The 71,357-nt window shown below is 43.7% G+C and overlaps 2 protein-coding genes and 1 pseudogene across 10 annotated transcripts in view; 2 read left to right on the top strand and 1 right to left on the bottom strand.

Annotated features, from left to right (window-relative positions):
* LOC113957977 (fatty acyl-CoA reductase 1-like) overlaps window positions 1-33,201 on the top strand; it is a 135,828-nt gene extending 102,627 nt beyond the window's left edge. For all 3 annotated transcript variants that reach the window (XM_027665925.1, XM_027665928.1, XM_027665927.1), the window contains exons 5-12: window positions 4,673-4,850; window positions 6,123-6,167; window positions 11,990-12,108; window positions 14,730-14,797; window positions 20,831-21,002; window positions 25,266-25,395; window positions 26,858-26,985; window positions 27,996-33,201. In XM_027665925.1, coding sequence (XP_027521726.1) covers window positions 4,673-4,850; window positions 6,123-6,167; window positions 11,990-12,108; window positions 14,730-14,797; window positions 20,831-21,002; window positions 25,266-25,395; window positions 26,858-26,985; window positions 27,996-28,158 — 1,003 coding nt within the window. In that variant the 3' untranslated portion in view covers window positions 28,159-33,201. The remainder of the gene's footprint in view (window positions 1-4,672; window positions 4,851-6,122; window positions 6,168-11,989; window positions 12,109-14,729; window positions 14,798-20,830; window positions 21,003-25,265; window positions 25,396-26,857; window positions 26,986-27,995) is intronic.
* A 19,830-nt stretch (window positions 33,202-53,031) lies between these two features.
* Window positions 53,032-63,263, bottom strand: LOC113958000 (zinc finger protein 780B-like). 7 transcript variants are annotated; one of them, XM_027665960.1, is made up of 5 exons: window positions 63,172-63,263; window positions 59,076-59,148; window positions 56,673-57,302; window positions 54,998-55,087; window positions 53,042-54,916 (listed from the first exon to the last, which is right to left on the bottom strand). In XM_027665960.1, the coding sequence occupies exons 2-5, from the start codon at window positions 59,146-59,148 to the stop codon at window positions 54,564-54,566; spliced, it is 1,146 nt and encodes a 381-aa protein (XP_027521761.1). In that variant the 5' UTR covers window positions 63,172-63,263; the 3' UTR covers window positions 53,042-54,563. The 7 variants fall into 7 exon arrangements, 6 of the variants coding, with proteins under 6 accessions (XP_027521764.1, XP_027521761.1, XP_027521760.1 ...); XM_027665959.1 differs by lacking the exon at window positions 63,172-63,263 and adding an exon at window positions 59,417-59,730 and having other exon boundaries at window positions 59,076-59,191; XM_027665958.1 differs by lacking the exon at window positions 63,172-63,263 and adding an exon at window positions 59,417-59,729.
* Window positions 63,264-63,583: 320 nt separating this feature from the next.
* Window positions 63,584-71,126, top strand: LOC113957975 (annotated as a pseudogene).
* The last annotated feature ends 231 nt before the right edge of the window (window positions 71,127-71,357 follow it).

The following is a 71,357-nucleotide window of genomic DNA, read 5'->3' as shown; positions in this document are numbered from 1 at the left end:
CCTGTGGTATTAAATTGGAGTTACATAGGGATGAGTCAGAAACAGGCTTTTTTAGAGAATTCAGTATGAGAACCAGAGAATCATTAAGGTTGGAAAAGACCTCCACTGAGATCATTGAGTCCAACCTGTGACTGATCACCACCTTGTCAACAAAACTATAGCACTGCGTGCCATGTCCAGTCATTACTTGAACACTTTCAGGGATGGTGACTCCACCACCTCCCTGGGCAGCCCCTTCCAATTCTTAACAACCTTTTCCATGAAGAAATTCTTCCTGAACCTCCCCTAGTGCAGCTTGAGGCACTTGGAATCCAGGACTTTGAGGGAACAACAGAAACTCTTTTTTAGCTGAATTTACCAAAATGAAGAATAATTAGAAAGAATAACAAAATCAGCTGATAAAGGCCCCAGGAAACATTCCCCTTCCAAGAATTTTCCTACAGCTGTTAATGTGTTTTCATGAATTTTCTAGTGGTATTCCACTTGGGTGCTATAAGCAACTGATCTGTGAACTAGTTAACACCAAGAGCTGGCATAAAATCTTTCTTCCTGATTTAAGGTAATAGGAGATAAGATTAATTAATGTCCACCAGGAGAACCACTGATTCCTTATTAAAAAAAAAGATAAATGTTTGTCTAAAGAAATTATTTCACTGCCTAAGAGCTACTCCAGAAAATTTAGTACAAACCAGTATTTTCTATTTGAATTTCTCTAGTGGCCCATATTCTTGGATATACTTACCTCCAGCTAGTAGTCATCTGTCATTTATCATTTATTCAGTAAGTAGAGCACGATAAAAAACATAAGAAATGCCCTAATGCATTAGAGAATGGACTGCTTGGCCCAATATCTTGCCCTCAACAGTGGCACTCGGTATTTTATATTTAGGGTAACTACACCAGCCTGCATATTGCCATGGAGGTTTCATGGAGCTGTCAGCTGTGATTCCAGAGCTCTTGCAGAGCTACAAGTGCCGGTTCTGAGCTCAGCAACCTCTAAGACCAGTTTTGATAGACTGCTTTTCCCCAAATGCACTACTTAACCTTTATTTACAGTGAAGCTAATCTGTCACCTTTTTGCCCACTGCCTCAGTTTTACAGTGTCCCTTTGGAGTTCATCACTGTCAACGTTACATTTCACTGCCCCAAGAATTACCATCACTTGGAACTTTAAAAACAGTTGGAGTTGATGTCTCAGATAAAAAAAGACTCCAGCACAGGTCTGATTGCTAATCAGAAATGTGCAGAAGGACCTGGCTACCTCAGAGGTTGCTACTTCAGCTGCTTCATATGAGACCCTAAGAATTTACTTATCATAGCTTGCATGTGCAGCAGAGAGGATGATATTTGAAATGACAGAGGATGGGCTTTCAGATGTGTTCTTTGATAGTTCTGTTTTCTTAGCCACATAATTACAGATTAATTTTCCTAGGGTTTTTTTTATTAGATTTTTAATTTTTTTTTACTGTTTTTCCTACATCCCCTACTCCAGAAGCTGACCAACTTCTGGTACTTTCAGTGGGACAGAAATCACAGCGTGCCCTCAGCTAGGATGGCATCTGTTTCCTTACAGTGTTTACGGGGAGCATTGTAATTGCTCACAGCAAAGACACCAGGTGGGCCTTGTTGGAAATCACTCTCTCCAGGGTCATTGGTTTGGCAGGTGTTCTGCAAATCAAAGGCAGTGGATGAAAGAAATGCATGGGGCTGCAGAGTATGAGAAGGAGCAGGGAAAGGTTCTGGGGTGTCATACCATAGGCAGAATGGGATAGAGAAAACTATGAGGTTCTAAAGGGCAGAGGATTGCTTGGAGGAAGCAAAGGAAGATGAAGCAGGGCTGCAAGAAGATGGGAGAGATGCACCTTTTATTACTCATCATGTAAGTGAAAGAAATAGTGTGTGGATGTCTGGGCACAGAAGGTTTTAGAGAGAGGAGATTAAGAAATACCAGAATGTTACCTTCCAAGTGGAGGGAGGAGGAACAGACAAGGACTTATAAAACTGCTTCAAAAAGCAGGGGAGAAATACAGGTCATGTTTTGCATCAACCAGCTGTGGAAGATTCCCTTCACAAACAACCCTTGTCTTAAAGTGTTCTTCTGCAAGTGCATTAAGAGGGATAATCATAGAACTGGGTGCAATAACAGATCCATTTAACGACACTTTTGGCCGTGCACTTGATATATGCTTACGATTATTTATTCAGCTGAAATCCCAAGTAGGACTCCCAGCTGTTTCTTTTTCTGTTTTTATCCTCCTATTATATCTTGGGTTTTCTGTATTTTGATATTTAACCTGCAAGTAAAGCCTTAGGCTTAAGCTGTGTAAACCAAAAGTCACACTTCTAAAGTGCTGCCAGGCCAATAGGGGAAACATATAATCTGCTGCATCAAGCATGGTTTGCCTTAATCTAAAGCTGAAGGAAATCAGCTTTGAAGGGTGTGCTGAGGTAAGGAACACGGCACACAGAGAACTGTAGGCTGAAGCAGAACTGGTTTTGTTATTGCAGAAATTACAGATCAGTCATCACTTACAAGAAACAGTCTTATTAATGCGAAGTGATTAACACAGAAAGTTATGTTTTCCTACAGCAGAGTAATTTGGTGCGTGGAGAAGTTAGTAATTGTTTGATTTGCATCTTTTGTTTCTAGGGGGCAGTTGTAGCAGTGAGCAAAAGTAGTGCCTTTGTGAGTTGGCATTTCAAAATCTTCAAAGTAGGACACAGAAGGGTAGGAGCATTCACCTGGCTGAACTGTCAGCTCAGCTCCTGTGATGGCAGTGCTGGTGGATCAGCTCACCTGGCAGGATGGTACCCTTGAGACAGGTCCTCTTGATGACCACTTAAAATAATGCAGAGACCTGAGGGAAGGATGGAGGCAAGGGGAAATCGCTTCTCCTTGTGTTTCTACACCTGTCCTTGCTTTGTGAGAATGAAAACCTGTAAGACCGTATTATTAAATTTAAAAAGTAAACAAACAAACCAAACCCCAAACACAAAACAACAGGATGGGGGGGGGGGAAAGAGAGAAAGGAAAAAAAGACTTGCATGCAGCTTAATGTGAGTTCCCAAATGAAACAAGTCTTCCTCGAGACTCTGCAGAAACAGTCACCTCCTTTTGGTAGGCTGGTAATTAGTTACTCAACAGATTCAAACAATGGCAGTTTAGCTGAGACCCTGAGGTTCAGTGGCTGCCTGAACAGGCTTTCCAGATAAAGTCAATATTATGTGCTGCTTTATAACCTCTTCGTAAACTTCAAGTAAAACTTCATATTTTATGGTTAAACACTTTTTCTGCCTTGTTTCTTAAGCATGGGACCAGACTTGCAAAGGAAAGTATTTGTGCCTCCATACTGCTTTTTTATCTAAAAAAAAAAAAATTCTATATACTAAAAACTGTCATATTCTTGTTAACTCATTACAAAACTGAGAGATTAACTGAGAGATTCACTGAGTTCAACCTTCCCCTGCAGACTGTTCAGCAGTTTCAGTGAATCAATGTTTTCTCATGCAACAGTTTTCCTGTAGTACTTCCATCTGTGCCTAATGAGAGCCATCTGAAAAGTGCTGTGCCACCTGAGCCACCAGGTGTTTGCAGGGTTAAGTTGACGTGATCCAGTAATTCTTCAGGTGTGATGATCTGCACCATATTTCTCTCCCACTGACCTCTGCCTGTTCCTGAAATTCAAGACAAGGAGGGGTGAAGTGAGGATCTGCAGGAAGCAGTATCCTTGCAGTGCCCCTGGGAAGAGGGCACCCATTCAGACTGAACAGTAAGTCCGTTGACTTAATTACAAATTGGATTAGAGGAGCTAATCTTTGATTCTGTGGTGTAACACCAGACTGCTGGAAGCCTGTCGGGGATTGGCAGTGGTGTGAGGGCTCTGGAAGCACAGCCAGTTCCTGTCCTTTAGACCCAGATGCTGGCAGGACCTGTGAGGTCCTGGTGGTGTGCCAGGGAAGAGCCTTAGGGATTTAGGCCCCTGCTGCAGCGCCGGGGTGGTAAGAGCTGCTTTTTAAAAGGTATATACGTAACTACTTCTGATGGATTATGTACTTGCATACCTTAAACAAAATAAAAAATATTTGGTGGGGTTCTTTTGCTTTGTTTGTTTTTTTAAAGCACCATCAGTTTCAGTGCTTGCTCTGTGTGAACAAACCCCTGGAAAACCTGTAAGAAGGAACATTAACACTGTAAATTGTGCTGCTGGAATAATATCCCTGTATTATGTTGTTCCAGCTTTTGAGACCTTTGTAAATGCTATGTGACCAGGTAACTCAGGGCTATCCAGAATCTCCTGAAATGTACTTGGGAGCATACATTGTGTTGGCTAAGGATGAGCACTACCTAGTGGGATTGCTTGGCTGGAGAACTCCATCAGGCTGTATTTATGTTACAGATTGCAGTGAAGCATAAAGCATGCAAGAGATTGCTCTAAATTGAGATTGTACAGGTACCTGGATTTGAGCTGGATGTTGCAGTGTGAAGCTCACCAGGTTTATTTTGCACCTTGAACACAAAAATAACCTTTCTCCCGCAGAGCTGTTCTAACTCCAAACCTTAAGTGGCTTTGACCTCTGTTTCAGGTCAGGATTCCTGTCTCACCAGTCTTTTTTGCCCCAGTCTTTTCTCTCCCTGCATGGTGGATAATGACATTCTCCTTGTTTCCTATAGGTGGTTGGATGAATCCATCATTCAAGACATCACACCCAAGTTGCTTGGGGAATGGCCCAACACTTACACCTACACCAAAGCCTTGTCAGAATATCTGATTCAGCAAGAGAAAGGAAACTTGAACATTGCTATCATCAGGCCATCCATCGTGGGAGCCAGCTGGCATGAGCCTTTCCCAGTAAGTATGGATACACCATTCCCTACCGAGAGCCTTTTGATGCAGCTGGGGCTGTGGTACTGTCAGGAATCTCCCTCCACTTGGGTAGCAATGTCCACTTGAGAAACAGCTACTCCAGTTCATAGGAAAACATGGAAGAGGTGGAGAACCTGTGCTGGAGTAGAACAGCAAACCTGCTTCAGCATCTTCAGGAAGGACTCTTGTCTCCAAGTGAAAAGAACACATTTAAGCAATAATAAGACCTGGGATACTTATGGTGCAAAATGCTGGACTTGCAACTGATTGTCTGTTCAGACACACAGGGGAGTTTCTGTATTCGAAACATGAACTCCAAGGATCGGTTGTAGTCCTGATTCATCCTGGTTTGAGTCTTTCCATGGTCTACTCAACCTATCAGCATCCTAGACTTCTGTGGTCCTTGAAAGCATTGGATGATGTTACGTGCAGTTAACTAATATCTCTGGTTTATGTTGGTAGTCGTTGAGTTTGCCGGATTCACACTTGAGTGGGCCCGTTGCAGATACAGATGTCAGACACACAGTAATTAAATGCAGCTGCACTTTTGGAATGAAATCATTCATTAAGCTAAATATATACTGGTAAGAATAATGTGCCCTCACACTGCAGCCAAATTGGAAAGGCAACATAAAGTTGCCTTTGGCTTCTGTGCAGCCTGAAGTGTGCCAGAGATGGCTGAGATAGAGCTGAGGCTCTGGGCCAAGCTCCCCATCTTGGAAAGGGAGAGGGAGCTTTGTTGGGTGTTTCAGATACCTGCTCCTAACTCCAGCTCTCACAAGTGGCAGCTTCCCTGACCTGAAGTAGGATGGGTTTCAGAAGTGGAGTGGTATGGGTTTTTTTTTTTTCCTTCCTTGTCTTAGCTGGAGTAACCAAATCACTCCGTGCCATTGGCCTGTTGTCTGTGGAGGGTAAACAACACACCGACTGTTTTCAGCAAATATGACAGCACCAAGACACTGTGGTGTTTACAGGCAGATTTTATTCCTGCAGCCAAGAAATAGGAAAGAAGTGGTTTCTGAAAACAAGCTTAGATTCTTGTTGTTGGTGGGTAAATTGCAGACAGAACGAGGTGTCCAACAACACGTCCCCTGGTACTGGTTGGTGTCCTGGCAGCTGTCCCAGATGGGCTGGCATCCATCTAAACTGGTGTCTCCTTGCTGCTTTGTCTACACCACACCATTATAGCACTGTCCCAAGCCTCTGTAAGCAACATGTCGTTGAAAGAGACACTAATCATTCTTCTTTTTTTTGCAGGGTTGGATTGACAACTTCAACGGGACAAGTGGAATATTTATTGCGGTAGGTCTAGTTACTACTTAAACTCCTCCTAAAGTAGAGTTTGATGTACTAAAAGAACAACTTTAACAGCACCACTTAGAAACTGTGTGCAGAAAAGGGTAACAGCAGGTTTCTGGATCTGGTAGAAGGATGTCACACACTTGCCATACATCTGCATGCCTGTAGGACCCAGAGGACGGTCTGTTTGTGCTGAGCTCAAAAAAGAACATTGAAAGAATACATGTTACTGCTTCACTAAATGTGAATTCCAGTTCTAAAAAATGAAGAAACTAAAGGTTGGGGAACATTTGGCCAAATTTCCAAAGAGAAGGCAAAAGATGCATTCTTGAAACTAGGGTAATTCAGAGGTGTCAGACCTTGAATCTCTTAATACAGCTTTATTTTCCAAACCAGATTCCCATACCATCAATACAAGGCAGCAGTATTTATCCTTTCATCTTTCTCTGTATGTATTGTTTCCCAGTCCACTGCTATAGTTTGTTCCCCCTCCCAGTACCAAAGATGCTGAGTCCCACTTGCCATTACTTTGTACAGTATTTCTCCTTGTGCAGAGTACACTTAAACAATGCGTGTGATTGATTCAGACTCTGCCAGCAACTTGAATAATTCACTATATTGTTGCTTAACACTGGTGTAAATAACTATTGTGCAAAATGATGAGGAACAAACCATAAGATAAATAAGAACTTGACAAAATATTCCCTCTAATGTCAAGGTAATCATTCCAATTTAATATATGATAATAGTAAAGTTGCATAACTTTTCTCCTGCCCTATAATTATTTTTTTCTGAAATAAAATCACTGCCTTAGGTCTACCTGTCAATGCATGATGCTGCATAGCTATGGGCAGATATTTTTGTTCATTTGTCCAACTTGATTACTTTGCCAGAACTATATTGTAATCAGCCCGGTGCAACATATAAAAGGATTAGTAGTCTGCAATCATAGGAGGGAAGAATAAAATCCAAATGTCATCTTGTTAAAAAAGCTCATTTATACCTGAAGTAGAGCATAAATAAAACTGTTACAGTTACTGCTGGAATCCACAGGACAAATTAGTGTGTATAGCCCAGTTAATGCTTTTATCTGAAACCCCAGTACACATTCCAGAGGCATTCAACAGCCCCAAACGCATCTCTTGTGGTCACAAATTGTTATTGGCTTCTATTCTTGTCACAGTTTCTTTAAAAAAATTACTACAGCCTTTTATTTATTTGCTGATCACTCATAGATCTTGCACTGCCTCTCTGCTCTGCTCCCAGCGTCTTGTGCTGTTCTCTGGATTCTTTTGTGACAATGTCATCATGATCAAGAATGGTTTTGCAGTTCCTTCATTTTGCAGATCCACTCTTTACATTTTCATGTGACGGGTTCTAACTTTTGTAATGACATGAATTCTGATTTTTTTTTTATTATTATTATTATAGCTTTTGAGCATTAAAGATATCTGTCAAATAATGGATCCAGAATTGGTTTGCAGGAAAGATGTTATACAAAAAAAATTCCATTGCATTTTCTTCATTCCCCACAAGTGAATTGGCTGAGAAATAAATTACAACAACTGGCTGCAGGCTGTCATAAGTGTATCATATGCCAGTACATTTATGAAACACAGACCAAATTCATATGCTTTCAGCTGTAAAACAAGCTGATAAAATCTTTTGTCATTTAAAAAGCCTCTTTCCCCCCCTTTTTTTTTTTTGCCTTTAATCTACCAAGGAGTAAAAAACACCTGTTGGTTAAGGACTTGGAAATTTTGCTCATATATCAGTCTTTTTTAAGTACTGTCCACTTTAGGAACTTACACAAGAGCTTAGGAGGAAGTTCTTTGCTGTGAGGGTGGTGAGGCCCTGGCACAGGTTGCCCAGAGAAACTGTGGCTGCCTCATTCCTGGAAGTGTCCAAGGCCAGGTTGGATGGGGCTCTGAGCAACCTGGTCTAGTGGAAGGTGTCCCTGCTCATGGCAGGGGGTTGGAACTGGATGATCTTTAAGGTCCCTTCTAACCCAAATCTTTCCATGGTTCTATGATAGATTTATATGGTTATCCCTACTTGTCACTTATACCAGTAGCTAATATTTTCTGTTCTTCAAAACCAAAACATTTTCTAGCCCTGCTAAATGCAACAGCAAACCTACTGTTGGTTTCAGTTGGGCCAGGTTCTGCATGCAGATGCCAACCTGTATCTTTAGCTCTAAATTAATTCCACAGAAAGTAAAGATTATGAGATTCTAGGGTCAGTGTAGGAAATAGCTTCCCTTCCTTTTTATATAAAATCTTCGACCTGCACTGAAAGATTTGAAATAGAGATGGTATTTTTTGGCTCAGGATTGAAGCTCTGAGGTTTTTCAGTATAGGAGATAAGGAGACAATGAAATTCATGTCATCTGCACTAAGCTCTTCAGTACTGAAGTACGATGTGTAACTACATTGAGGCTTAACCAGGAAAAAGACAACGAACAATGACAATAGATGCAGTGTGTAGAGACCAGGTTGTTTGGAATGTTTTCTGGAAGGGAAAGGTATTTATTATTAGGGATCCAAGAGACTTTTGGTCTTTGGAGTGGGGGCAGGATTAATTAATAAATACATAAGTTAATGTGCTTGGATCTGGTGAATTGGTTAATTCCTGTTTGGTAGTTTAAAAATGAACCCTTGAATATCTGAGTTGTGCATTAGTTTGATAACCTGAAAGTTGTGTCAGTACAACCAGCTCTCTTGGCCAACTGTATTTCAAACTGCAGTTGTTAGACAAGTAGCTTTATTTGCCTTAATTAAGGATGGAAAAAGCAGAAGGGAAGTGTTTTAGTGGTTTGGTTTTGTGTATTTGAATTGTTACCCCATACCAAAATACTCACTTTCAACTTCTAACCCAAGCTCATCCTATAGGGAGAGCAACGCCCAGATTCAGATTTGGTTCAGATGATCTTGGGCAGAATCTGAACTCCAGACTTTGAAAAGACTTTTTTTCCTCACTCATAATATTTGAGTCTGATCACTTCATTCTATGAATAGATACATTTCTTTTAAATATTCATGAAATATGGGAGCCCAAGTTGTTCTTGATAATCTAATTATGTTTCTTTTGCCTACAGTTTCTCCAGCTGCTGTGGGGAGCTGTGTTGATTGAAGAACAAAATGAAATCAATTACATTTCTGCTGGACTGTAATTGAGGCATTTTGTCTCACTGTTCCACATTACTTGTAAAGACCTTTCTCCCTGCAAGGCAGTGGAACTGTAGGGCAGAACTGGTTTAATTTGTGTTCTGGACAGTGACTGGCCCCAAAGCACCTCACCTGGGAGGCTGTCCAGAGACATCAGGCTCTGACTGGGAAATTATTTTGGAGGCTTCAGCTTACAGTAGCTTCTGTTTCACTAAAGAGAAAAAAGTCAGCAACTATAAACAGAAATCAAGCCATATCTGATAAAGAAGTACCAAATAACTTTCAATGTGAGAAGTAACTCAAAACACTTAAACCCTGATGTCTTTCTTAAAAACACAACATAAGAAATCTGTAAATCATAGAAGCATGGAATGGCCTGGGTTGGAAGGGACCATCCAGTTCCAACCCTCTGCCATGGGCAGGAACACCTTCCACTGGACCAGGTTGCTCAGAGCCCCATCCAACCTGGCCTTGAACACTTCCAGGGATGGGGCAACCACAGCTTCTCTGGGCAACCTGTTCCAATGTCTCACCACCTTCACAGTAAAGAATTTCTTCCTAATATTCAATCTAAACCTACTCTCTGTCAGTTTGAAGCCATTCCTTCTTGTTCTGTCACTCCAGGCCCTTGGAAATAGTATCTCTCCATCTTTCTTGTGGTCTCCCTTCAGGTCCTGGAAGGCCACGATTAGGTTACCCCAAAGCCTTCTCCAGGCTGAACAAACCCACTTCACTCGTGTGTACATGACCATCATGTGCTGCTCTGAACACATCCATCAAACATCCTCATTTTGGAGGCCTAGGAAAGGACTTCAGTGTACCTGTGAAAATGTGATAGTTGATCACACAGTGGTCTCTAGTGGGCATGTGTTCGCAGCAGTGGAACATCCATAACTGACCTTAGTTCCCCCCATTGGTTCTTTTTGCTTTTTTGTTTTTCCCCTTGAAAAAGACAGTAGTAAGAACACCAAAAAGAAAATCATAGTGAAGTTTCAAGTCAAGATGTTGTCTAAGCCTTACTGTGATATTCTGCTTGGGGCAGCAGAAGTTAATGCATGACAGGGGTTGAGGAGGATGGAGTGAGGCCTGTGGGGAAGCTTCCACTGTTACTCTGTCAGAGCCCATGATCCCTCTGCCAGATGCACCAAGGATGAGATAGGACTGCTCAGGAGTCTCAGCTCTTGAAAATTAAATCAGTCATAAGTGGTATTCCCTTACTTGCAAGCTATGAAATGTAACAAACTCATCTGATTTATAGAAGGGGAAAGGAGGAGGAGAGAGAACAACATCCAAAAAGACCCCAATAGATTGAACATCTCCCAAAGAGGGGATGCAGTGTCCATTAAAATCCACCAATGACCAGTAGATAATGGCATGTGCTTTACAAGTTAATAGCAGGTCTTAAAGGCTTTTTTTAATCACTTCTTTTTTTCTCCTCAAACTTTAGGCAGGGGTTTTTGCATGACTAGGCACTTCCTGTCTAGTTGCTGTAGAAAATCTTGATCTATTTTATAATTAAATTGGAGTTTCAGATTGAAAGGGGAAAAAAATAAAGCTGTAACATTTCCTTTGCCCTAACTTTTAAATATTGATGGATCTGAAAAGCATATTCCTTTGCCCCTTCACTCAGTCTTTCCCTCTGCTTTTGCATGGTTCTAAATTATAAGAGCTTTTTTCCTTCCTTTCCTCACTAGTGCTTTTATCCTCTGAGCTTTTTCCCTGGGTCCTCAGCTTCACTGCATTATTTCCCACATGAGAAATAACATGATTGCAGCCTTGACTCTGCCGTAGGGGGTTTCTTTTTTCATGTGCTCTGTTCAGCCCTCATACCTGATGCACCAGGTGAAGTTCCTTCACCCCATTTCACCTCCACATTTCATTATTCCTGAATTGTCCTCTCTGATTCAGCCTGCCATGCTGTTGCCATCTGTTGCCATGTCTCTCCTGTGGGACCTCCAAAGATTCTGAAGGTCCCCACGGGAACCCCTTGATAAGCGTTCAGATTAAATACATATATTTTGGGGGGCCTGATCCCCTGAAAAATGCACTTCCAATCAAAGCAAAATGAAAATTTTCTGTTCCTGCCTACTTCTCTTTAGTTGTCAGTACTTTGTATCTTTCGCTCATTCCTTTCTTGAGTTTTGTTGGGTGGTGAGCTCTTCAAGGCAGGGACTGTATCCTTCAGTTTAACAGACACAGCTTTGGGAAAGAGGAAAGTGGGAATACATCCAAAGGAAAGGGAGTCAACATTTGAAAAAGCCTATTGCTGTAATTTCCAAAATGACTACTTCCTTTAAAGGAAACTCAAACCTCTGTCAGCCTGTCATTTAAGGAAGAGTACCTTCAGGCATCACTGGGAATTTTACATCAGTAAATTCAGATGGATTTCTTTGCTATTAAGTCAAATTAGGACTCAGAGCTTTCCTTGATACATAGCACAGGTGTCATAATATTCCAAACTTCCCCTGAAAATGCATAACCACGAGATCCACTTGAGATCCATCTTTGTTGTCACAGAAACCAAATAATCTTCTGCAGCACGTACCTGGCTTGAAAACCACCACCATGACGGTCTGTCCTCAGTCCATGCTGATGAAATCTTGCCAGTGAAATCTTACCACAGACCGAAGTTGGTGACTGTTTCCCTCTGTTCCACAGGCAGGCAAAGGGATCCTGCGGACTGTCATCGCCAACAACGAAGCGGTGGCCGACATGATCCCGGTGGACGTTGCCATCAACCTCACCCTGGCAGCAGGGTGGTACACTGCTGTGCACAGGTGGGAAGGGGCTCCTGGTTTTGGCAAGACATGGACACTTACAACCTGCACCAGCACTTTTAAGGGAACCCAAAGCTTATTACAAACCTGTGCAAGAGCCTGGTTGATTCGTTTTCTGGTTCGCGTTTTCTCCCCTGGGTTGGCAAGGACTAAAAGTGTAGAAGAAGCAGTAAAGGCAGGTTTTAGAGCTAGGAAAGCTCTAAAGCTACAGGTGAGACCTGTTTCTTGGTACAATCTAGGCTTAGCTGGAAAGTCTGTCTCTCAGAAGTCTCTTTTCTTAAGAGCTTTGCAGTAGCTGGTTTTTGAGCCTCCTTTCTCACTGAGTTGCTTTCCAAGTGTCTTCTAGAGTCTCCTTGGTAAAAATGCTGTGCATGTTTTCCTTGGAAAACACTGCACTATATATATATCTATATATCTATATATCTATATAGATATCTATATATATATATATATAGATATCTCTCTGTATATGTTCTGGGCTTGTATGATGGGTTATGTGACCTAAAAAATCTCCCTTCTTTGCGTTGAGGAGGGTATGTATAAGTGACATTAAGGATTTAAGGAAATTCTGGCCTAACCTTAAATCATTAGGTAGGAAGTGCTACCAACATGAATTATTCTGAAGGCTTATGCAACTCTGAGAAATCAGGACCAGGCAAATAAAAGGCAGAAGTATTTTACTTTGAAAGACACAGTAAGCCCTCTGAGCTGAGGGTAGAATAGAAAAGAGCTACATAAATTAAGCTAAATACAGGGATCCTAAAAGGACCTTGAAGGGCAGCTCACTAGCTCTTCAGATTTATTTTTGTCATCATTTTGTTCCCCTCCACCAGCAACAGACAAAGCAGCATGGTCTGGGAAAAATAAACACAGCTTCCCCTTGGGAAAAATAAACAAACTCCTCCTGACAGGCACACCAGAAAGCCTCCAGATAAAGTAATGCAACTGCCTGTCCATAAAGCTGGAAAAGGAGATGATCATGTGCCAGTGGACTGTACCTCAGCACGCAGGGAGACTTCCTGGCTGTAGCTATGGTTGGAGAAGTGTTGTTTTTCTGAGTTCTCACTGGTGAAAGATACATGGTTTTAATCTGGTTCCCACACAAATAATTATCAGGCTAAAGGAGCAATTGCAGAACTTGATTTAAAGCTGTGGGCACAACCCCAAGGTCAGCAATCTTTGTACAAAAATCGAGCCTGAACGTTGTGTAAATTTGATTTGTCTGAGAGAGTTTCGGGTTTAGGTGCTGTCTTGAAGAATAGCATGTGTGGTTTAAATTATTTTTTCTTAAAATCATCTAATTGGAAAGTTGGTATCCTTCAGGGCAGGTGACATTACCAACAGAAATTAGATTCTAAAAGTTAGCAGAGAATTGCAATCTACACTGCACAGTATAGAAGCACTACAAAGCTCTAGAGTGCACCAAGGTCACTGACTCAGCTGGAGTGCGAAGAATGGAAAGACACCCTTCACTGGGAGCTGGGAAAATGGAGAAATCCTTGTTATTGCTGTTTAATGGGCCTGACCCACTGCAGTAAGTGGCAGTCTGTGCTCTCATTTCAGTGCACTTTCCATCAGGCTCTGTGTGTAGCTCAGTATGAGGTGAGTTTTCTCACATATCACAGATTTAGTCTTTACTGAGTTGCCATATTGATTTCCATAATGCAGTTTCCCACATTTAAGGATATGGACTCAGAGCTTGACATGTCCATCAGGCCTAACCATTCTGCTAAGGATTAGTCAAATATTATTTCAAAGTATTATTGAGAAAAGCACCATTAAAATTGTGCAGTATCCAAGTGCATTTTTCAAGTATTGGTGTCATCACTTGCAGGGCAGGCTTAGATCAAGAGAACTGTTTGACTAATTCTTGCCCTATGTTGAAGGAAGAAATAAAACCAGTATGATCTATGTTTATTTTCCACACCTCAAAAGCCAAATTTTGCTTGGTATGAAAATGAGAATTTTTTTGAAATTGATTGATTTCATAATCTCTACCATAACAAATGGAGTTTGAAAGTTGCACAAATCATATCAATTAAGTAAATGATTGCAAAATACACAGTGTCCTTCAGGTTGGCTTGGGCCAATTATTTATTATATACTCAGAAAAACTAGTTTTTTTAAAAATCAGAAATTTGTCAATGTGCATGCTTTCCTTATAATTTTTATAGTTGTTGATGATAGATGGATTTCTTAAACCCCATCTGTCTTTATTAACTTCATATGCTTTCCAGAATCTGACTGAATCTTATGAAAACTTCATATTTTACACTGTATTTTCACCTGTGATTGCTGAAGGGTGAAGGTGTTGGACTCAAAATCCAGTAGGGATTCCCTAAGCGCATTTGAATCCTGCTCACAGCCAGAGGTTTTTGGGGCTCTGAGCAACCTGGTCTAGTGGGAGTTGTCCCTGCCCACAGCAGAGGACTGGAACAAGATGGTCTATAAAATCCCTTCTGACCAAACCATTCTATGATTCCATGATGAAAAATGCCCTCTTCTGCATTTTTCATGAGCTGGTGTTACTGTTTCTTCGGCTTTTAAATGTCATGCTCTATTAAGAAACCTTTGGGTGCTTTTCTTCACACCTTAAAATAATACTTCTTTCTCTTTTCCAGACCAAAAAACTTATTGGTGTACAACTGCACAACAGGTGGAATCAACCCTTTCTTCTGGGGAGAAATGGGTAAGGTCTAACTTAAATCGAGAACATCATGTTCCTCACAGTGTCAAACATCAACAGGACTCCCCAGACAGGCTTTGAGAAAGTGGTTTCCAGTATTTAGGTGGCATTCAGTGTCTTCCATTCGACTGCATGTGGGAGGCCCAGCTGCAGTCAGTGAGAGACTAGTGAGGAAAAGCTCCTGGTGCTGAGCATTCAGCTCAGGAAAACCTCTGTCCCACTTTCATTGTGGACGTTATCATGGAACAACCAGCAAAAAACATGCTTGGCTGCTCTGAGGTTTTAAAGTGGTTGAGAAAAGGAACAGAGAACTGGCCCCTTAATTCTGTGAGAAGCTGCTCTGTGTAGCCCTAACGGGACGTTTTTTCTGGTTGCTGGGCTTTGGGTTCTTCTTGTGCTTTGAAATCACTTGGAGAATCACAGCATCATAGAATGTTGAGGGTTGGAAGAGACCTTAAAGATCAACCCCTCTGCCATGAGCAGGGACACCTTCCACTATCTCAGGTTGCTCAGAACCCCATCCAACCTGGCCTTGGACACTTCCAGGGGTGGAGCAGCCACAGCTTCTCTGGGCAACCTGTGCCAGGGCCTCCCCACCTTCACAGCAAAGAATTTCTTTCTAATATCTAACCTGATTTTCTCCCCTTTCAATTTGTACCCATTACTCCTTGTCCTATCAAAAACCTTGTTAGAACCTTGATAATGAATGAAAATTAGTATATTATTGGCACTAGAACAGGTTGCCCAGAGAAGCTGTGGCTGCTCCATCTCTGGAAGAGTTCAAGGCCGGGTTGGATGGGGCTTGGAGCAACCTGATCTAGTGGAAGGTATCCCTACCCATGGCAAGGGGTTGGAATGAGGTGATCTTTAAGGTCCCTTCCAACCCAAACCATTCTAGGATTCCATGATATTATGGAAGTGAAGTGGTTTTTCTTCCTCTTTCTGTGCAGAAAATTCTAAACAGAAATAACTGGTATACATTTGAGAAGGCAAACTTTGAGGTGACAGGTGTGCTTCAAGCACAGTTTGCCTTTTGATCATGAACTTTGTCAGTAGAAAAGATCAAATTATTTTCAAGGCTGACTTTTCTTCAAGCGGATGTGCTTCCAAGGTAGGGGGGAAAGAAATAGAGACAAATCCTGACACCCTTACTCATGCTGAAGCCAAGCAGCAGAATTTGGTCAGCTGTATATATTGTGAAATACTACATACAGTCAGTACACATGGACAGGGCCTGATTCGCTTCCTGTTATGCATTCATTCATATCTTTGTGCTTTAAATACAAGCAGCTGGCAAATCACCACTGTGGTGTTCCACCTCTCAGCCTTTGCTTTGCTTTTGTCTCTGCATTATTTATGTGGCAAACTGAGTCAGCAGAGAATCAGACCATAATTGCATTGACAGAATAAATGTCTTAACCGTGGTATTTGATCAAGTGGTCTAGCAGGGAAGAGGTTTCAGCCACTGCCCAAGTGCTGAGAACATCACACCAAGTTCCTGGCATTTTTACCTTTTTTGTGAGAGAGAAAATGCTGTGGTTAGTCACAGGTCTTCTGTGGCTTTTTCATGGGAGTGAATGCAAAGCTTTTCACAGGCTGCTGCTTCAGCAGCAGCCACCACAGCACTGCTACCTGAGGTTTGCATTTCTTAACCTGTTTTCAGTGTAAATTTACTGGTGAAAACAGCAATGTATTAACGCATTGTAATCGATCTTATTTTGTTTCTCTGCTTATAAATATGGATTTTAGGAATTAAATCATCTGGGTGCAGCAGAAGCTTCCATAAGTAGTTGAGCTGTGTGATGGGACTGAAGGCAAAATTTTCTCACTGGGTGACACTGTGGAGCTCTTTCTATCACATGTTGTAGCCACAGTTTTTCTGAGAGCAGCGTGATGCAGAGAATTAGGATGGAGTATTAAAGTGCAAAATTTTGCCTTTAAAGATGTTGTATGGCTTAAGAAATGAGTTGGGGAAAGATTTACTGCATCAGAATGACTGCAGCCATCCAATCTGAATTCTCAATTCAATCTCTTACCAATTTCTTTCTGATAAATAGACTTAATTCTGAAATCTTCTTTATATATGAGACAGACTTTCTTAACCCATCCATATCATTTTCTCTGCCTACTCACTCTTATTTGGCTTCTAGGCAGCCAGTCTCATGGCATGCACTTCCAACAGCCTTTCAGAGCCATCATCTCTCTTAAATATGCTTACCACTGAGAAGTCCAGTCCCTAATTCCAATCCCTAATTGGTCCCAGAAGAACCAAACTTCACCCACCTGTTCTCTCCTTCCCAGTGGGGCAGCATGTGCTACTTGAGTTGTCACCTTCTTTTGAAAGCCTGTTTCCAACTGTGTTTAGCTCTGTCAGGTTGAAATAATTGAGGCCAGGTCTCTACCTCCAGTGGTTTTTCAGAGTTTCTCTTTTAACTCAGTGTGAAGAACTGTTTGATCCAAACACACCGGGAGACACATGATCAGCAGAGGGAACGAGACTCTGTTCATGGAGCCTCAGGAAGCTGGACTGGCACAGGGTCTGCGACTGGTCATCAAGTGGAGGGTCATGAGGGAGAGTCTGGAAGCTACTGAGAAACCAGGGTGGGGAATGGGAGTCACCTGGTGTAGGACTGAGTGTTTTAGTGCACATCAGACATGGGGTTTGCAGAGGGGAGGAGCTGGTGTATGTTGCTAGGGAAACCTAGACCAGGTCAGCTGTAGGAATGACAGGTGAACCCAACAGAGTAGGGATTTTTCAAGGGGAGAGGAGGAAAACAGAGAAAGATCAGAGAAATTGAAACTGGATCAAGCTGAGGATACCCAGGGTAGGGAACAGAGGTGATTGAGATAGAAACATTTTGAGTACAAATTGATGAGCTTGGAGGGAGGAAGGGAGGAGAGAGCTCATGCTGAAACATCCATTGCAAGCCAGTTCATTCTAGAGCTCTCCAGGCACAGACAAAAGCTCTAGTGCTTAAAAGGAACCTTAACTGATTGCTTTCTTTTCCAAATAATGCTATGCCTTGCAATTTTTTCCTCACTTTCTTGTTATTTTCCCTACTGTTACAAAAATGGAGTCAAGCAACTAAATATTAATCTGAAGAAGCATATTCTGCTTTGCTGCAGTGCAAGTTTTGCTAGTCTGAATTTTTGAAGTACATTTTGCAATTCCTCCTCAAAACTAAACCTTCAAGCAGACTGTAAAATGGTGTTCAGAGTGGGAAAACTTACTTTCAGTTTATCCTTGACAGTCTACCTAGGCAAGACCAACATCTGATTCTCCCTCAGCAAAATTTGCCTTGTAGAGTTTGAGTTGTAGAATTTGTTGCTGCATTGTTATGCTGTGTCCAAAGGGGAAAGAGTACCCACTCACTAAGTTGTTTCAGTAGCTCCTAGAGGTGACATGTTTCTGGTTTGGAGTTTTCTCAGCTATCTGTCTCATTCTTTCTTTCCAAAACAAACTGTTGGAGCACAAGAGACTCGCTGAGCTTGCGAAGTTGAAACCTTTACAGCAATTAGGAGGCAGAGCAGTTGTGCTGAGTCAGTGCAAGCCAGGGCAAGAGAGGTTCACAAAGAAAACTCCCACAGCATTAGCTGTTCCAAGTAACACAACACCAGTGTTTTCCCAACTTCCTCCCAGTTTCACGTTGGTCTCACTGATGACTTCTGTCCATTTCAGAACAAAACTGCTTTCATTCCTGACTTCTAAAATTTTTCCTGAGTTTTCAGCAGGTGTCTCATCTGCTCTTAGCATATGTTCTTCTTGCACCAAGTACTACCACAGCATAGTACTGTAGCTCCTTTACTACAGCTATATTTTCTGCTACAAGCCTTAATTAACCAAGATGACAAGGGTGTTGCTGATTTGTGTGAATCTGGTGTATGGCTGATGATCTGAACTGACAAGGGCTGTGTTTTCCATGTACTGATTAGCTCGCTCTTGCTATCCTGGCCAAAGATGCAAAAAATGCAAAGAGAAAAGTGATGTCTTTAACATGGTTCCAAAGGGAAACCTTCTCAACCAGTTTACAGCTGAAAACTACATCTGCAGTATATTACCATCAGGATTTGAATAAAGAGAGCTATAAATATATTCTGCAGTCACTATCAAAATTATCACCATTTCAGAAATATCAGTGGTTCCCAGGTAAGATGATAGGTTTCCATTAGGAAACGATCTGACCAAATGAAACTAAATGAACTTAAATATTGATAAGCCAATGAGAATGTGTAAATAACCTGGGATATAAAATGCCTCTTGGAGAAACTTCCTAAAGGGGAGAAGCAGCAGAGTTTATGGGACTGCTCTCCTGACCCATGAGCAACTTGGATGGGCAGAGATACAAAGCCTGCTCCAACCTGGGAGCAGGTCTCTTTGTGTTTAAGCCAGCTGTGACTTTATCGAAGTGAAACTCTTCATGCAGTGTTTGGACAGAAACAAAACTGCCAAAAGCTGGGCCAGGACAGTGCCTTCCTTCCCAGCAGCGCATCCCAAACTGCTTATCACCACCCACCTGGCAGGAGTAATCACCTTTCCAGACCTTCAGTAACACCACTTCAGCAAACCCTCCCTACCAGCTACATGGGAAACTTTAAATAGAGGGGTTTTGCTAATCTTTGGTTTTTTGGGAGAACATGCTACAAAGGGGAAGATTTCTGTACCACAGCCCACAAGATGACCACAAGATAACTACATCATTGCAGTGTGGGAACAGAAGGGATGGCAGTGAGTTTTAGCTATTCAGATACATGGTGATTTGCAAGAGAACCGGTCTTCAGCTGTTAAACTTGCAGTGCACAAGATACAAAAGCAGTGAACTTGCACTAAAATTAAATTGCTTTATTTTAAAAGTCTTTGGTGTCTCAGCATAGCATCTAAGTGGCTAACAAGTTGCTACTGCTTAGAAGGAGTACAGCAAAAGTCACTGCTTGAAATGCAGTAATGAGCAGACCACAGACACACGAGTCCTGTCTGAATGGTATGATTGAAATCTGCTTATCTGAGGATGATCTGGATGTTTCTTGTGACTTGCAAATTCTCATCTGATTTTCTATTTGTAACATGAGCTTAGAGACTAAACTATAATATGAGCACAGATTGATGTCGTTAACTCCCGAATCAATTTTTTAAGAAGTGAAAAAAGCCCACATATTCTTCTTCCTTGAGCTGACTGGTGCTCAGGAATAGGAGCACCATCTGTTTATCGGTCCCTAGGATGACAGTCTTGTATTCAACTACTGCAGTTCTATTAAGCCTCTGCAATATGCAAATGCCCCAGATATGCACATCTAGATGCCACTTTGTGGCACTGTGCCATTGCAAGAGCTCAGAATCAGACCCAGCATATTTTGTGCCTTAACACGCAAAGGGAGTGGAAAATTGCCACCCTATCCCTTATTTTCAAGTTAAGAATGCAAGTCAATTTGCTGCCTTAGAGCATCCAGAGCTCTTTTTGAAAACAGGCTGAGGTATCTGTTGTTGTGGTTCAGATGTGGTTTGAAAGGATATAATGAAGTCTTTTTAGATGCAGCACCCTGTGTGTGTAAGTGACCTGTCCCTGACTCAGATGAACACAGGCATCAGCCCCTTTGAAAATCTGATTAGAAATTAAATGTCATTTTTATTTTATCCTAGCAGATGAAAGTGTGCTTTCAGTGATCTGAAGCAATGTTAGCACTTACCAATTTCTTTTACATCTGCTGCAGGTGAAAGCAGAACTGCAGCTCCTTGAAGTAATTCAGGCTACAACTGCCTGCTTTTCCTCCTTTATGTTTTGGTGTTTTGATGAGGTTTTTGTCTGCCACTGTTAAGTCTGGAGTATAAGGAGTATAAGGATTGTGTTTCAAGTAGGCAGTAGATGGAGTCCTCATGCCAGAAGGGACAATGAGATGATCTTGTCCAAGCCCTGGTTCCATGGTTCAGAGAACTGTGGATTGAAGGTGTTCAGCCCAGTAACTTGGGCTGTACCTCGTGCTGCCGCGGTTGTGCCCAGCTGGAGTGGAGTGATTCTGAGTGAAATGCCTGTTCCCTTACAGGGCAGTACGTCATGTCCACGTTCAAAAGGAACCCTCTGGAGCAGGCCTTCCGCACACCCAACACTCACATGACGTCCAGCTACTTGATAAACCAGTACTGGATCACTGTCAGCCACAAGGCACCGGCCATTCTCTATGACCTGTACATGAGGCTCACGGGGAGAAAGCCCAGGTAAGAAAGGATGCCTTCAGCCTCCTGCACGCCTGCCACTGTGGTGGAGAGCAGATCTCCAACCAGTGATGAGAACTGGCGCCCTCAGCCTGGAGTCCTTGTTTGTCTTCCCATCTCCTTGCCTTGAGGAGAAGAAAGAAAATGCATGGCCGTAGCTAAACACAGCCTAGGGTTCCCACCCTTTCCACCACCTGGGAAACAGCACATCTTTGAAACTCAGTTTTACACGTTTCAGACATTCCCAAGGCAGGCAGACTGTCCTCTGTATAGCCAGATCACCACGACTGCAACTTCCCGATGTGATTATCTCTCTCTGTCATGACCTTGCATAAGGACTTATGACTGGCAAGGTTTACAACATTCCAGCTAATAATTTTTTTCCCATAAATCAGCTGCATAATTAGCAATTTCCAGCACTGGCCCAGCCCCAGAAATCTAGGAAGCAGTTGTTTCTGAAAATTATTAAATTTTGAGTTGTATTTAGGAGGGCAGCTTCCCATTACAGGTGGTATTTGAGCCTTGGCAGTGCTATGGCTTGGAGGAACAGTGATATTCCTGTCCCACGTGCGAGGAATCCTCGTGTAAGTAACGTAACTCCAGAAGCTGTCCTCCTTTACTCCCTGCCACCACAGAGGAAAATTTATTGTGCCACGTGAGAACAGCATGCCAGCACTGTGTGGATGTCAGCTGCTCTTGTGCTCCTCTGCTAGTTAAGAAGCTGGATTCAGCTGTTTGCAGGGAATTCCCTGGCTTGTGTATTGCTCTCATTTCTCCCTACTGTGGAGGGAAACTGGTCCATAAAAAGACTTCCAGTTATCCAGGAGGTAGGCATTATCTTAGCCATAGAGCTAAACCGAAAATGAGCAGGAATAGACTGGAATCTCCGAACTCTGTTGAAATGGGCAGCAGTAAGAAAAAAAGCACTGCCATTACATCTGACATTTCTTTTCATAAAGCTGATTGGCATAAGTAACCAATGGACATTGCCCACAACACTGTACTTAAATGTCAAACAGACCTCAACATGATCTTCTGAACTTTAAGATTTGCAACTGGAGCAAACACAGCCCAGCAATGAAAGTGGGAGTTCACCAAGTCTATTTTTTTAATACAATTCCCCTTTTCTTTTTTATGCTCTACTTAAGGTCATCCAGGTATTGCTGGAATGTGGTAGAAAGCATAGTAGCAGCTCATTCTTTCTCCTTTTCCCAGCCAACTAAATATCAGACCTTTATGGTGTAAGGGCAGTAAACCATATCAAATAAAAACAGTTGACTGAGCCACTGAACCTGTTTTAAAGTTTCCCTTTAGTTTTTCCCTCTGCTTCAAACAGAGCACCTAGGCTTAACTTTCTTCCCACTTGTCACTCCCATCTGTTGAAGTACAAGCCATCTTCATGGCAGTTTCTGGAATCCTTCCCATGACCCTATGCCAGATTTGCAAGCAGAAAGGAGAGATTTCTTTGCCAGGACCAGAACTCAGGCTTCAGTTCTCCACTGTGTCCATACTCAACTCATCATAAGGTGATGGGTTATCATATGGATTAGGTTATCTGGGAGCTGGTTATGGGTTTGTAAGTCTACTGTATATTCAGGACCAGCTGATGACCTTCACTAATTTGAATTACAGGGTAGTTCAGAGGAACTGGACTGTAGTTCCTCCTGTAATTATCACATGTTGTACCCTGTCTACCAAAGGGTAGTTACAAGAGTCATCTCCTCCATTTTTAGACTTCTATATACAGCCTCTCCTGAGAAGTTTATTTTAGATGTAACCTTATTTCACATAAATTGCCAGATGTTGAGCAAAACTGCCCTAAATAGCTTACTGCGGGTGCTGCACATCCATCCATGACTTAGAGCATAATGTGGTTTATAACATTAGTAGTCTCCTGGGAATATCCATCACACCTGAGAATCTGCTCTTGCAAGGCTCTGTATGGGAGAAAATAAATCATTGCTGTAAACAGTTTTCTAGAAGACAAGATGCATTTCTGAAGTGTAACTTTTTAAGGCTATAGTGACAGCTAATATTTGCTTTATTCCTCTTAGTTCCTCTACAGTGGAGACTTTCTGTCAGAAACCTTTGCCTCTCACAGAGGCTGCAGAAAAATGTTTCTATTCAGTTGATGTTTTTCAGTAGATGTTTCCTTCCTCCAAATTAGTCAATGTTTTCAATATTGTGATCAGTTCATATATTGATTCACAACATTTGAGCTCAGGCTGTTAAAATGAAAAATGGCTTTCTTAGGTACTTCTTTTCTCTATTTGACCCTTACTTTTAGCCACCTAGATATGTTTCTCTGGTTATATTTACAGACAGAGCTTACTCTGCTCACATGGACAGCAGGCCATGGAGACAGCCTATTTTCAAAACATAGATGGGGACACACTGTTGATTCTCTTGTCAGTTTTTCTGGCATATTCTACTAGTCCTAAAATCTTTAAAGCTATTCATGGCTTTTGTGATGCCAATTTGAGGGGCAACTTCAGATCTTTGCAATCTAGCCATATATTATGCTTCCCAAGTTCCTAAAAGGTACTGAAATATTCTCAAAGCTTTGCCCCATAGTACTTGCCTACATATGCACAATCAGGAAGATTCATCTGAAATAATTTTAGAGTAGTTTAGATAAACTGCATTCAATCAACGTGCACATAGTTGTTGAGAATGAAGGTTCCTTTAATCTGGTGGTGTGCTTTGCTTCTAAAGTGAAAGCCACTTTGAGTAGGAGTGCCTGTGGAAGGTTGTAGAGCTCTTTCAGATGGCTTTGGGAAGGCTGCACAGTTCTCCTCTGAACTGATGGACTCACTGTTTCTGTCTCTGCTGCTCGGTGCTGATGGCCGTGGCAGCGCCGTCTGCGTGGGGACAGCCCGGCCTGGCACCGTCGGCTCCCAGGCTGCCGCCTTGTATTTGTCACAGCAACTGTGCTACCCTCTGGGCAGCTCAAAATTCTTCATGAAAACAGCTCTGTTTTCCTCAGAAATCAGCCTTTTAGTGCTTTCTCTCGCCCTTATCCAGTCTGAGAGGACAGGGTGTTCTCTCAAAACTGACCAAGCACTGTACATCACACCTCAGAACAACTGCCAGAGGCCTTTTGTACTTGTGACCATTGGGAAAACTGTAAAATAATCCTGCAAGGGAGGACAGCATTACTGCCATCCCTTTCTATATAAAACATTAGTGTAATAAGAAAAGGCCAAGACACATGAGAAACTTGAACCTACATTTCCAGAGTCCTTGAAGCAAGACAAGAAAGACATGGCCCTGTTGGAGTGGGTACAGAGCAGGACCATAAAGATGATCAGAGGGCTGGAGCACCTTTCCTATGAGGACAGGTTGAGAGAGCCAGGACTTTTCAACCTGGACAAGAGAAGGCTCCAGGGAGACCTTCTAGCAGGTTTTCAGTACTTAAAGGGGACTGACAGGAAAGATGTGGAAGGACTCTTTATCATGGAGTGTAATCATAGGATGAGGGGTAATGGTTTTAAACTGAAAGAAAGTAGATTTAGATAACTGTTTGGAAGTTTTTTACTGTGATGGGGGTATCATACTTGGAATGTATTGCCCAGAGAAGCTGGGGCTGCCCCATCCCTGGAAGTGTCCAAGGCCAGGTTGGATGGGGCTCTGAGCAACCTGGGCTAGTGGACGGTGTCCCTGCCCATGGCAGGGGGTTGGAACGAGGTGGTCTTTAGGGTCCCCTCCAACCCAAACCATTCTGTGATTCTCTGATTGTATCTGAAAACTGAAGTTGAGCACTGGACTTCTGAGCTTGTCTATACTGCAGATGTAGTCACCTCTGTACTGGAGCTAACTCCAAAAATCAGAGCCTTGCTTCAGCAGACAACTCAGGCTTGGGAGCAGAAGAGAATTTGTGGAGAAGCATCCACCTTGGGAGGCAAGAAATACACCTTTGTGGTTTTGCAATCTGCTGTGCAGGCTTCATCCTGGTCCAGATGGGCTCTTCACTCCACATGTGGTACAGGAGGTAGATGAGGCTTCCAACCCCTGTTTAGGAAAACACATGTTTGCACCTGTGTGTTCAAGCCATCAATAAAAGCTGGGCAGCATTTGGCTCTAGACCTCAGCTGGAGCAGTTCAACCTTGCAGAGCCCATTCTCAGCATAGGGAGCAGCAGTGCAGTGGTCCTGAGGAACTGCAGTGGTTATTCATCTGGACTGGTGAAAACACCAACAGAACAAATTGACAGCTCTGCATCAGGTCAGACATCCTGTTCACCTCTGACCTCCTTCTCTGTTTCAGAATGATGAAAATTATCAATCGACTGCACAAGTCTATGACACTCCTGCAGTATTTCTCCACCCAGTCCTGGAATTGGTCTTCAGATAATATGAATATGTTAATGAGTCACCTTAACACAGAGGACAAAAAGGTAAGTGTGTCCTGGATATGGATTGCTAATCTCCAGTTCTGTTCATCTGCAGCAATTATTTTTGGTGTATTTTTGAGCTTTTGAATGACATCCAGATGACTGGAATTTACTTTAACCTGAAATAATTTATTTCCTCCTTGTTTTATTAAATAACTTATCAAGAACTTTTCATTTATTACAGGAAAATTTTTTCTCCTGAAGTGTGTTACTCTTTCTTGTGAGACAGGTTAATCACTGCAGTCTTTCCAGTTAACATGGCAGCTGTGGTGGGTGATCTAGATGGAAATTACTTGAAAGATTTTGACATTTTCATCCATATTGGTTTTAAACAGTGCTGCATAGGGCAATTTAGTTAACACAGTGTATTACCTTGAACAATATGAAAAAAGTTCCTGTTTTATTCAAGTCCCCAAAGAGCAATTAATTTGCAGCATGTCAAGCTCTCTTGTAGTCTTTACATGTTTGAAATACTACTCCTTAAGAGTGGGATTATAACTGGAAGAGTAAATTGTGATAAGCCTGAAGCACCTTTGGTCAGCATCTCCTTGCAAAGAGGTACTTAGGTATTCACATCAGCTGGTCTCACTCACTCACATCATGAAATTCTTGCACAGACTCCCAGCAGTAGAATCCAGAGTTTTCTCCTTAGTCTGCAGAGGGAGTACATGAAGCAAATTCTGATTTCTCAGGGCAGTGGCACTGCTCTGGCTGCAGCAGGTGTAGAGGGAACCTAAATAGTAAGAAAGGAGCTAGTTGTGCTTGGGAGCATTGGAACTAGATGATCTTTAAGGTCCCTTCCAACCCATCCCATTCTGTGATTCTGTGAAAACCTCTTCCTCTTTACAAAGCCTTTCTTTGCTCTAACAAGAAAACAACTGCATAAGAGCTTGCTAACAATTTGTCCAGGAAAAGCATCTCAAATTGAGCTCTGCAGTGAGATTTTTTTTTTATGCCAAACACCAGTGACCCATTACCTTGACTTCTGTTGATTTAGAGAATGCCAAAAGAGAATGCAGCACAGCAGAAAGTAACACTGATGCCGAGGCACCTGTTGACTCAGTGTCCACTTAATTTATTTACACATAATTTTAGTGATACATAAAAACTACATGGAGGTTTTCATATTGAGTGATTTGCAATTTTTCTTCCATGATTTTTTTGTGTGTTATGTGTGTGTACAGATACATGTATTTATAGAAAAAATTGCCACCTGAAAGATAAACATCTTTATTTTCTGCCAGCTAACACCACATTTCTGTTTGCTTTGCCCAAATTCCCATGTGAGTAAGATGTGGATCGACAGCTGTGGAATACAGCCCTCACATCTTCTTGGAAACTTGGTGACTTTGAGAATTTGAGGGAGAGGGCCTCGTCAGGAGCAGAGGTCAATGAAGAATTGATGCTTAAAGTGAACTAGTTTTGAACTGTGGTATTTAACTTTTGCTCTGTCTTTAAATCCCAGTTGTACAACTTCGATGTTCGTCAGCTGCACTGGTCAGAATACATTGAGAGCTACTGCATAGGGGCTAAGAAGTACTTGCTAAATGAGGACATGGCTGGAATTCCAGCAGCAAAGCAGCATTTACGGAAGTAAGTCCTACCCAGTGACAAGGACAAGACCTCCTGGCTACCTCCAATGGCATTTGAGGAAAATTATTCTAGTTACTTTGCAATAATTATTACTAATTAATAGTATGGAGATAAAGAGCTTATTTCTTATGGCAGAAGTTTGCCAGTATTTCCAAACATAGAATTAATAGAATAGTTTGCCATAGCAAGGAATCACAAACAAGTTCATAATTCAGTGATCATTTTCAGAAGATTTATAAGAACATCAGTAACAGACTAGTAACTGCCTCATAGCCCAAATAGGCAGCGTGGTATAGAGCAGTGATAAAGTTTACCTTAAAAAAAAAAAAAAGACTCTTACAGAAATTGAACCAGTCTCAAGGTCTTTAGGTATGAAGCTTTTTTCCCTTGGTTAAGCACTGGGAAAGTGAGACTTGGAGAACTGCAGAAACTTCTTTCACTTGACAGAAAGAGGACAAAATTATTAGCATCTTAAAAACTCAATGATTCCATTGAAATAGATGCTGTAAACTGCTTCCCCTCCCAAAAACCAATCCCAGTAATGCAAAAGTGAAGACCATTTATGATTATTGAGTAATTTCATAACACTAAAGCCAAGATTTCACCCAAATAAGAGAACCTTATTCACCAGCTCCTGTGAAGGTCCTCTAGCCTGACACCAATCCTGCAAAGTAAAAAACCAGATAATATAACAACCAAAGCAGAAGGTATTGGACATAGACTGTCATAAAGAAAAACCTCCCAATATGGCTTTGTTCTGTGACAGAACACAGAACAAGAGAGAACTCCAGTACAGGTGGTTCCACCATCCTATTAACTATTCCCTAACTTCAGCACTGTCCTTGGCGAGATGGGAGGGACGTCTTTGGCACAGTGTCTTCACTAAAACAGGAAAGATCAGAAGTTGTAAATAGGATTTCTTACAAAGTTACCTGTAGGAAACGATGCAAGCTGGCAAGCTTCCTGTTGCTTCTGTCTTTCTCCCTGAGGTGCCTCTTTCTCTTCCCCAGGCTGAGGAACATCCGGTACGCCTTCAACACCACCCTCCTCGTCATCATCTGGCGCATCTTCATCGCCAGGTCACAGATGGCTCGGAACATCTGGTACTTTGTGGTGAGCCTCTGCTACAAGTTCCTCTCCTACTTCAGGGCATCCAGCACCCTCCGGCACTGAAGCCACCCATCAGCAACCAGCCCCTTCCAGAAGGACCTCCATCTCCTCTGATCAGCAACTCTGGGCATCGGGGTCTGACAGTAGCAGAAAATTCCACTCCCTCCAACAGCAGCTGGCATTTGTTGTGCATTGTTATATGTTCACCTTTTTAATTTAACTAATGCTTTAATACATGGTGGTCTTTCTTCCATAGGACCAGGCCAATTTTTAAAGCCATAACTGAAGCTTTAGGAACAGGTCAAGCCTGAACCCTTCATCTAGAGTCTGATGTGCGAGAGTAAGGATTAACCAAAGTCATTGTCTTCCCATGTACTACTACCTAGGCTATCTTAATTCCATATTCTTCCTCAAAAGAGGCAAATTTAAAGCATAGAACTTTGGCAGAAAAGGATGCCATCAGAGAAGACCCAGCCAAGGAAATTATCCTGTAAGAGGTCTTCCTAAAGATGCCGTTCCTTCATTCTCATTCAGTGAAATGATACCTTATTGAAAAAACAAGGTTTCACTTTTCAGTTTTTCAAAACTTGGAGGGGGAAGAAGATGAGTTACACTGGGCCAGTGAACACACAGAACAGTTTTCAGATCTTGTCTTATATTGCTACTGAGGACTGATGCTTTCAAGCCATAACTGAAGACACACATAGAATTCATGCACCTGTGTTAACTCTACTCACTCACAAGCTGCTTTCTTACAGAGAGGTCTTTCTTTCTCTCTGGTTAAGGTTTCAGTCTATTAAAAAATCCTGGTCTTGCATATATCACATTTGCTCAGAACAGTTTTGGAGTCTTGAAAAACGCTGTATTAACTCTGAGGACAAAGAGAAGACTTCTTAAAAGGCTGAAGAAGAATTCAGAAATTCTTTATTGTTTTTGAGGAATAGGTCTTTCTTCCCCCTGGATTTGTCTGCAGAAAACCTCTCTCCCTGTAACTCAAAACCAGCCTGACAGTGTGCTTCACGCTTTCATTACAGCTAAATCATTTTGCAATTGGTCACTTCCACTGGCAAAGAAAGCGGAAAGACACACATGGAGGAAACACCATCGGGCCAGTTCTGCTGCCACTGTTGTCAGTAGGCATTAAAAAGTCTGAAACTTGGTTTTGTTGAGAGTAAGTCCACTGTTGGACTCAGTGATCTTAAAGGTCCAGCCTAAACAACCCTGTTATTCTATGACTTCTCTGTAAAAGCAGCCCTGCCCTGTGAAGTTGAGCCCAAGAACCTTCCTAACGCTCGTGGTTATTGGAGATACTTGTTTCACACAGAGAAGTAGGAATTCCTGTGAGGGCAGAGAGAGAGCTTTCTTCAAAGTACCCGGTGCAACAACAGCCTTAGTGCAAGAGCAACAAATCTATCGTGCTGTCAGATTTTCAGAGCCAAATCTAATACTGAGATATTTTGAATAAGCACTCTAAGATCAGACTTCAAAGCAGCTAGTTTTTCAAACTCGAGTCTTGTGTCCTGCTGTCTGTCTGAAAAAGTAATGTTACATCACAACAAAGTGACACAGTTGCTCTTTTGCTAGCTGGGAATAGCAGAGTATTTACAAAGTTGGCATTCTTCAAAAATTATACTTGTTTTTGGCAGTAAAGGCAAGAGCAAGTTATGATGACAGTATATTTATATCTTAGGCCTTCAAGCTAGTTCAGAAGCGTTTCTAAAGATGCAAGGAATTTATCTTCCCCAGAGGTCTAGTTTCCAGCAATTCCCAAAGGATGTCTGCAGCAGAAACATGGTGTCCAGAATGGCAGGGCTCTGGCATTGCCTACCACAGACCTTTGTGTTTTTCACACATTACTTCTGATCCATGATTAATTAGATCAAGCACCCGGTTTACAAAGGTGCAGGTTTCTTAAGCTCTTGCCTTGAAAATGTACTTCCAAAAGGAAACTGGTGCTGGTTTTTAGCTGTGTGTTTTCTAGCTTCAAAAAGCTGGCAGGACATGCTGTGCAAGGTGTCACTGCCTGGGAAACCTGGAGCTGGGGGTTCAGGTGCTGGGGACCAGACATTTCATGTCCAGTGCTGCCACAGAAGTGTCAGTGAAGGTTAGTGGCATTATACTTTGCTACCCTGGTGGGGCTAAGGCAGGTTGCTGTAGGGATTCCTCCAGAAAGGCTGAATTCCCTCAAGTACATAATCGAGTCATCAGGCATCTTGCAATCTCCTTATCTGAAAGGGTAAAAAAAAAAAAAGCAAACCAAAACTGTAGATGACTTTGAAACAAACTTCCATTCAAAAATTAGGAAATAAATTTTAACTTGTATCCTAAGTGTCTTTTTAAGAGTGCCTGCCTTATGCATAAAGAGAAGCAAGTCTTATGACAGACAAAAACTTGGGTGTCAGAGAAAAGTCAAAGGTGCAAACCTTGCTACACAGACATCAGTCAGCTCTGTTAAGAGTGTCCCACCTTCCCTTCCCCTTCCCTGGTCATTCCATGCATTCCTCACAATATGCCTGTAGGCATTCACAGCTGTTTGCTGTATTGTCCCAGCAAGTCTCAGGTGTATCTTTGCTCACCTGAGCATATCCGGACCTGTTTTCTGAACACGCAAAAAAATGCTTCCGGTTTCACTCAGAACAGCGGTGGTGTGATATTTTAGGGCTCTTCAGCATTTTGCTGAGGGTGACAGCAAAACTACTGCTCAGCCCTGAAAAAACAGCAGGAGCTGCTTGGACCGTTAGAAAAACATAGCTGTTGCAGATGGTGTTTGCTCTTCTGGAGACCTTTCACAGCCCACACAGCACTGCCAGCAGCTGGCTCCAGAGCTCTGGCCTTGCCTGGGGCGGATCAAACTGTTAGCTTGTCTAACACAGACATAACACGCAGGGAAACTTGAATCTCTAATCCACTTTCTTGTGGCTTGAGATGTTTTCAGGTGATTTGAACCACAGAAGTATTTCAGAAAACCTCAGTGGAGGGGCTGACGTGCAGTGATGGCCTCCGGGTGCCAGTCGTGACTGTCATCACAGAGAGCTGGGCCTGGCACAAGAACTTGTTCTCACCCCGAGCAGTGACTTACCTTTGATGGTTTACTTTGTGCTCCTCAGTGGATTTGTGTGTGTGCTCTGAGGAAACCCAAGTCTTGGGGAAATACCTAAAAGAAAACACCGAGTGACAGACACTTCTTTCATTCTCTATTCTTTTGCTCTTTCACGTACACTCACAAGCTTTTGACAAAAGAAAAGCCAAATGCAGCTGCTACTGAGTTAAATCTGTGGTGACAAATTATTGCAAAAAACTTAGGAGTGGATATTGCTCATGTCTGAAGGCTGGAGCTTTTAATACCTGATACCTGTGAGCGGGTCTCAAGCCTTGTTTGTTTTTCCACTGGTGGCATGGTCAGTGCTAATGAGGAGGAGAGGGGAACTAGGAGGAGCATTGCTAGGCACAGAGCATCCAGCTCAACAAGGCAAGAGAACTGTGAGCTGCCAAACTCAGAGGACTCTCCCCCAAGGAGTGGGGAAGAAAGAGATCTATCAGCATTTTGACACCAGTTCAGTTTCTTGTGATCGAACATCCAAACTAGAAGGCTCCTCTGTCCTTTGCCCAGCTGCCTACAGGCAGCATAAAGAACAATGCTGGCAGTCACAAAAGAAAATACCGGCCACAAGGCAGTAGGATGGGATGATTTGCTTGTACCCCCTGAACTTGCAGTGATTTCAACCTCTCACAGTGGGAGAAGCCTGCGCAAATAACGCAGAGCACTGCAGAACCTGATGTGCTCATGTTTTGTTAATGCTCTGCACACACACTGGTCTGTGGTCTACAGCTGGGAACTGCTGTGCCAGAGCAATGAAACACTGAATATCATTTCACTGTCAAACAGCAACGGGCAGAACCTTGCAATTAACAAGTATCTTTTTAATTACATTGCTATCACAACCCCCCCCCCCCAACAAATCCCTAAAATTAATCCATGCTTAAACTGCCTTTTGACTGACAACCAAAATTCCAGCATGTCTCCTACCAAATAATAAAATTCCTCACCCCTCCACACTCCTTTTTTCCAATAACTTTGTTAAGAAAATACAATTCTTTCTTGGTAGAGATGTGGGGTAACAGACATACTGGTATATTACAGATCGTTGGCCTATTTCCCACCTCCTCAAGAAATTCGTTCTTTTATATTTTCTAAGATAACATCATTATATATTCCTGTGTGTATAGCTGCATCTTTCAGCACCAGACAACATACGGAGATGGAAAAACTCGTGGAGCTCATACTGAAATGCCAGGCTGTGCTTGTTTGGTGTGCACTGTTCCACTTCAATTGCAGACAAAGTGATGAAAACATAATCCAGTTTCCAGTGTAAACAAAACCCAACCTGTAGTACTTTTAACCAATTCATTGCCATGAATAAGCAACTGGGAAAAGAGGGAGGGGGGGCATCCTTTTGGTTGTAAATAAGCTACAGCTTCATGGTCAAAAGCATGCTGTTGCTCTTCCAGCATTGACGTCCTACCGCTGAAAGCAAGGATGAACTTTTAGTACAATTGGATCCTTTATTCTAGCACAGAGTAAACAACATACTGTACATTCCCCAGAAGCCAAGTGGTGAATATCCCATTACATGGTGCTAAATATCAGTATAAAAGTGGTACAGACTTGCTTAATAGAATTTAAATCCAAAAAATAAAGCATATTTGGGGAATAATTAAAGATGAACCTTTCCCGCTTTTCTCTATTGCTTAAAAGCCAACTATGAAATGAGTTGTTTTTTTCAGATTAGCAAGAAACCACTTTCAACAGGTTTCTTGTCCTGACAAAATCTTGGCAGACCCCAGTTTATAGTAAAATATGTACTCTCCCACTGTCCAAAGTTTCTACGGTTCTATCTGCTATTTCTGTTCTCTTGTTAGCTATGAGACAACTTACTGTTAGAAATCTTAATTACAAAGTTTCTAATGTTAAGCCGTAATCTTTTGAGCTCTCAAATCAGATAAAATGATGAAATCACAAATTATGTGAACCTCAGCCATAAAATTGTTAATATGATGTTTATGTTATTTGAAACATTTAATAAAACAAAATATTTTAAAACTATGGGCACTTCATGTTGCTTAAGTCGCTAAAGGTCTTTGCAGTTGAGCAGAGGCTGCATCTGCAGCACATCTGTTCACATCTGTCGGTGGAACAGCAGCCCCACCTAGAGGCAGCTGCACCACAAGCAAGGAGAGGGGAAACCCCAGATTTTAAAAGCTGTGACAGGGAGACTTTAACCTGGTGTGACCTGGAAAGGCCCATCCCTGATGAGTGTCCTGCGAGAGTGATTAGGACATGTCTGCAACAAAGACAAACTGAGAGTAACCCAACCAACGTCCTTGAACAACACACCATTTGTACCTGAGTCTACACCCCAAATTGTTAGTTTTAGAAGGTAAGGACTGTAATACACACTTGGTGTTAACACATAATGCTCTTTTAGCGTAAAGAGCTTTTTAAGTCCAGAGAAATATGGTCTGATTTTATTTCATAGACTCATAGAATGGGCTGAGTTGGAAGGGACCTTAAAGATCATCTCATTCCAACCCCCTGCCATGGGCAGGGACGCCTCCAGTATCCCAGGTTACTCAGAGCCCCATCCAACTTGGCCTTGAACACTTCCAGGGGTGGGGCAGCCCCAGCTTCTCTGGGCAACCTGTGCCAGGACCTCACCACCCTCACAGGAAAGAATTTTCATCCCAATATCCAGTCTAAACCTACTCTAAGCCAGTTGGAAGCCAGTACCCCTTGTCCTTTCACTCTAGGCCTGTGGAAATAAATCTTGTAAAAATCAGGACTCCACTGAAGTTTTTGCAGAGGCAAGTGTGGGAGAGTGGGAAATAACCCTGGTTTATATGTGTTTCCAAGAAGTGTACACGATAATACTTCAGGCTGTTGAGTAAACTCTTAATCTAGCAATTCTCAGGATTGCCTAGAACATCCTGACTCTCTGGCAAACACTTCCAGGTATTTCAGATCATGCCTCTGAGGCCGTTCAGAAGCAGTGGCACAGTAAGATAATGAAATCACCTTGACTAATGAGAAAGATGTTTGCTGGGTTGTTTTACAGTTAGAACAGTTTGTGCCTTTTCCAGATATGAAAAAATAAATCCAAGTTGCTGAAATAAAATCTTCACAGTTGATAAGTTCAATAGCAAAAAATCACTGGCTGTCCAAAGCCATCTCAAGCTCTGAGTTCAGGCACTGTCAGTGTATCTGCTGACAAAGATAAAGGCACATCGCTCGGAAGTCTGGTTGGTCAAAATCTTTGGCATTTACAGATCTGTGGATGAACAGATGAGTGCACACAGACATACATACACAAAATTTTGGAAGACGGGTTCAAATGCCTTTCAAAAATGTCTGTTGTTACAATCCGAGCAGGTTGTGGATGGACTAGTATTTTTCAGTTTCTGTCTAGCACTATTTAAGAGGAAAAGCACTTTATTATCATAAATTTTTTTTAAATTAAAATTTTTTTAAACTTATGAATTTGTTACTTTTTGGAACAATTGTTTATCAAAAAGCAAACTATGAAATATTTTCATCTTGTATTACTGATAAATATGTTTTTGTCAAGAGTCAGAAAACATTTTACCAACTGCTTTCCAGAAATCATATATGTTGTAGCAAGTTTTTCATCTTTGACTAATCTCACCAAATCACAAATACGTTTTCCTTTAAATTCCTCCAAAGTAATTTTGGTTTAATTGAAAAACTAAGATCTTGATAAAAGCAAAACAAGGAACAACTGGACCAACTCTGAAAAAAAAAGGCCTGAAGATTGAGGTGGTGTTTAGCAAATATGACTAATTCTGGGGGGAAGTCCTTCCTGCTATGTAAACAATCCTGCAAGCAGCCTGTTACTCATCATTAGTTGGCCAATTTCTCCTAAACACTGGGGCAGAAGTGGTCTTGTGGAAGGTACAGCACAAAGAATTCTGGAAAATACAGATAGCAACCTCTTTTCAACCTCTATTTGCCTCTGTGTGTATATATAAACATACATACACACACCTATGTGTTTATACTCCATTGCTGCAGGCAAGGGAACTTCACTCACACCACCACAAGGGCCAAATCTACACCATTAATTCCTCAAAGGCACCTCTTTGCCAACACACCCAGTTTGTACTTGTTCTGTTGTCCCCAACCCCAACAATACTGCTGCTACTCCAGCTTCATGGGTTTTGCCTACTTCTGGAAGTCATGCAGCTCCCAAATTTCCTCTCTCCTCATAATCTGTTCTTTCCCCACCCCACACACATCTCTCAGAATGTTTTGATTGGGATTCCTCTATGGTAAGAACATCTTCTGTATCAGAGATGAGGGGGGAAGGGAGGAGGGTCCAGAGAGGCCCTGGGGTGTTTGTGGGCCAAGATTAGCAGGAAACTGGCTTGTCACAGCTTCACTGTGAGCAGAGAAGAGAGAGGGCTGAGCCTGGTGTTTCCCAGTCTCCACAATTGCCAGTTGACAGTCCACAGCTGTTTACAGAATCATAAAATCATGGAATGGTTTGGGTTGGAAGGGACCTTAAAGATCATCCAGTTCTAACCCTCTGCCATGGGCAGGGACACCTCCCACTAGACCAGGTTGCTCCAAGCCCCATCCAACCTGGCCTTCAACACTTCCAGGGATGGGGCAGCCACAACTGATATAAAAGTAGGGATAAGGAGAGAAAGAAGAGGGGAGCTGCCCCAATTTGCACCAAAGGACTCCAGCTAAAAGGAGTGACTGTCTCAACCTCTGCATGAGCTTCCTGCAACTGCTGTGGCCACCACAACCTCATTCCAGCCTTGCTTGACAGAACTGAGGATAGCAAACAAAATCTGGCCCATGCTGTCCAGATTAGACAGAAATATTTTTTCATTCTTTTTTTTCCAAGTTCACAGCACCCTTTGTGGCATTTGGTATTGACTTTGTACTGATGCTCTTCCATCAGAACAGCATTTTGCCGGGCTTGCTCTAGGCTGTGTAAGATTTACACTACGTGTCCTAGTGCAATAAGAAAAGAGAAGGATGTTGAGAGCTTGTGTTTGTTGGTTGTTTTTAGAGAACAGACACAGGATAAACCCTTTCAGCCCTACTAGTTTCAAAAATTAAGGATAGAGATCACACCTCATGATGTTGGTTTTCCTGTAAAGCAGGAGTAGATAATGTCTAGTAATCATCTCTCACTTCCTTGCAATATAGCAGACTTTAATGAGAGGAAAAGACACAGCATTATCATGAGCCTTTCCTTAATGAAAATTATTTCAAATCCTGAAACCCAGGGCATACATCAAAGACATAATTTTCATTTTGTTAGCAAATCTTTTCTTAAAATACCATTTTCCGTTTTTATATGTAAATGTGATCTTCAGGGAGGAAAAAAAAATCAATTTTCCATTAAGATGCATCAATGAATTAAAGCCATCAGCAAGAAAGTTCAAATTCTTTCTGAAGAACAGACTTAAAGGTCAACCTGCAGACTTTAAACATTTTCTTGTGACATTCTGATTGTACAGTATTATCAAGCCAAATAATCAATTAAATAAACTAGGGAAATTGCATTACTATTCATTTTTTAAGGGAAGCAAAAATAGGGAGGAGGAAAATGATGTAATGTAGGACAAGCAATCTTTAGTTGATACACCACAGGTTAGGTGATAGAATAAGCACCAGGTCTCAAGGGAAGGGATCCCAGCTGATCCCCAGTTTTCCCCATCTCTCTCAGCTAAGGACAACCAGAAGTTAATGGTGTTCCTTAAGAACTGACCCAACAGGTCCCACTTCATAACTGCCTGGATCAGGATTATTTGACTCTGAATTGTGCTGTGGCACAGTGATAAATTTCTGGACTCCAGAATTCACAGCCCACCAATGGAATGGGATACCACAGCAAAGGAAGCTGAATTAACCCATATCCCATCCAGAGCTGAGACGGGTACACATTCATCCACTTCTCTTGCCAGAAGTGCCCTGATGATACAATTCCTGCAGCTCCCCGCACTGCAATCTCAGAGGTGACTTGCTCCTCCAGGGAAAGAGCACACGCTACACTGCCAACCACGTGAGCTTCACCCGACCCAGATGCAAAAGCCACATCTGCTGCAGGAGTGAAATATTATTAATTGGACTGAATGTGTGTATAAACTGACTAGAGAAATCAGTGCTGATGAAAATACCAGCAAAAATAGCAAAAATGTTTGTAGAAAGAGGTTGTACCTGCATTTAGATCAGTAAACAGGCAAGATATGAGGCACAGAAAGACGAATGTTTTGCTAATTATATGCAGGTCCTTCATCACTGTTTCTGACAGTATTTGCTGTACTGAAAAGCCCCCAAAAGAACAGGCAAGTACCCCAGTGCCTCTGCCACTTATATTTTGACAAAAGTAATAGTGTGACACAATCTTGTAGAGAAAGGAAGGTGGATTTAAATGTACCTTCCTCTTTGCCTCAGGCTTTTAAAAGTGGAGGCATCTTGGAACTTGAGGACCTAAAGAAAAATTCACAATTATAGACAGTAAAAACTAGAGTTTGTAATTGTAGAGTAATAGATAAAATCTGTCTACTTGGAAGTGTGAACGGCAGTAACTTATCCAACAATAACTGTGTTTATGCAACACCCGAGCTCAAGGGGAAATTGAGTTAGTCCTGTCTTCACAATCCATGATTATCGATCATTTTATCACATTTTGTTACCCCCCTCCCAGCAGAGGCTGATGTGACAATTGGTCTGGGAAAGAAAAAATGTCAGTTGTCTGTGGAGGTCTCTAGAAAGTCTGCTACCTCTTAACACCTCTGGGGAAACCTTGCTGATAAAGGGCTGCCACATGTGATATGCAAAAAAAAAAAAAAAACTACTAAGAAAGACTAAGCAAGGGAAAATTCAGCAGTGAACAGACTAGTAAGGCTCAAGTGAGGCTCAAGTCAGGGATTTGACACTCTGCAGGAGAACAATTACACTGAAGCTGGACCAAATATGATAAATTAGAAAGTAAAGAGAAATCAACCAATTTTTCATTATGGCAGATATACACAGCCATAATACTTGTGACTCACAGTTCCTTTTATCATTAAAGACAAGTAACACAAACTGACTTCATGCCAGTTTATGACCCCAGCTGGATCTGTGACTCTTGTGAGAAGGTGTCCTAAACAAAACCCTTGAAGGTCTGGGGTTTGCAGTGATAAGTAATGACTAGTGCGGGAAGCCACCCACCCACAGCACCTCCACACACAGTTTATCTGCTGATGCTTCACATGAGCCACCCCAAGTCTGGCAGATGGGTAAGCAAAGCTCTGCTCCCACACAGGTTAATTAGGAAAGCACAGTCCCCGTGGCAGACAGGGCCACCCCACTGTGTGATTCCGGTTGTATCACCTAGTGCTAAAAGAGCCCTCAACGCCCTGGCAGGACATCCTAGTCTTGGCTTGGCACAGCGCTAACCCAAATATAATGCTTTCAAATGAAAGACAACTCAATTTTTAAGCAAGCCAGAGGACAAGACAATTTGTACTTTTGTGCATAATTGTGTTGCAAACACATCTGAACAACTCCTCCCAGAACTGCTGGGGAACTTGGATGTGTTACTCCATCCAAGCTGACTGAGGGAAGGAAAGGGAGACAGAAAACGTGATTCTCCTTCAGGCCCAGATTCCTTTATACCCTGCAGTACCACTAAGAGGGAGCAGAAAAAGGGGCATCCTCCAGACCCCTGGCTCTACCCCTGGAGCCCTCACCCTCTTTGACTTCCTAGAGTCTTAGAAAGCCAGCTGCCCACCTCAGCAGCAGGAATGAGGAACCTCCAGGGAGCTGTGCAGGATGTGCAACATGTTTTATTTGTGCCCCTACTCCCCATCAGTGAACTGTGGTCTGGGAAGTAGCCAAGGTGCCATGTCCCAAATACCACAGTTCAGGGGTACAAAAGCACTCAAAGCTACTCATCACATTGCAAGAGTGACTTTCCACAGATGTGGCTGCATCCTCTGAGGGGGAGCTCCTCAGACAAGCCTCACAAGCCACTTTGAGGGCCTAGCAGACATCCACATAGAGAAGTAACCAGATAGGCAGCAGCAGCACTACAGAAAATTACATCTATTTGTATCTAGTTTGACAAGTTGGTCAAATATCTGCTTCTGGGTCACCTGAGCCACACATTCACAGTATTCTGCCCTAAAAAATACATTCTAATCTTGCATTGGTTTTGTATTTGTTGGGTTTTTGATTTAGAATTTTAATTACATTGCCATGGAAAAAGACATCAGAGGCTTAAAACTGTTCCTTTGCTGTGAGGGAAAAATTTGTTTGTGTTTTGTAAATCCAGACATATTTTTACACTGTGAGAATTAACAAATGCTGATGAAACTGAGTTTTGTGATACAAGCTGATCCGTGATGCAATGCCACCTGCAAAAGGATTTTGTGTCCCGTTTATCTACCACTCCACTGATCTTCATAGCAAAGCTTGGGACAGTATGTTGAAAATAAGATGAAAACTAAGCACAGCAGTTACCTTCAGGTTATCCTGACTCACCAAACACTGTAATCACCTTTCCTGGCTTTTTTTCCCCTCCTTCCACCACACTCACTTTCCACTCTCAGTGAGCCACTGCAAGGTCTCTTTACCTCGGCTCCCCTCTTGGGGCTGTGCAGCTCATTACTTCCACCTCAGCACTGAGCCTTCCACCTCATCTCCAAGGTCTTCAGGGCATTCTTCCCAATTCATCAAGGTCATTCCAAATGCTAATCATACCCTCTGATGTTTCGGCTCTCGCTGCCAGCCTGATGTCATCTACAGAGCTGAAAAGAACACACTGTACTCAACATTTGGATCATGAATTAAACTCCCAGGGAGTGCCAGATCCTCTCCCTTCCCCACATCACTCCTTTTTTCCTTCATCCTCCCCATCTTACCCTCACGTCCATCATGGGGAAGCTGCTCCTGACAGCCAACACAAACCCTTGCTCTTCCACAGGAGAGGATGGTGCCCTCCAAAGCCACTCATGGGTGCAAGCAGCCTCCACACTTCTGCTGATGGATCCCTCCCAGCCTTCCTAACTTTTAACCACACAATGGGAAGGAGAAGGAGGTCACACCAAGGGAGCAAAACAGTGGTAAGGGAAGTTGGGTCTGCCTCTGGGGAAATAAAGTGGGATGCAGCAGAGAACTGTGAGAGTGGCCTGAGTCACTGTGCTGGTTTTGGCTGGGGTGCAGTTCATTTCCTTCACAGTGGATACTATGGGGCTGTGTTTTGGGTTTGTGCTGAACACAGGGGTGATCATATAGGGATGGTTTTGTTTTTGCTGAGCAGGGCTTACGCAGAGCCAGGATGCTTTTTGTACTGCCACACTGGCAAGGAAGTTGGGGGTGCATGGGAGGCTGGAAGGAGACACAGCTGGGACAGGTGACCCCACCTGACCAAAGGGATATTCCAGACCATATGGCACCATGTATATAAAGTGGGGGTAAGAAGAAGGAAAGGGAGGAGTTTGGAGTGATGGTGTTCATCTTCCCATCTCACTGTTAGGCGTGATGGAGTCCTGCTCTCCCAGAGATGGCTGAGCACCTGCCTGCCCATGGGAAGCAGTGAATCAGCTCCTTGTTTTGCATTCCTTGTGTGCATGGCTTTTCCTTTCCCTATTAAACTGCCTTTATCTCAACCCAGGAGTTTTCCGGCTTTAAACCTTCCAATTCTCTCCCCAACCCACTGGTGGGGGACTGAGGGAGCGGCTGTGAGGGGCTTGGCTGCTGGCTGGAGTGACACCAGGACAGTCATGTTATGGGGTAGAGATCACACTGAACCCAGGAGATGTGACATTTGGCTTTGGCCCCTCCACCTTGGGGCTCTCTGAGCCTCATGATCCAGCTGTGGGTGGTGCTGGAGATGAGCAGGTGCAGTGGTGGAAGAGGACACTGTGGGTAGTATCGGAGGAGGTGGGGAAACTTTTTTCTTCCGAGGAAAGGGGGAGGTTGAGGAAGCCCTACCAGATCCATCTGCAGCCACAACACAAAGGGACATGCAGATGGACATACACTGACTGTCAGGTTCAGGTCACCCGAGGGAAAAGCAGCAGAGAGGAGAAACAGGAAGGCACAGAAAATGAAGGTGCACAACCAACAGCTACACAGCATCTGAGGATTTCTCCCACCTTTATAAGGACCTGACCCCAAGAATGACTCCTAAAAACCCACAGGAGGGCTTCTCCCTCCCCAGTCAGCCTCAGCCCGTGCCAGACCTCTGCTCTGCTCGCCCTGCTCCACCTGGTGATCCCTGCCTGGTAGATGTACTCAGGAAGCATGTGGCACATCTTCTCCATGCAGAGAACCAGGAGCACAGCACTCACTTCCCTAGGAAACATCCCCTCAGGGAGAGACTGCTGTACCCACCCGGCACGGGCCCTCCGTTTGTGGAGCTCTATACAGTCACTTATAGACATCCCAGGGAAAAAACCTAGGTTGTTCCATGTCCATTGAAGGTAAGAGTCAAAAAATGTGCTTAAGTGGCATCAGAAATAAGGTCAAAACCTTTCCCAACTATGTGTTTTGAATCATGTCTAAAATGTACTTTTTTATCCCTTCAGTTTCCTAAAATATATGTACATTTGGGTTAAGGAACTCATACAAAACATGGTAGGACTCAAACATCAGAGGATTATTTTTTATTTCAGTAATTGACAATTTATCCTTCAGAAGCTTTTAACTTCAAATTTTAGCAGGAAAAAATCATTTTGTCAAAAATTATTTCCAACATTCAGGTTTTATTACAAGCTTCCCATTTTCTAAAATAAATTCATAATGCATAACCAGAGGTTAACTAACCCTCCCACATCAAATCAAAGTACTGCATTTCCAGTAATTTACATTTATATTGTAAGCATTTCTGGTCTCCTGTTTGTATTATTTTGGTAAATAAAAGAGAGCAAAACACTTTAGATGTAGTCCTTTTACTCTATCACCTTCTTCTATGTTGTTGCTTGTCTTATGGTGATCCAGTACCTCCCTCAGCAGTGTCGTTATTGAAATAAAGTAATATGTTAGTACCATGTTTGAGTGATCAAAATGCCTTCTCATCAGAGAGCCTGAAAATCAATATATCCCACTGTGCTTGGTTCCATAGTGGATGGAGCCCAGAACTTCCCAGATGGAACACTGGCTGCAGTCTTAACTGCTCTGGAATTCTACTGGCAGAGGTGGAGATGGACACAGCAAAACCAAACCCCAAGGCAGGATTTCCAAACTGCCAAAGACTAAAGGCTCTGGGAGAACACTTATTGATAAGGCAGTGGATTGTCACTCTGTATTTTCCTTCAGTCTCTTTGATCCAAATCGATTTACCTAGTTTGTGGTTTAACATCAAGGGAAGAAGGATGCAGACAAACAAATTAAAAAAGAAAAGGGGGTAAAACGCATCCAAGTGACAACAAGCTTAGCTGTAGGTTGGTAGCCTAATGCTGCAACACATATGAAAGAATAAATAGTGGAAGTTCAGGTCCACCAGGTAAATGAAAAGAACTGTAGAATTATCAGCCAAACATTTAGTAGGTACAATACCACTAGTAAAACACAACATTTTATCAGAAATAAATCCACATGTTTTGTCCAAATTTAGTACAGCTTTTCATTGTTTTAATTTATTCAAATGAGAACTTCAGCATTAAGGTGAGATTAATATTTCTAGAAAGAAATTTTTTTTTAATATTTTTCCTAGGTTTCATTAGCATGAGTTCTGACTCAAATAATGTGAAAGAAAGCAAAATAATTAACTTGATCTAATATGTATTACCTTCAAACTAGTTTTTATTAGCATTTCTTCTAAGCAAGATATTATTTAGCCCCAGAAAGCAGTACAAAATCAGTCAATCAGCAACAGGAAATAGCAAATATGTTTTCGTATGCAGAACAAGAATTATCTGCTGGTAAGTTGTTTGTTACAGCTCGTTCTATTACAGCATTTGGCATTTTATTTGTAAGTGCTATGTTATGTGACAAATAAGGATCTGAAGCATTGAAAGTTTTACAAAACTAAACATATATATCATCTTTGCTTATTTCTTTCTTATTACTTTATGTCTGCATGTGTGCCATTATAACATGAGACAATTAATTACACCTTTATCCCTAAGTAACAGTGGAATTCCCTTCAGCACACCGATTTTGGCAACCTAAACCTTTTCTGGTTTTATATATGGCACAACTGCAAGAACTTTATACGTTAATTACTTTCTATAATATCATTTAGCCTGCAGCATTTCAAATTAAAAATCACATTTCCTTGGCAGAAATTACCCTTCTAGCCCCATATTCCTCTGGTAAAACTTATGGAAACTGTAAGATCACTCTTACTTCAGTCGCCACTATAAAAATAACATCAAAGTCATGTGCCTTGGATCCTTCTTTTACATAAGGAATTTTCTGTATAATGGATGCTTTTCCTGCCTTAAGTGTCCATGTATATACAGTTGCACTATTATTTTTCCATTAATTTAATTCATGCGCCTAGTACTGTAAAAATTACATTTAATTCATCTCATATATAAAAGAATCACTTCCCTCACACAGAAAGAAAATTAACTTTGTTACAAAATAAATAATATTTACCTGTTCCTCCCAGCAAAGAGAACAGGTTAGATGATTCATCCATGAAGTCCAAAGTTTCTCCTTCAGGTCAACAAGAGGGAACAATCATTAAAGCCCTGGCCATAGCAAAACTGGAAGCAGTTGTTCCTTACCTGGACACTTATTCCACACATGCACTGACACAAATTCAGAATCATAGAGGTAAGTTACAGAAGAAAAACAAACGAGCAAACTAATAAATCCCCACAAAAAGTATTCCAAAGAACTAAGTTTTTTAAACAGTATAATTTAGAAATGTTAATTTTTGCCTAGAAAAATAAGAATGATGTAATAAAAATATTGCAGAAAAATAAAGCAATAATTTAATGCTATAAAGAAATCGGGGGGGAAGGGGGGGGAAATCAGAACATAGAAATTCTTTTAAGATGACAATAAACAGCACTGGGTGGTGAACCCAGGATTGATCCTTGCCCATATATCAGTGATGTGAAGGTGCAAGGAAAACACAGTCCTTTGCTACCTGCACGTAAATAAGAACATGAGGTCACTTGCAGAAGAACACTGCTCCAGGGTAAGGCCCACCCCCTATTCTCTGATCACTAACAAAAAGCTGAATTATTACAAATTGAATGGTGGCAAATAGGGTAAATGGATGTACCTAATTTATCATCCTCCCCTGGGCAGAAAATTTGCAATGTTTTACTTCTCAGAACATGCTGAGGTCTCTTGCTCTGCTGCTGCCCCATGTCTGCTGGGCTGATGAAGTACGTCAGAACTAAAGGACAGAGTTCAGCAATCCTGGGGACCAACCAACATCATTATTTATTTTAGAGACTGAATTAAGAACAAAGGAAGATGCTGTAAATGCCATTTCAGGAATGAACTCGCTGTACACAACCTTCTGCCATCAGATCTCAGTGAAGGATGGGATAGGATTTCACTCCCAAGGAAAGGCCATTCCACTGTGCCACCAGCAGGGATTCACAGGAAAAGCAAGGAAGAAAAGCAGGAGGCATGGAGGTGTTCCAAACACAGTGGTTCAGCGCTTCAGACACCACAGTGAGAAGACTGTGCTACTACTTGTTCACTCTTTTCAGTAACTACAAAATTTTTGTAGAGAGCTTTGGCATTTCCCAGATGGGCCCTGGCTGAGCAGGGATGTCAGATTGGCAGCTCCAGGTCTAAATTGCAGCACATCTGCAAACCACCCTGTAGTGACATCCAAGACACCAGACTTGAAGGGAAGCAGAGGAAGTGCAATGCATGAATTTCCAGGTCTCCTCTTCAAGAATCCATGCCCCAGAGGCTACTTAACCCCCACAGCAACTCATGTGGAGGGTAAACCCTCCACAACCATCTCTTCTGGCTCTTCTGACATACACAAGACAGTGGCTGCTGCTGTCATTTTCTGCTGCCAGTGGTCAGCAAAGGGGTTTCATGTGGAGTTCTCTGCAGGTTTTGTCTCAAAGATGATCTTGGTACCCGGCTTCCTCCACCAGACAGTAAATGCTGGTCAGATCAAATCTCTTAGATAAGCTGTCCTGAATTAAGCAGCTGCTTTCCCCAGCTTGTGCCATTGCTGTGTAGCAGAGACAGGACACTGGCATCTTCTTATCCTCCTCCAGAAATGCTTATCATGATGGATGGGAGATGAGGGAGGGCAGTGGGAGCATTTCCACGCTCTGCCCTGTTCCAGTTTTCTGAATGACTCTTGACTTTCCCAGGGAAGTAGAAAGGGGTTGGTCTAGTTTATTCACTGGCAAACACTTCAGGGCACAGAAAAGACCTGGAAGAAAAACAGCCCAGATTGTGAGCATGGCCCTGCACTGAGAATGTTGCCAGGATGCTGACAACTCTTAGACTAAAGATCATAACAAGTAAGTTGGGTTTCTGGACAGCAGACAACTCCCTCAGACTCTCCTCACCGGTGGAAAAGCCTAAATAAATATCTATCTTTTCTATTTTCCAGAGCCCTGAAAGCAACGATTCTGCAGGATATCCAGGTCTCCAGGTGAGATGTAAACTTTTGCTCCTTGAATCCTAGAGGAAGGCGTGGGGCTCCACCACGTGGTGCCAGAGACATTGCATTCCTTCTTCCCAGCTGGCTGCTCTGCCCTGGAATGCTGGGATGGGATGCTGTGCCAGGCTGTGGCAAGGCTGCCAGTGGTATTCCTTGTTTCTTTCTCCTGGGGGTTTCTAGTGCCCCTTTTAAAACAAGGCAAGACAGTTCATTTGGAGTGAAGGGAAGTGTAGTGGTTTGAACCTTGTTTTCCCCCAGAGGCTGAAAAAGTGGTAACCCCCAGGGGTGGAGACCCCTGGAAGTTTTGAAGTTCTGCCCAATTAGCGCTCCTGCAGAAATGTAAACATATCACAAGCACCGGAAGAGAAGGGGTTGTAGTTTGGTTGGTTAGAAGAAGTAGCCATGATGTAGAGCCACGAGGAAAGGGGCCCGGAGCCCCTCGGGGCCTCTGGCCCCCCCCCCCCAGCCCCAGCTGGGGGCTACAGAGACAGAGCAGAAGCGGCGGCAGTGTCCAGAGACTCTGGATAAGAGCCAGGACAGATAAGAACTGAACCGGAGGAAGCAGCAGAAGAGAGAGCCTGCAGCAGATCTTCAGAGTTCTGGGGGTAGGAACTGTACCAAACCCCCCCCAAACTCCTTGAGACCTCCTGGAAGGAGGAAGATGATGGACTCTTGCTTGAAAGAGCCTTGGAGTGCTACAGCACTTGCAGAGAGGAGCTGAGAAGCTCAAAGGCGTCCTGGGAAGCTGGACCGGGACGGAGAAGGAATGCGGGGGGGTTGACCTTGGCCCCCCTCGCTGCTGCTGCTAAGCTAGCAGCCTTGAGACAGAGTACAGAGCTCTGCAAAGGGGAATTTGAATCCCCTGAGGAAGGGACTTTCAGGAAGATGCCCCTGCATTTCGTGATATACCTGTGGTGACGCGAGTCTGGTCCCTGCTGGCAGCCCACAGGTGAGGCCTTCGCTTGGACCGAAGGAGAGTCGAGGGGCTTGGAGACCCCCTTGTGTGTACTGAACAGAGATCCAGCTACAACAATCCAGTTACTGCTGCATGCATGAGATGAGGAGACCTGCTGCCGCAGAAGAGATTCCTGAGAGACTGGAAGGGATCTGTCCTTCTTTCCCTCCTGGACTTTTATTTGGAGGGGAGAAGAGATCTGATCCATTGTAAATACTATATGTCATGGTAGAGATAGTTGTGATCGTGTGTATAATGTGTTATAGTATTTATTTGTACAGTCATTGTAATATATTCCCTTTCCCCCATTCTGAGTCTGGTTGTGTTTTGTCTGGAAAAACCCATCTCACATTAGGCTGAGATGTGGGAGGGGGGATGGAGCTAGGGAATTGGATTTTGGGGCTATCTCAAACCATGACAGGAAGCATCACACATCTCTTTTCCAGGCTTGTTATGATCATTAGTCTAAGAAGTCCCTTACAAAGAAGACTCTTCCTACACGCCAGGACATCATGTTTTTTCTCAGCTTCTTGATTACTGGAGAAATTAGAACAGTAGATATTTATTTAGTCCATCCCCTTTAGGATTTTAACAGATCTTGTGCCTTAAAGAGGATCATATATGGTTTAGGACTCATCCCAATTCTGCCTCCAGGACCCAGCCATTTAATGGTGTTGAGAAAAAAAATCCACCTGGTTTGGCACAATGATATTTTTGTCTAGTCATCGTACTTTGAAAAGAAATAAATATGTATGGCAACAAGCCATGGTGCCTCTTCTAGAAAAAAATCACTTTAAAAACTGTGTTTAATTTGCAGTCCCAAAAACACCTTTTCTTTTATATTCTCTGTGCTTTCACGCAAATGACACCAAAAAGAACAAATTCACATACAGATAAGAAGAAAACAGAGATCAGGAATGGATCCATCAAACACCCACACAAAGAACAGGGAGCTGGGGGTGTTGAGCCTGGAGGAAAAGAGGCTCAGGGGAGCCGTGAAAGGAGGTTGTATCCAGGTGGGGTTGGTCTCTTCTCCCGGGTAACAAGTGACAGGATGAGAGGAAATGGCCTTAGGCTGTGCCAGGGGAGGTTCAGGTTGGACATCGGGAAGAATTTCTTCACAGAAGGGGTGGTCAGGCATTGGAAGGGGCTGCCCAGGGAGGTGGTGGAGTCCCAATCCCTGGAGGTGTTCAAGGAATGACTGGCACTCAGAGTGTGCTCTCCTCTACACAGCAAATGGACGATGTGGCTGAATGAGTGCCAAAGAAAGTCACGGAATAGGAAAATGCCATGCTGTCTTTTCCTGTGATAACACAGATAAGGGGTAGCAGCTGACACAGAGAATGACTGATGAATATTAGTGATGTAGAGAACTACTGAGGTATAGGGAATAGAGGATATCATTCTTACCAAATGAATTAAGCAAGAGCCCTCTTCAAGTAATATTCAAAGACATTCTCTTGCTCAGCAGAAAACAGGATTACTATAAATAGCAAACATATGATCTTTCACCTGTTCTTCCAAACTATAATGAAAGGACTCTTAAAAAGAGCACAAACAGTGAAATGTAGTCAGATTGGGTTTTTTAAGCTGTTTTTTCTCCAGATTGCAGCTAAGTAATCAGAAGTCCATGTACACTTAATGCAGTTACACTTTAATGGCAGAATTCCCAATGATTCCAGCAGTGAATGGATTATGTTTCTAAATAAAATGCACATCTACCAAAGCAAAGGCTGCTCACTGTCCTTCTCTCAAGTGAACTGAATCAAGTCCTTGATGTGACAGTCATTTATGACTTCCAGAATATTAAAATTTGGCATGACTTACTTGATCTATGATGAGGCTGATTTGATGATTGTGGAGGGGTTTTATCCTTCTTCTTCCCTTTTCTTCCTTTTGAAGAGCTGTGCACAGCAGGTGGGAGGGAGCTTTTAAAAAATGTTTTCTGTGAACAAAATCTAAATTCCCATTGCCACAAAACTGTGGACAATGCCAACAGAATGGTCAGTGACCACCATTTAAAAGGCTTAGCCAATTTAAAAAAATAAAATTTTGTTTTATCATTCGGAAAATTAATGAGTTACTTAGCTTGTAGAATTATGGAAATGTACTAAAAATACTTCACATTTTGTTTGATTTTGATGTAATTCCTCATGTAAAGATAATGCTGCCTTGTAAAGCAGTGATTTACTGTGAGGGGGGTGAGGCCCTGGCATAGGTTGCCCAGAGAAGCTGGGGCTGCCCCATCCCTGGAAGTGTTCAAGGCCAGGTTGGATGGGGCTCTGAGCAACCTGGGCTAGTGGATGGTGTCCCTGCCCATGGCAGGGGGTTGGAATGAGATGGTCTTTAAGGTCCGTTCCAACCCAACCCATTCTGTGATTCTTTGATTACACACTAAACTCCCTAGTCCTAAGAGTTTTTCTTTTTGAGTAAAATAAGAATTCATTTTTCTGCTGCAGAAGTATTAGCTCTGCTGTTTTTAGAGGTCAGAGGCTTTGTGTCACTGTGTGTAAAACAAACCCAAAAAGTCAGCACTTTTTAAAGAAGAAGAAATACCATTTGACATCTTTGAGGACTTAAAAGTGTTTGACTAAAAAAGTGAGGTGGGAAGGTGAAGGGAAGGGAAGGAGAAGTGAGTCTGTCCAGTCTGGGATGGTAAGAGAAGGATCTATTTTCCAAAGAGCAAGCAAGAACATCCCAGGGTTGACAGCTCAGTGCCCAGCAGCTGCAGAAGCAGGAAAATTACTAGTAAGTTGGTGTTCACTCTGTCCACCTGTGGCAATATGTATTAAAAATGTTAGATTAGACAGTTCTGGTTATATTTTGCCTAAGACAGGCTTTGCATACATTTGTGAGCATACCAGACAATTCTAGTATTGGCATTATTCTATAAACAGTCTATTCTCCCCTAAAAGTAATCAGAGATGATTATGCTGACTTGCTTTGGTGGCTTTAAAATGCAAGGAAAAATGGAAAAGAATTTAAGTAGAAACAGTTATTTTGCCATCTCTCTTCCTTATTTTCTAACATTTTCTTTTTATTTATACTTGCAGGTCATATAGAAAACAAACTGAAAAGAACATCTGGAGAAGGAAAAACTGCCACTGAAAAGACTCTGTATTATTTTTGAAAATGTCCCTATAAAACAGATACAAGGGAAGTATTTTGCACATGTTGTTATAAAAGCTCTGTTGAAAGACTCCAAACAGAATTACATGGTGTAGACACCTGAGGAGTATATTTAAATATGCTGCCATTTGAATGTTTGGCTGCATGGTAACATAAACACAAGAAGGATATAGGAAAATAAAGCAGGTGTAGCACACACGAGTATTTTCATACAGAGAAGTAACACAAGGAATATTTTCAGTAAATATTTTAAAGGCAAATATTATCTAAAGAAAGAATCCAACGCATGTTATTTCATTTGCATCTAACCACTAGAGATTTTCTGTCTTCATGTGAAGTCTCAGAAGTTGGCTACTAGAGGCTGTATTTGCTAGACAGCTGTATGATACCTTTAAGTGTTGTACCACAAAATTACCCGGATTTGGGGTTTTTGTGGTCACTTTCCAGGGCATATGAAATCAGTTGCCACAAGATTGTAGGATTTGTCTCTCTCAAGCCCACATTATAACTGCTACAGAGCTTTTGGGTAATACTTGGAAATGTGCCTGCACCAATAAAGAAAGGACTGTACTTCCAGAAATTAGACATCTGCAGTCTCAGAAAACCAGCAATAAGATCCCAAGGCAAGTAAATCCTTGGAGAACAGGTAGTGGGAAGATGTGCACTTAATGTCATTTGAGAAACTGCTTAAGTATGCACCATCCCAAACTAGAGAAAGCAAAAAAAACTTGAAGAGAATAAACTTGACAAGCCACAGATTTCCCTACTGGTCTGAAATCATGAACAGGAATCACACAGGAGGTGACAAGTAGGTCAGATTATATAAAATAATGTATTTAAAATTAAAAAAAGAGAAAGCAAAGCCAAGCAACAAAAGGTAATATAACTGGAACACAGAACAATCCAAAAGCATTCCATAATACTACTGATTGGAAGAAAAAGATTAGGAAGAGCTGACGCTCTGTTCAGTGAGATGGGGTAAACCAACAGGAAAAGAAACAAAATCTGTGTCTTTGCTAGAAAGATCAGCAGAAATTACATCATTGACACAATGTAACACAAAGGTTAGATTTTTTTAAATGTCACCTGTGGGCCAGAGCAAGCTGAGGTAGGTTGGTAGATATCATGGAGAACTCAGGAAAGATGGACATGATTTTAAAAGATAGAGGAAATATGACAGGACAAGGAAGAGCCTGAGAACTATTTTTAGTGAGTCTGATTTCCATACAAGAACAATACTTAGCAGTCATACAGCACTTAAAAGGGAAAAGAATAATACACAGTATAGATTTCCAAAGCCAAATTATGTCATGTCAAATTTTCTCTTAAAGTGAGAGGCACTGTTAAAAACAGAGAAGCTGAAGATGGCATACAGTCTGTGCTTCAAAAGGCTTTGAGATTACCTCACAAGATTATTCTCACAAATAAGATGAGGGATGAATATGATAAAATTAATGCAAAACCCGCCAGAAAATCACAATACTTATTTGCAATTCAGTGCTGACCTGGGAAATTATATTACGTTACCCCAGATGAGAGGATTCAACAGATTCATTAAGGATTTGAGTGATGGGACACAGTATGGTCTTTAAAATTGCAGCTGACCTTAAGGTGGGAAGGCTGCAAGCAATGCAGGGCTAGTTAGAACTTGGAATAGTCCTGGTAAATTGCAACACAGGGCTCCTACTTAAGTTAGTGAAAATTATGTCTTTCAAATCAAAAATACTTGCACAGATACCTAATATGGACTTACTAGCCGAATTTCAGATATGGTCTTGAAAGGATTTTATATAAATGAACATTAATAATTTCCCAAACTTAAGAATTTAAAATCATAAAATGCCATAGCAAAGCCCTCTATCCCACTGTATTGACAGGCTCCTTTATTACTTATACACTATATTTGCATGAAGAGTCACAGGTTTCTTCAGTGAAGGATGAATGAGAAAACTCTTCAAGATCTTTTTTGAACCTCTATTATCTACGTGTGGTCTTACAAGCTACTATGCCACAGAGCTCAAATTCTGCCAAGCCAAGAAAATCATTCATTTCTTTATTAATTTTTCTATGACATCACTTCAATACCTATAGGCCAGATTCATTTAGATACTAGGAATATTAACCCTTTCACCAACTTCCAACATGTTGAAGCCAGTTAATCTAGGCTTCCCTTTTTCCCCTGCAAGGAAGAACAGACCTTTTTAGAATGTGATTTGTTTGAGCTGCTCTAGAAATCTATATTAGGATGCTGCAACCAACAGCATCTAATGCAACAACCTCATTAATATCTATACCATAGATTAGGATAAAGTCCAGGGAAAATAATCCTGTTTTACTGGAAAACAATACCTGTTACCATGAATGGAATACCTTGATCCTCCAAACCACAGAGAATTAGCAACTGCAGAATGGGACCTGGAAAGCCTTAAACAATGAGCAGCACCTGAGACTGCCATAAAACAAGTTACATCATGGAATCACAGCATATCCTGAGTTGGATGGCACCCACGAGGATCATGGAGTGCAGCTGTTCCACAAATCAAACTTAATCCTGACAAGTAAAGGAATATACCCTGAAAACCAGAAGTCAGTCAAAACAATAACCTTAGTTTACAGCAGCACCAAGGAGTGGCTATTACTGAAAACAATTAATATTTTATCAACTTTTAGATCAGTGCCAGAGCACTGCAAGGAAGAAGCAGTCTAGGTCCCTTCCAAGATGAGAAAGGAGCCCCCAGGCCCCACCCCAAGTAGAAATAGGAGCTTTTCAGCAGCACTTTTCAGAACCACTTAAGTGCTTGGGAGGAAAGCAGGGGAAAGACTCCAGCATCAACTCAAACTTACATAGGAGAGGTAACTCAAAAATAGCAAATATGATGGTTCCTTGAGCTCGACTGTAGCAGCACTTCCTCCAGACCCCAGAGGTATTTTGGGACTTGATCCTTAAGTTCATTTGAGACCCAAACACCACATTAGGGAATCCCAATACAAAAGCTGTGAACTGAAATATCATACTCAAACTCCCTCCCAACAGGAAAAAAATCCTACCTAAGCCCTCAAGTAAGAGAGTCCTCCCACATAGTCTATGTTGTGAAGTCTTCCACTTCTGCTATGTTTTCTTCTTTGGAATTTCCAAAAACAGAAATGGAAGGACATACCTTGATGCAGGGAAAGGGGAAGATGGAAGAAGAAAAGCAGAAGGAGTCACAGCAGGTGCAGACTTAGAGTAACTGACCTCCTGTTCAGGTGTCAAAGTCTAAGCACTGGTGCTCATTTACAAAGGACAAAAACTCACCAGGGGTTCATTTCTAACAGAATTGCAACACTTTAATAATGAATGTCTTAAAAACAACTAAAATACAAACTTTAACCATTGATTTGAAGAGGGCATTCAGCTCCTAAGCAAAATTACATTAAACATCCAAGAAAGTATGAACAGTACAACAGTACCCCAGAGCTGCAGTCACACAGATAGACAGTGTCATACCTGGTCCCACAGACTTCTGTCAATAAGATGACTTATTAAGAAAAAAAGTGTTTTGCATTCTCAAAAGCTGAAACATTTTATTAATTACTAACAGTGCATGCTTTTAACAAGGGAACATAAAAATCCAAACAACAAACCACAAAACCAACAACCCACAACACAGCATCAGTTCAAGAGAAAGACTGTTTCACACAGGTGCAAGGCCCAAAGTTTCTTTATCCCGGCAGCTGTTCAAAGGTAAGTCATTGCATTTTAGAGGCTCAAAGGCTCTGACACTGCCACAACCCTGAGTTACTGACAGAAACCGAGGCAGAATGAACTAACGTCTTAAAACTGCACTTTCCCACCCTGACAGGCCCAGTGTCTGAGTCCTGCAGAAATGGAAAGAAAATATGATTATTTCCTCTGCAGACTTCACAAGATGGTGCTTCTGAGTGTTCCTCTTAGTGTTCCTCCTCAACTAGTAATTATTTACTCCAGTCCTGCCCCCAATGCACCAATACATAACAGTCAAGAACATGTAATAATACAAACAGGATACAGCAGAGTATCTAAAACCAAACTCAACTCAACTGAGTTCACCTTTGCACAAAGAACAAGTGCCCTATAAACCAATTTGGCTTTTCCTGATGAACTCTTAGTAACAAAGGTAGATCTGAAAGGTGGTATTTTGGTGAAGTTTCTTTAGTTTGGTTTTTTGAGGAGGTGGGAGGAGTTGCCTGTATGTAAAAAAAAAAAAAAAAAGGTTTTATTTCTAGTTCTAGCAGTGATGCTGGCCTAAGAGTCTGCTACTTCAAGGTCACCTAATTTCAAGACCTCACCTAATTTCAAGACCTCCTGAAGGAAGAAAGCTTTGGCAAAATGTTGAATATCTTTACATCAGCATGTTGCTTTCAACTCTATATAAATCAGACTTAGTAGGAGATGCTTCAAGAACCCCTTAGGATTTTATCATTAGTTTCAGCTCATTAGGAGAGGTACAATTGCCCAAGTACAGGCTAAAGATGTAAAAAATATGCTTAAGTTTTATGCATCACCCTGTAAAAGGATGCTGCACTTCACTGCACCCCAGCGATAACAATCTCGGGAGCTTCCTTGACAAAAGGCATCACTGGCCAAAACCTCTGCAGGCTACAATGGATGAATGGGCAGGATTTGATCAACTGCAGCATCTGGAGCAAGTTTCAGTGCACAGTCAGCACCTGCACAGGTATAACAATTCCAACACCACAGAGATCACGTGTTCCAGCGACAAAAGGGCTCAGAACAGTCATGTGTGTTTGCACCGGACTCGTTCACAGCACAACACTGAGCAAGTTCTGGAAGCTGCAAGATCCTGAGAGCTTGGGAGCTGAGTGGTAGGCAGAATTCCATGGGTAGATGGAGGGGATAAGGCAGTGGCATTTTCACAAAGGAGACTGCTGGGATTGAGAAGGGGGCAAGAAACAGCAGCTGCCGCAGCCGCCTGCTGTCCCAGCAGAACTCCCAAGCTGTAAACGTTGGAATTCACCAGGGCATTGCCGGGGATGAGAATATTCAGTTGTTTCTGAATTTCCTTCAGGACCTGCAGCTGACTCTGCTGATTTAGAAGAAGCATATCCATATTTTCCCTCACTTTCTTCACTGTACAAAGAGAAGAGAATGTTAATGCTTGCTATGTCAATATACACTGCCATGGCCATTTAGAAACCTCTTTATACTTACATTCTTCAAAAACAAGCTTGGAGTGATCTCTCTCTGCACTACATCTTTGCTCTTCATGATGCAGAGATGTAAATTCAGGTTGGTTTGCACCTAAAAGGGAGACAGTGGAAGTCAAGAGTTGCCAGGTCAGCGTTTTAAGCATGGCAGCTCAGTAACAACCCCTCCTCTGACCCACATCTGAAACTTTAAGCTTCATTCAAGTCACATGTTAGTTCAAACTAAGCCAAACCAGACCAAAGATTATGCAGATACAGTCCCCTGAAACATTACAGACTTGGATTTTATCACAATCAAGATGCTCTTGATTCCCCCATACCTATTTTATTTCGAGGGGATGCAGGGAGAGGAGGAGGCAAAGCTGGAGCAAGGGATCTGTCAAGGAACAGGACAGTTGAGATTTAGTAAGATTGTGTTTGCACACTTCCTTTAGAAGCAGATATAGTGTTAGACTGATCTGATACTAACCACTGTCCAACTGCCAGGGCAAAAATGAGACTTTTTTTCTTATTCATATTAAAGTCTTACATCTAAAAATCTGTTAAAAGCCATCATGGAAAAAAAGCATTGAGAGTGTAAGGTTTCACCTTTATGGCTCATTACTAGAAGTTACTAGGCTAACTCTCTGTATCTATGGAGTGAGAGGCCTCAAACTCTACCTTAGGAATTCTGCCATTTCATTATAAACTTCATTAGTATTCAGTATAATGTCATCATTATTTCAGCTCTTCTGCTCAAAATTTTTTCCATAAGACAAACAAAAGCAAATAATAAAAATAAACCAAAACAAAACAAACAAAAAAACCCAAACAAAAACCCCCAAAGAAAGAAAAACATAAAAACAAATTCAAAAAGGAAACAAGAGAAAAGCCTCACAAACAAAACACCTGCTTCTCATGTGGCCTCATGTCTTAATTTCCCTGAGTTTGATAATCTGGTGGTCAAGATCCTAACACCCAGAACAATTCCAGGGGTCTCTAGGCAGGATCCAAGATGAAAACTTTAAACATTTTTGACCAAGTATAAAGGGACTGCCCACAGAAAAGTACAACAACAGGAAAAAATCACAATGTTAGTTTTTATCCCAGAGTTTCTGGTCATTACAAGAACATGAAATTCTGCAAAGTCCAGAAAATCCCCTACTTGAGACAATGCCCTCATCTGTGCCAGGAACATTCTGGAGGGACAGCCAGCAGAGACTTCCCACTGCAGACAAAAAAACCCTCCTCATTTAACATCCACAGATAACAAAAATTAGCTGCTAGAGATTAAGGTCCTGTTTCACAGTCCAAATCCCTTCCACATCCCTAATCTTAGCATTTTGTTGGCTAAGTACTTCTGAAGATCTTGGACAAGACATCAGGCAACTCTACAGAGCGGGAAGTAGTGGGACCTGAGGGTTTTGAGAGTCCAAGGTCCCAGGCAGCCCCCCTGGCAAAACCTAAATTTCAGCTTCGGCATTTTCAAGGCACCTCTCCAATTGACAGAGATAAATATATAAGAAAGGAGGAAAAAAGTACCACCACCAGAGCCAACAAAACCAATCCCAACCCTCCCATCCACAGCAAGGAGGGAGAAGTGCATAAGGCATAAGTGGAGACGAGAATAACTGATATATCCCCTGGGATTCCCTACCACTTGAAATAAGAGGTAACACGACAGCCCTCAGTTCAGTTACCTGCTGTGTGGGCACTGGGACCCTCTCTCAAATGTTGATGTTTGATGGAGTTTGGGCTCACAGAGGAGTTGTTCCCACCCTTGGGATGCCTGTAGGGCTTCTCACCCGTATGGACTCTCTGATGCTGCAGGAGACCTTTGTTGCCACTGAAGCTTTTTCTGCACACGGTGCAAGAGAAGGCTTTCTTTTTCAGATGGGTCTTGTGGTGAGTAACGAGGTTGGAGGCACAGCTGAAGGCTTTCTCACATTCCTTGCACTTGTAGGGCCTTTCTCCTGTATGGACTCTCTGGTGAACCACCAGGTTGGCCTTCCTGCTAAAGCTCTTCCCACATTCTGCACACACAAACCTTTTGTCTCTACTATGGATTTGCAGATGGTTCAGGAGTCTGTTGTGCCCCTTGAAGCCCTTCCCACATTCTGGACACTTGAAGGAAGGATTCTCTTCTGAGGGCAGTTTCTGACCATCAGTGCTGAGGACGAGTTTCATGGAGTCTCTTTTTTGGGGAGGGGGCTCATTACAGGCTGCCCCCCTCTCTGGACTGTGGGCTGCAGGCACCTGAGGCAGTTCCTCTTGCTGAAGGTCTTCAGGGATGCCTTCCTCTTCCTCAGTGTCCCTCAACACAAAGCCCTCTGATGGAGGAAGAGAACAATTCAACACTCCTCTTTCCCTAAGGCAGATAAGCTGCTCCTTGTGAAATAACTGAATTTCTTAGGCCTGGCTTCATCTTGGCCTAGGACTACCCTTTCCCAAAGAGAAAGGGAAAGTTTGAACACAAGAAGAAAAAGGGAGGTGGGAAGGTGGCAAAGTGAAGAAGACAGAGGTAAGAAACCTACCCTTTCTTTCCCTTCTCCTCCCCATGTCCTTAGGGAATTCCAAAAGGAATATGCTGAAACATCTCACCTATCACAAATATCTACTTTTAGCTATTTGTTCCTGCAGACTTTGCTCAAAAGCTTTCCAGCCTGCTAAATTAGTATGAACACTGTTTTAAAGGTGGGCATTTAGGTGGGGATCATTCAGCACCAAAGAGTCCACTAAACCTCAGTAGTCAAAACCAACAGGGAGCTTTAGGTTGTTTCTCACTTGTGTTAGTTCCTACTTACTGAAAAAAATTAAATCAGCTCTTTACAGGTTGGGACATCAGGGTTTTGCCCTAATTAGCACAAGAACAGTTGTAATTACTATAAAGTTACTGTACATTCATGCATCAGAAGTCAAAGGACTCTTTATTGATAAAAAAATTAACTAATTAACTTACTATCTGTTTTCATCTCTGCTAGAGCACACCTACTTTCCTTGCAATGACAAGCTAAATAAACTACATTCCAAAGAAGCTCACCAGAAACATTCAAACAGAGCCTTTCTTTCCTAAAGAATCCAACCCATTTATTTCACACGAGTGGGAATGATCACACACCATGCAGTGACTTCTGGTTATCTTACTCTGCTGACTGGATCTTACATTTACATCAGTTAACCATTAAGTGAATTATAAGGATCACCTGATGCAACTTAGCCAAGCTTGATTTTTGCTAACATCTTCAGATGTTTACAATTTATTCAAATAGAAAACTTAGCAATTCCCACTCTGATCTGGCATTCAAAATATTACTCAAACATTTAACACAGAAGGTTTGTTACTCCATTAAAAAAAAAACAAAACAAAACAAAAAACCAAAACCAAACCAAACCAAACCAAACCAGGGTTTCTACACTGAAGATGAAACTCTGCAGTGCAGTTTCAGTCCTACCTCTACAACGCCAAGGAATAAAATTCTTAACTAATGTGGCCTTGAAGGGGCAAAATGCTCCCTATTTACATGGTCACAACTCCCAAGATGTAAATACTAGCCATAAAACAAACAAACCAACCTACTGAGGGAGGGAGGCCTATCCCTTACATTAAGGAATTACACCCAAGAGGCAGCTTTCTCCCAGGGGAATGAAGAAGACAGGACAAGTTGTTCCTTACACAACAACCATGAGGCTGGTTATTCCCTAAGAGACCTGCAGAGACTCCAGGTCTCCAACAATTAAATGGGAACCAAACAACCCTCCATTCCCATCCACAACCAGTGCTGGGGAGTCATGCACTCAGGAGGTGGCCATGCAACTCCCTCAGACTCTCCTCACCCGTGGAAAAGCCTGGAAAAGAGATGTGTGATGCTTCCCTTCACTCCAAATGAACTGTCTTGCCTTCTTTTAAAAGGGGCACTAGAAACCCCTAGGAGAAAGAAACAAGGAATACCACTAGTAGCCTTGCCACAGCCTGGCACAGCATCCCATCCCAGCATTCCAAGGCAGAGCAGCCAGCTGGGAAGAAGGAATGCAATGTCTCTGGCACCACGTGGTGGAGCCCCACGCCTTCCTCTAGGATTCAACAGCAAAAGTTTACATCTCACCTGGATATCCTGCAGAATCATTGCTTTCAGGGCTCTGGAAAATAGAAAAGATGGACTCCATTGTTGGCTCCATCTGGAAGAGGAGAGGAGACGCGGAGTGTGAAACCTTTTCCAGGCTGATGAGAGAAGAGGGAGGGGGCAGACACCGTCTCAACACATTTTGGCAGTGCCCAGCCTCAAAGGGGCAAACCAGAACACGGGAATCAACACCTCTGGGCAGAGATGGAAGGGAGCTCTCGGGAAAGACCTGGAGTTTGGTGAGCTGCAAACTTAATCCAGAGACCAGTGTGATAAAAAGCACCCTCTTCCACGTTCAGTGTCCCTGGGAAACACTCACTCACCTCTCAGTCTCCACACCGCCCCGCACCCTTTATCCGCCGGGAGCGGCTCCTTCCCGCCGGGGCCGCTCCGCCCCCTCCCCATCCCAGGGGGCTCCGGGACCCGCTCCCGGCGGTGCCTGCCCATCCCTGCCCTCCCACCGGGGCTGTTCCAAGGCCTTGGCCTGGGCTCTCGCCGGGCCTGCTGCTGGTTGTGCCCAGTGCCGGCGGCCCTTCCCGGCAATCCCAGTGCTCCCGCCCGGCCTGTGGGTCCCCCCCGGCCCGCGGGGAACGGGAGCACCGGGCGCTCCTCGGGATCGCCCTTCGGCACCGATACCGCCTGGGAATACGGCAGGAGCTTTTCCTTGGCTGCCATGTGTGGTGCCCTGCCGTGACTTCGTGGTTCCATCCCCGCGGCTCTGTCGACGTTCCTCCCTGGGTTCTCCCACACGGAGCGAATACGGAGCTCCATGTCCCTGGGGACGGACAGTGTTCTCCTCCAGAAGTGCTGGATTGTCTCCACAGGCTTCCGTGCCTGCTGGGTGCACCTTGGCAAGTGGAATCACAGAGCGGGTCAGGCTGGAAGGGACCACAGTGGATCATCTGGTCCCACCTTCCTGCTCCAGCAGGGTCATCCTGGAGCACATGGCACAGGGTTGTGTCCGGATGGTTCTGGAATATCTCCAGGGAGGGAGACTCCACACCCTCTCTGGGCAATCTGTTCAGTGCTCAATCACTGCACAGCAAAGTTCTTCCTCAGGTGGAACTTCCTGGGCATCAGTTCCTGCCTGTGGCCTCTTGTTCCATTGCTGGGCACCCCCAAGCAGAGCCTGGTCCAGCAGAGCCCCCTCTCTGCAGACACTGACCCACATGAATGAGATCCCTTCTCCAGGCTGAACAGCCCCAGGTCCCTCAGCCTTTCCTCTCCAGGGAGATGCTCCAGTCCCTGAATCATCTCCGCGGCCTCCACTGGACCCGCTCCAGGAGCTCCATGTCTCCATGTGTAAGAAAGGAAGGACAGCAAAGAGGAAAGCCTGCCTTGTGGCAACAGAGAGAGGACACGCAGCAGCCACTGCTGCAGTGACACAGGACCTGAAGCTCAAGAGCTCAGAAAGGACTGAGAGGCCCTTGGACATGGTGGTCATTCTTCCACATGGAATTTCAGGAACTACCACCCAGCAGTGCCTCTCCCAAGCCACTGGGCTCCCTGGGCGGCTGCAGGAGCTGTGGGTGCGATTCAACAGTTTACAAAATCATGACACTGCAAATTATGTGGGTTAGATAAATAATTAAACTCTTGTTATTTACAGAACTCCTTGTGTGTATATGTAGTGTATCCTTGCTAACAAAAAAAAAAAAGGTTATTTCATGAAAAGATTATTCTTATTTTAAGCTTTCTGAATCTTCAGCAAACAATGAGAATCAATCTCTCCTTCAGAGAGGAAAACCCTTTAAAGGTATGCCTACAAATTATGATTAACATTGCTTACTTAATTCAAATTTGCTCACTTGGTGATTTAGACTATGATTAAAATTCTTATAAATTATTTTGGTGTTAATTAAACTACTATAAATTATTCACAACAAGCCATCCCCCAGCCTTTTATTGCTGTTATCCTGATGACGCTCACCTCTGTGAGTATTATATTTCAAAGATTTAGCGATGTGTCCCTGGCCGTCTTCCCAGCTTTTCCTTACCCAGGGAGTGACTGGATTCATTTCCATTTCCTTCAGCCGTGCCAGTCCATGGAACTATGTATTCTGAGCAGCAGAAATAACACATTCCCAAAGAGCTACAGGTCCTTTTTTGGTTTTCATATGCATTCCCTTTATACCTCCACCCTCTGTGAGGTCAAGGTTGTCCTGTCCTAGGATCAGCATCTTCTTTTGCATTCGCATGTAAATATTAACCTAATCTTTCTCTCTCTGTACTCCTTACAGCTGCCTTACTGACAATTTTATCCCAGGTTCCATCTTCCCTACCTGTGATTATTTCCCAGGTCTCCAGATGGCAGAGAACAGGCTGAACACAATTGCTACCACATTTTCCCCGTTTACCAGTTGCTCCTTAAGATTGATTTTCGAAGAGTTTAAGCTGAGCTTTCTCACAGCCCCTATGAAGGACTTCAGCAAAGGCTTTCTCCTCTTCCAGCTGACTGTACCGGGAATGCTGTGGGTATGGAGTTCACTGGTCCTTCCTCTTGTTTTTCCATCTTGTGGGACACATCTTCCTAATTTGCAGAACTTAATTTCTCTCCTGCAGTGGCTAATTCTCTGAGGTCAACACTTACCTCAACGAAGCAGCATTTGGGTAAAAATTCTGACAAAGCCATTTAAAAAGGGCTGGGAATAAATCAGAAGACAATTCTGCATGGATGGTGGGGACAACAGAACTATTTTCCCACCATATCAAGTCAGACAGGAAAGTTTTAAGTTTGTTAAGGGACCCCAAAGCACAAAAAAGACTTTTGTTTCTTTGGCTTTGAATAATTGTGAAAAACATAAGCATTCAACTTTGATTATTTAAAAATTATAGTAAATTTTTAATGAATATTCAGGCCAGGATTTAAGCATACAGACACAAGTGCCAGCTCAGGTTCAGCAAACCTTTGTATCCCAAGCCAAAAATAGGTGTGTCCCATTCTCTTGGTTGACTCAGTACTCTCAAATGATGTGACTCAGCTGTATGAAAGTTTCATGAAAGTTAATGTTTCTTTCTTTCCTTTTGGTAAGTCCAAATTTTTAATATCTTTTTTTTTTTGCCATGTGCTCTGAGTTTCATCAAAACAGCCACCATTCATCATTTATAGAGCAGCTTGGGAACATGTCAGGTGTTGAAGTTTGGGGATTGCAGAATGGTTTGGGTTGGAGGGGACCTTCAAAGATCATCTAGTCCTGCCAGAGACAGTGACACCTTCCACTACTATGTGACCAGTGTTGGAATGGCACCTGGTCAGCCACCTGCTCCAGCCTCTCCTTGTTCCTTCCCAGTCCTGAATGGGGCATGGCACAGGGCAGGGCCCACACCCTGGGGCAGCAGGGACAGAGGGATCTGGAGAGGCTGGATTGATGGGCTGAGGCCAGTGGTATGAGGTTCAACAAGGCCAAGTGTTGGGTCCTGCACTTCAGCCACAACAACCCCCTGCAGCTCCAGGCTGAGACAGAGGGGCTGGAAAGTGCCTGTCGGGAAAGGCCCTGGGAGTGCTGGTGACAGCGGCTGGACATGAGCCCAGGTGTGCCCAGGGGGGCAAGAGGCCAATGGCACCTGGCTTGGATCAGCAATAGTGTGGCAGCAGGACCAGGGCAGGGATTGTCCCCCAGTGCTGGGCACTGGTGAGGCCACACCTCAAATCCCATGTCCAGTTCTGGGCCCCTCACTGCTGGAATGACATTGAGGGACTGGAAGTGTCCAGAGAAGGGAACAGAGCTGGGGAAGGGTCTGGAGCATATGTCTGAGGAGGAGCTGGTCAGAGAGCTGGGGATATTTAGACTGTAGAGGAGGCTCAGGAGGGACCTTATCACCCTCTAAAACTACCTAAAAGGAGGTTGTAGCCAGGTTGGGGGTCGGGCACTTCTCCCAGGCAGCCACAGACAGGACGAGAGGAAAGGGCTTCAAGCTGCACCAGGGGAGGTTCAGGTTGGACATCAGAAAGAATTTCTTCACAGAAACGGTGGCCAGGCATTGGAAGGGGCTGCCCTGGGAGGTGGTGGAGTCACTGTCTGACAAGGTGGTGACCGGTTACAGGTTGCACTCGCCGATCTCAGGGGTCTTTTCCAACCTGACTGATTCCGTGACGCCATGACCGTAACTCTGTGACAGCGCCCCGGGCGGGGCCGGGACGGGGGGCTGGGGTTCGGAAGGGTTACACCGGGAGCCGCTGGAAGCGCCGGCGGGGCGGGACCGCGCGGGGCCACCTCCCACTCCCCGCTCCCGGAGCCCCCCCGTCGGGCTTAGCCCAGCCCGGCCCAGCTGGGTCCCAACCCGGCCCAGCCCAGCTTTCCCGGGATTGTGCGGTCCCGCCGGGCTGGGGCCGGGCTGCGTAGCGGGTTTCCCGATGGAGAGGGCAGGATTCCCGATGGAGAGGGCAGGATTCCCGATGGAGGGGGCGGGTCGGGAGGGCCGGCGGGGCGTGCGCCGCTGATCCGCAGCTTTCCCACCCCGTCTCCTCCTGCCCGGCTCGGCCCGGCCCCTCGGGAGCGTGTGGGTGACACTGAGGGAGGATGGAGCCGGTCCCGACGCCGCCTCCGGTGCCCTGGAGCCGGGATGGGCCGGGTGGGAGGACGCAGCACCTGGCGGGGCCGTGGAGAGGAGCGGGAGCGGACCTTGAGTGAACGTGTCAGTGTGTCTGGAGCATCCTTATGTCCCGGCAGGTGATGGGAGCATGAGTGATAGTGAGGGGGATCTCCAGCGGGATGGGCTGGAGGCAGCCCAGCCCTGTGGGGACTTTTTCAAGAGGGCAGCTTCTCGTCCGGGCTGTGACGGGGACGTGTCCCTTCTCCCAGACACCGGGATGGAGAAGGCTTCTCGCCGCGGTTTCCAGAGGCGCGAGGATGCTGTGGTGCGGCATCGGGCGCTCCTGGGGTATAAGCCCTACATCTGCATCGAGTGCAGGCAGAGCTTCGGCCGCAGCTCCGACCTGACCCGCCACAAGCGCATCCACAGCAGGGAGAGGCCGCACGTGTGTCCCGACTGCGGCAGGAGCTTCGGCCGCCGCTCCCACCTTATCCAGCACCGGCGCGTCCACACGGGCGAGCGGCCGTACCCGTGCCGGCACTGCGGGAAGAGCTTCAGGCAGAGCACCCAGCTGGTCCAGCACCAGCGCAGCCACACCGGCGAGAGGCCTCACGTCTGTGCCGAGCGCGGCAGGAACTTCTACCAGAGCTCGGGGCTGCTCTGCCACACCAGCTCCCACTCCAGAGAGAAGCCCCAGAGGTGCCCCCAGTGCGGGCAGGGCTTGGGCGACAGCTCCAACCTCACCGCCCACCAGCAGCTCCACACCGGAGAGAAGCCCTACAGGTGTGACGACTGCAGCAAGTGCTTCAGGGAGAGCTCCAAGCTGCTCATCCACCGGCATGTCCACACTGGGGAGAAGCCCTACCTGTGCCTGGACTGCGGGAAGGGTTTCAGCCAATGCTTGCACCTTGTCCAGCACCATCGCACCCACACTGGGGAGAAGCCCCTATAAGTGTGCCGAGTGTGGGACCGGCTTCGGTGACAACTCCACCCTCATCCGTCATTGTCGGACCCACAGTGGGGAGAAACCCTTCCAGTGCTCCCACTGTGACAAGAGCTTCACTTGCCACTACTACCTACTGTCCCACCAGCAGGGGCACGCGTGGTAGGCAGCATCCCTAGGTGTGCTCTGGGTGTCATCCAAGGTCATCCCGGTCCAGGCCTGTCCAAAATGTGCCTGAGGTACAAGGGGGTGGACAAGGGTGTCACTACACCAGGTGCAGATGGACAAAGTGATGCCTTTGGCCCACGTTGCCCTTTTCAGTCACCTCCTCCCAGCGCACCCTAGACATGGACAGAAAGAGTGCAGAGGTTGCAGTGGGTAGTTCTGCATCCCAAGGCCGCATCCTCCTCTTTCCCTAGTACTGGAATCAGATGCCACGTGCCACATGGCCAAGGTGCAGATGTTTTGTCACACCTCTGGGTGTCTGCCCCTTCACAACAGCTCTCAGAGCGTTTATTTTCCTTCCTACGTGCTTTGTGAAGTGCTGTGTGTACTTAGCAGTGCTCTATAAATTAAAAGGGTTGACGTGCATTTATTTCTGAGGTCTTTATTAACTTATTCTAAACTATGCCAAATCACAGTGGCCTTAGGGTTCCCAGCTGTTCACCAGCAGCTAGGATTGGACTGCTCATCAGTGTAAGCACATTACTAGAGTTCCTTTCCACATCCATTGTTGGTTTTCCCTGTTCAGTGTCACTTGGCTGAAATAATCCATTTCCCCTGGCCTGGCTGCCCTTTACTGTTTGTGCTCATGTAGCTTGAGAGGAGAATCTGGGTACCAACTCTTTTGCTGCTGCAGAAGCTACAGGGTATGTTCCTCTTCTTCCAGGGATTTAATCACTTTGCGGGCACTGACGAGCCAAATTCAGAAGGTACTGGGAATGTGCAAAAAGGCAAGAACCAGAAGGCTCCCTCTCACAGCAGCCAGCTTGCTGGCTTCTCTACCAGCCCTCTGCTCCCCCAGGGTCATAGTGGGAAGCTACTGGAAAATGCAAGTTCTGCTGTAATTCCAGCAGACCATCCCTAGGACACCTCATCCCACACTTGTGGTCACCAGCTGGTGCCCAGATGCTCCCACCAGCTGTGGGAGATGTGTAGAATACTGTGAATTCCTGGTGTGCTTAAAAACTGCAGTGGGACTGTGGCACTTCGGTAATACCTAAGGTAGACAAATGGATGAATGATGTCTCTGAAGTAAAATCACCTTGGTGTTCTTTGTTATCTCTCTCCCTCCCTCCTTTCCTTCCCTCCCTTTTGTCTTTCCCTTCCCTTCCTTCCCCTCCTTTCCTTTCTCTCTGTCTCCCTAGAGTGACCTCCTGGGCATCAATTTCTTGTCCCAAGAATCCGGAGTTTGAGGGTTATTCTTAGAATTAATCTTTATTTTCTAACATTTCTGCAAGAATCTGAAAAGCCAGAGGAGGGCACTCCTTGCTCACCGTTCCTTTATGAGAGAAAGTGGTTTGTCTTTTTTACTCTGCAGTGACAAACCATCCTAGGGGTACCTGAACCTGGTTCTAGCAGAGCTGCAGCTGTTCTGAGGAGATTATTTTCCCAGTTCTTCCACCTGAGTTATATGGGATCCAGTTTTCCAGTCCCCTGCTGAAAAATATACATGTAACAGTGATCACTGAAATACGGCTGCTTTTACTCTCGAATTCTTCTTTGCTTCATTGTTTGTGGCCGGGAGAACAGATTTCTTTTGATCTTAGAAAAGAGGTGTGTTTTTTCTGTGTTTAATAAATTTTAATAAGTATTTTACGTGTTATCTCTAACACATTTTTTTGAGATACATCAAACAAACAAAAGTGTCCCTGCATGCACAGGAGACTCTTTTTTCTGGCTGTGCTTTCCCTTTACCCCAACAACACTGGTCTGACTAGCCAGAGACACAACAGGAGGAGCCTCCATCTCTGAAAAAAAAAAGGAAATACAGGAAATTTCAGGAAACAGAGCAAAGGGAGGCTAGAAGAGGCATTGCTGGAGTACTTTGCTTTGCTGCTTACACTTCTGTGTCCCAGGCTCTGCAGGGCCTTTACCCTTTCCATGCCAACCCTGATGAAAGTATCTGTTGATTAAAGCAGGACATACCAGGTCCAAACATCCTCATGGATGCAAAGATATACAAACTCATGTGTTTCCTTGTTTCCAAGGGACTTGTCCAAACAGCCATAGGGACAGGCTGTTCAAAATAACTCTGCCACCACAGCAAACCCTGTGGTGGACTTAGTTGGACTTACTTTGTTTTGCTTTCCAGAGCTCTTGCAATTGCTCTGCTGCTGGTCATGTGCTGCTTTGGGCATTGCCTGCTGTGCCTTTCCCTCAAGCTGACCTTTCCCACAGCCTGCTGAGCTCTGCCTGGCCCTGGTTCAGGTGTTTGTGCCCTCCCATCTTTAAGCACAGAACCACAGAGGAGGCTTCTCTGTGTTGCTCCCTGTTCTGTCAGAGTTTCCCCTCACAAAAGAGCAGCCTCACCTTGCCTACCCCAAATCACCTCAAAGGATGCAGAACTCTGCCTTTACAGATGGCAGAGCTTTGGACAGGCCTATGTTATGTCCTTGGACTCTCCTTTTCCCAGCCTTAGCAGATCTTTCCTAGTACAGGGACTGAGAAGTTTCTTCCCACAGCTCTGCACGTGGCTGTTGTGCTTAAGAAGATGCCTCTTTGCTGGTCAACTGCTTTCTTTTCTTGCCTGATTTCTTTAACAGATGACCTTTGATTTCTCTCTGCCTTCAGGCAGGCAGAGATACCAAGTGAAACAGGAAAAACAGAATTTACATTTAGTGTGCATTAGAGAGATTGCAGGCATCTTCCCAGTTCACTGGACAGATGATCAAACCTTTATGTGAACCTGGGGTCAAAAGGGAACCACAAGATGCTTTATTGAAAACAATTTTAACAATTATTACAAGAAGGGAAGCAGAAATGGGAATGCAGGGGGCAGGGGGTAGAACAGAACAATTCCCTCTGTGTCTCGATAGAGAATTAAAATCACTGAACACAAGTCCTCATGTTCTTACAGAAGTGAAAGAAGATGGAAAAACATGATGGTGTTTGTTCTGGACCCTTAAATCTAAGGAATTACCTGGCATGGTCAGGCCTGTTCGGAGCACAAGGCTTGGTGTGAAAGCATTCAGGGTTTGCCTTAGGGCAGCCACATCCTGCCTGAGCTTCAGGCCCTTGCTTTCATTTGGCAAACATGGGATGTAGCTGCTCATGTTAATGTGACTGTGGGTTTCACCTGCACCTTCCATCTCATTGTGTACTGAGCCACTGATGCATGTGGAGAAAAAGTGAATTCCTTTCTCAATGAGTTTAACCCAAGAAGATCCTGAAATTCCTCAGGCTCTGAGTGTCTTGATGCTTCACCTTCTTTGCCATCAGTGCTTAAGCGAGCCATCTCCCAGCAGGGGCATTCCTAGGGAGGGAAGCAGTGAAGTGCCAAGTCAGAAGTAGGAGGGGGAGAAAAAGGAAATGACTGGTATTTAAAAATAGTCAGCCCAGGAGGCATGAACCATGAACGGAAGAAAGATGCCAGAAGAAACCCAGACATGGCTTGGAATGCAAGAGAGAATGAATAATACAGATGCTTCCCTCCATGCCTGTGAGTGGGTGAAAATGATGTCACTGCTGCTGTGATCATGTAGGTCAGTGCTGGTGCATCACAGCCCTGGCAGTGCTTCTGTAGAGCAGAGAAGAAAAGGAATTCTTCTGGAATACATCCACAAATTGTTACTTCACTCTGTACCACAGAGCTATTGGATTCATGTCTGTGAAGAAGGATCTTCTATTCCCTTTCTTGTTGCTAGCACAGCCCCCATATCTGCAGTACTCTGCCAGCACTTGAAAATCACGGTAGCTTTCTCCCTAATCCAGAGAATAAAAACCATCCATCAGCTGAACAGAGCACACTGCTGTTAACTTTTGTTCCAAAGGCATCAGGTGAAGATCTGCTAAGTAAAGCTTGTGTGAAGATGTTTTGTGCTGGCATCTGTGCACAGTGAGGTTTGCTCTCTTGTCCCTCATGAACATGGGCAAAGGATTCCTGCCTCCTCATTCCCAAGGGTCCCAAGGCTAAAAAGTTCCCATTCCCTGTCTTGAACAGGTATCTCCGAGGCTGGGCTTTCATGACATCCAGCAGTTGCAAACAGCCCTTACTGACTTGTGACAGGAGATTACATGGGATGGGTAAAGCTCCTGCCATCCCCAGCCACCCGTTGGGTTATTTTTAAGTTGGATTACTTCCCTGATCCAATGCTCAGCACAGCTCCACAAACAGCAGGGTTGGCACAAGAGTGGGAAAACTGCAGTCTGGGGTGGGTTGTGTTGCCACCAAGTCATCAAACAGCAGGCTGAGGGGAGCAGCAGCAAGTTAAGAGAAAGCAGAACAAGGGCATTAAGCAGAAATTACGGTTTTTTGCACATATTTCCGGAGGAGATCCAGCTTTTGAATCTTTTCCAAGCGTACGTCACACAGGTGGAATCAGTGCCCATCTCTTAAGTGCCTTTGAGGAGTGTACTGCTGTGCTCATCCCACTGAAGCTCTGGTTCCACCTGCTTTTCTTTCAAAAGCAGCATGAGTGTCTCTCATCCCCTCTTCCACATGTCCCAGTGCTCACTTACCCCCTGTGCTCCGCCTGCTGTGGGTGCAACTCCAGCCTGAGGCAGATTGGGAAGTTTCAGTGGCTGAAGAGTAACAGTTCTCCAGTCTACCCTTGGCTGCTTTTAGCTGGGTCAGTTCCTGATCCAATCCACTGCAGACACACACCAACAGCTGTGTCAGTGTGACAGAAGGAAAAGGAGGGAAGTGGAGGAGAGGCTTAGATGAGTTTAATCATCACTGGTACCAAATGGGAAAGCACAATCATGAGGGATTGCTTTAAATGCCTGGCAGCTGTTGTTAAACTTCTCTGCAGCCACCTCTCCTACTACTTATGCAAGAAACAAGGCCTAGGAAACTTCACAAGAAGGGAAATGCTGTTGTGTCTGGTTTAGCTGCACCTTTCTGCAGGAATCAGGGGAAGCCGAATGCAGGGAGCCTGAACAAGTCTGCTGGCAGGTAAAGCAGCAAGGGTTTCTCTCAGCTTGCCTACCTGTTGCAGCTTTGCCAGCCTGTACACTGAAAGGTCAAGTCCTGCAGAGATCAAAGTTTGTCAGGACAACAGCCAGGAGCAGCCAGAAGTATGCAAAATGTGCTTAGAAAATGCTGTGGAGATGATGGGCTGGCCTTTTAAAGCAACACGCGGCTTGCTTTGAAATGCTAAGAATTGTGGCAGAAGAACCAAGGGGCACCTTCTCTGCTCTGCTAAACAGTGGTGTGGTCACATTTGTACCCTGGGATTCAGGGTAGCCCTGACTGCTTCAGCCTCTCTTCCTGATCCTTTCATCCCTCTAGTATACACTTGGAGGTTGGGTAAACCAAGAAAAGTCAAAACCAAGTTGTAGCAGCTTGGCTTTGTCTCATGGGCTGCTGCTCTGGCATGAAAGTTTTCTTGGCACAAATGGTTTGATTTAACACGGATAGACTTTGGTTATCATTGTCTTCTTCCCTTTTGAGCCTTTTGCTGCTGGGATGCTCCCTCCTACTTTCTCTTGTCCATCCCCAGTAGTGTGTTCCACAGGCAGCACAAGGGAGGGGATGGGGAGTCAGGAGTGATTTCCTCCTGTGCCCTCAGAAACTCCTACCCTGAACTTGTCTTTGCCCTCTGTGGGAAAAGTATCTTCTCTTTGTGTTCAGAGTAGCAGGTTAAAACCAGCTGGTGCCTCCTCCTGCACCCAGAAGTGGGGGCTTTATTATGAGCAGGAAGGTCCTGTGTCTGGATGTGTGCCCCTTGCAGCCTCCTGCTCCAGACAAAGAGCAGGCAGCAGAGATTTCAGAATGTGGGTATGCCTCAATCCAAAGCACAAACTGAAATGACTGGAAGATGCTACTTCTATGCTACTTAATGATACACATAAAAAAAAAAAGAGCTTAAATTCCAGTTAGTCACCCTCTGCTGACACATTATATAATAGTGAAATATTGTGCCTGAGACACACGCTAAATACTGATCACTAACAAAAGACAGGTAGTAATTCTAATGCATAATTTAAAGATGGAAAGTATAACTAACAATCTACAGATTTATTCAGAAGCAATTAATCCATTTGGTCAATTAAAATCACTTACTGAGGTATATGACACACTCGTTCCATAGGGTGCCCAAGCAAGTGCTGCTGTAGTCAAGGAATGGTGGGGACAATTATTAGATGAAGAATTTGATCCATCCAAAGGCAGAAGTACAGAAAAGATTTATAGAATCATAGAATGGTCTGGGTTGGAAGGGACATTAAAGATCATCCAGTTCCAACCCCCTGCCATGGGCAGGGACACCTTCCACTATCCCAGGTTGCTCAGAGCCTCATCCAACCTGGTCTTGGACACTTCCAAGGATGGAGCAGCCACAGCTTCTCTGGGCAACCTGTGCCAGGGCCTCACCACCCTCACAGGGAAGAACGTCTTCCCAATATCCAGTCTAAACCTCCTCTCTGTCAGTTTGAAGCCATTCCCCCTTATCCTGTCAGTCCAGGCCCTTGGAGGTAGTCTCTTTCCCTTTTCCTTGTGGACTCCCTTCGGGTCCTGGAAGGCCACAATTAGGTCACCCCAAAGCTTCTCTTGTCCAGGCTGAACAATCCCAACTCTCTCAGCCTTTCCTCACAGCAGAGCTGCTCCATCCCCCTGATCACCTTGG

This window comes from Corapipo altera, unplaced genomic scaffold (assembly GCF_003945725.1).
Source record: "Corapipo altera isolate COAL_440 unplaced genomic scaffold, ASM394572v1 249, whole genome shotgun sequence".
Taxonomy (NCBI): Eukaryota; Metazoa; Chordata; class Aves; order Passeriformes; family Pipridae; genus Corapipo; species Corapipo altera.
Note: the sequence above shows the minus strand (reverse complement) of the source record. Positions and strands in the feature narration are given on the sequence as shown.

Coding starts and splice junctions, on each gene's coding strand:
- LOC113958000 (XM_027665960.1), bottom strand. CDS start 59,148: ATGGAGCCAACAATGGAGTCCATCTTTTCTATTTTCCAGAGCCCTGAA. Junction 57,303..59,075: donor TGATTCTGCAGGATATCCAG/GTGAGATGTAAA, acceptor TTCCTCCATCAG/AGGGCTTTGTGTTGAGGGAC. Junction 55,088..56,672: donor TCCCAGTGCCCACACAGCAG/GTAACTGAACTG, acceptor TCTCCCTTTTAG/GTGCAAACCAACCTGAATTT.